This window comes from Apium graveolens, chromosome 10, assembly GCF_009905375.1.
Source record: "Apium graveolens cultivar Ventura chromosome 10, ASM990537v1, whole genome shotgun sequence".
Taxonomy (NCBI): Eukaryota; Viridiplantae; Streptophyta; class Magnoliopsida; order Apiales; family Apiaceae; genus Apium; species Apium graveolens.
In genome coordinates this window covers 106,431,376-106,501,200 of record NC_133656.1, presented here as the reverse complement: position 1 = coordinate 106,501,200, position 69,825 = coordinate 106,431,376, and the positions used below count along the sequence as shown (strand labels likewise).

The following is a 69,825-nucleotide window of genomic DNA, read 5'->3' as shown; positions in this document are numbered from 1 at the left end:
AGATGTATGTTCTGATGTTTCTTGAGATGTGGTAAGATCTTGAGTATGCTCCCCCTGCACAGGTGCATCTTCCTTTGGCATAGTCACCACAGTTTCAATAACATCAGAGTTTAATCCATCAGAATTTACAGTATCAGGACTTAGACTGTCAGGATTTTCAGCATCAGAATTTGAGTCTTCATTTTCAAATCTCAGCTGATCATGGTCAATAAAATCTTCAAGACCAGTAATCTTCTTGTCATCAAAGGAGACATTGATAGATTCCATGACCACTTTTGTTCTCAAATTATAGACTCTGAAGGCTTTTGTGGAAAGTGGATATCCAACAAAGATTCCTTCATCAGCTTTTAGATCAAACTTGGATAGCTGTTCAGGACGAGTCTTGAGAACAAAACATTTGCATCCAAATACATGAAAGTACTTCAGATTTGGCTTCTTTTTCTTCACCATCTCTTATGGTGTTTTTCCTTGCTTGTTAATGAGTGTTGCATTTTCAGTAAAACAAGCAGTCTACACAGCTTCAGCCCAGAAATAGGTTGGAAGCTTTGCTTCTTCAAGCATTGTACGTGCAGCTTCAATGAGAGTTCTATTCTTCCTTTCAACAACTCCATTTTGCTGTGGAGTTCCAGGAGCTGAAAATTCCTGCTTTATTCCATGGTTTTTGCAGAACTCTTCCATTATCAAATTCTTGAACTCAGTGCCATTATCACTCCTTAAGGTTTTCACAGAATCTTTGACCAATTTATCCAGATGTTTGACATGATCAATCAAGATAGATGCAGTTTCACTTTTTGTGTGCAAGAAATACACCCATGTGTATCTAGTGAACTCATCCACTATGACCAATGCATATTTCTTCTTTGCAATAGACATGACATTTACTGGATCAAAGAGATCAACATGTAGTAGATGATAAGGCTCAAGAATTGATGATTCAGTCTTGCTCTTGAATGAAGATTTTCTTTGTTTGGCCTTCTGACAAGAATCACAAAGGCCATCAGGAGCAAATACTGACTTTGGCAGTCCTCTCACAAGAGCTTTCTTGACCAGTTCATTTATATTTTCTTGTGCCAATTCCAGCTTTCTTCAATTGATGCTCTACTGATCAGACAGATTGCAGAACCATCAGTACTTGTTGAAAGCTTAGCTTCATAAATGTTACCACGCCTGTATCCTTTCAGAACAACTTTGCCTTTAGATTTACTCACAACTTCACAGTGTTCTTCAAAGAAATCAACATGATAACCTCTGTCACAGATTTGACTTATACTCAGCAGATTGTGTTTAAGCCCTGAGACCAGAGCTACTGCTTTAATGATGACATTCCCAAGATTGATATTGCCATATCCCAATATTTTTCCAATGTTGCCATCTCCATAAGAAACACTTGGGCCAGCTTTCTCCACAAAGTCTGATAGCAGGGCCTTATTTCCAGTCATATGTCCTGAACATCCACTGTCCAGAACTAGAATATTTTTTTTGTTGCCCTGCAATCACAAAGACCAATAATGATTAGTTTTAAGGACCCAGAATTTCTTGGATCCTTTGGCCTTATCAAGTTTGTTAACATTTGCAGCGGATTTAGCATCAGAGTTTATGTTAACATTTTTCTTATCAGAATTTACACTAGAAGGAACTATGGAAACTTTCTTCAAAGAAGGTTTTATTTGATAATAATCATAGTACAAACTATGATATTCCTTACAAGTATAAATGGAATGCCATAAACTACCACAATAAAAACAAGGATTTTGTGGTTTATATCTAACACACTGACTCTTAACTCCTGATTTTGAAGGTAAGGAGTTAATGTTCTTATTCTTCCTGCAAAAAGAAGCCAGATGGTTAGAACTTCCACAGTTATGACATGTTTTCCTAGGAGCATCAGGAACAGGTTTATAATAATTGCTTTTATTCACACCTTCCTTTCCATTCCTATTTTTCCTAGGTGATTTTACCTTGTTTGCATTCTTAACATCTTTCAGCTTATGCTTAAGTTGCTTCTTTGTCATTAAGCCTATGTGTTAGGAATATATGTGCATTAGTTTGATGATATGTTTAACAAAATACTTAAGTAGAAATTTAGTGTCAGTAGCCTCAACGGATAAGACCACTTTGGCTATCCGTTGATGGTGTAGCTTTACTTAGAAATAAGTCTAGTATTGTAGCATATTTCAGTCTCTGTATTTAAAATGTAATTCTTAGAAGTTGAGAGAAACTATAAGTCATGTTGACTACTAGATGATATGCAGATAGGAAGGCCAATTGTAAATATTTCATGCCTTGTAATTTTGTATAAATGAAGTGGTATCAACGGATGACTTAAAGACCTTCAACGGATGAGAAGCTAAGCTTCAACGGATGTCTCTAAAGCTTCAACGGATAACATCCTTCAACGGATGAGAGCATCAACGGATAAATGCATCAACGGATGAAAGCTTCAACGGATAACATCCTTCAACGGATGAAGTCATTAACGGATGAAAGCTTCAACGGATGTTCTGCTAATTAGCCGTTGATAAGTGGTAGTTGTACCTACAGACAGAGGCACATGGGTTGACAGAGAAAACTGAGATGTGGTAGCCGAATTTCAGGATCAACAGAAAAAGCAGCCGTTCTTCTTTAGTACAAAGATGCAATAGTCAACAAAGTACTGGAGTGAACAGGAAAAGAAGCAAGTGAAGAACTTATTTTACTATTGTAATTTTATATTGTTTTTCACTTGTACACTTGGTAATATATAAACCAAGAAGAAGCTAGTAATTAGAGAGAGATTTTCCAGAGCTGTTAAGAAATATCTTGAGAGAAAATTCATCTAGTTTGTACTAGGATGCAGCTGTGATCAACATTGTTGAACACAGATTTTCTAATATACCATCTCTGGTGGAACAACAAATCCACCAGAAAAGTTTTTAAAGTTTGTTGTGTTCTTTACATTTTGTGTTTGAATATATATCTGTCTGCATTAGCTCAAAGCAATTCATACACTTGTTCATCTAGAACACACTGCTTTAATAAACTTCTCAAAACCTGAAAAAGTTTTGAGATTTACATTCAACCCCCCTTCTGTAAATCTCATTGTTAGTCCTCTAGGAATAACAATTGGTATCAGAGCAAGCTCTTGACACACAAAGAGTTTAAAGATCTTGGAATCTAACAAAGATGAGTAAGAAGGATATTGGAGTAAAGATCCCAGTTCTTGACAAAGACAGTTATCACCACTGGAAGGTGAAAATGCACCTTCATCTACTCTCCCAAGATGAAGGTTATGTAAACTGCATTGAGAATGGTCCTCACATTCCCCACAAAGTAGCCACAGTTGCTACGGCCACAATTGCTGTTGGTCAATCCATTCCAAAACCTAGAGCAGAATGGACAATGGAAGACACAGAAGAAGTCCACAAGGATAAGAAGGCTATGAACATTTTGTTTAATGGTCTTGACAAGGATATGTTTGATAATGTGATAAATTGTTCAACTGCCAAAGAGGTTTGGGACACAGTTCAGTTGCTGTGTGAAGGTACAGAACAAGTAAAAGAGAACAAAATGCAGCTTCTCATTCAACAGTATGAGTACTTTCATTTTGAAGAGAATGAATCTTTAAATGACACATTTAATAGATTCCAAAAGCTGTTGAATGGACTGAAGCTGTATGGTAGAGTGTACCAGGTGAAGGATTCAAATCTTAAATTTTTGAGATCCTTACCAAAGGAATGGAAACCCATGACTGTTTCCTTAAGAAACTCTCAGGATTATAAGGACTTTACTCTTGAAAGATTATATGGAATCTTGAAGACTTATGAACTAGAGTTGGAACAGGATGAGGTATTGGAGAGGGGGAGAAAGAAAGGAGGTTCAGTTGCATTGGTAGCTGAAAATGAGAAAGAATGCAGAAAAGAAACTGTGAGATCTACATCAAGCTCCAAAGATGGTGTAAGAAATCCAGAATCAGACAAGGGTAAAGAGCAAGTTGCTGAAAATGAAGACAACTCCAGTCAAGATGACTCTGATGGTATTGATGAGCATCTTGCATTTCTGTCCAGGAGATTTGCAAAGATGAAGTTCAGGAAAAACACTAGAGCCACTAAACCCTATAAGAACATGGTGGACAAATCCAAGTTCAAGTGTTTTAATTGTGGTATAAGTGGACACTTTGCAAGTGAGTGCAGAAAGCCAACCTCTGAAAAGAAGAAATTTGAACAAGTAGATTACAAAAAGAAATATTTTGATCTACTCAAACAGAAGGAAAGGGCTTTCATCACTCAAGAAAAGGACTGGGCAGCTGATGGAGATGAAGAGGATGAAGATGTGAATTATGTCAACCTTGCTCTCATGGCTGATTCTGAAGAAAACGAAGTTAGTTCATCAAGCAATCAGGTAATCACTACTGATTTAACACAGCTTACTAAAGAAGAGTGCAATGATGCTTTCAATGACATGTCTACTGAATTGTATCATTTGCGTGTGTCTCTTAAATCTCTTGCTAAAGAAAATAGTAGGATCAAAGAGAACAATCTGTTTTTAAGTAATAGAAATACTGTGTTAGAAAATAAGTTGATTGACCTAGAGAAAACCAAATTGCATTGTATATCTGTTGAAAATGAACTAGCTGAATCTGTTAAGAAAGTAGAAATACTTTCCAATCAATTAGAGAAAGAGCAAGAGGTGATTAAAGCCTGGAAAACATCTAGGGATGTAAGTGCTCAAATTGCCAAAGTCCAAGGAATTGAATCATTCTGTGAAACTGCCTGGGATAAAAATAAAAAGAAACTGGAATTAATTGATGGACTGTCAACGGATGTGGAATCAACGGATGATGAAAGTTATCCGTTGAAGGAAGAAAAGGAACATCCGTTGAAGGTTCCTCAATTAAAACAGGCAGATGTTTCTAAAAGAGAAAATCTAAAGAAACTCAACAAAAAGTTTGGTTCAACTTCAAAGAACTTTGTCAAAGAAGGAGCAAGCACATCCAAAGATGTCAGAAAGGTGAATGTAGGGCACATGACCTTAGAACAGTTAAACAATAGGCTCAAGATGGTTAAGGATAAAAAGGAATCCAAAAGGAAATCCAACAGAAATGGGAAGGTAGGAGTTAACAAACATAACAATTACACACCTGACAAGTATGCTCCTAGAAAAAGCTGTGTGCATTGTAGTAGTGTTAATCATCTATCTGCTAACTGTAAATCTATTAAGAAATCTCCCATAACTGTACCCTCTTCCATGCCTAACATGTCTGTATCACCTCTACATGCTATGCCTGTTATGTCTCAACAAAATCCTTATGCACATTTTGCAAACATGCCATATTTTAACAATCCTTATCTTGCTGCATTCAGTATGCCTCAAATGCCATACAATATGCCAATGTGGAATAACATGTATGCACAATCCATGCCTAATAATTCTATAAATGTGATGGATAATGTTGTGACTAACCCTACACCTCAACCAACCACATCTAAGACCAAGGTTGACTCAAACTCACCTAAGTCTAAAGATGCAGGAGGAATGAAGTCTAGGAGAAAGGCTAACAAGAATGGACCCAAGGAAACTTGGGTACCAAAATCAAATTGATTGATTTTGTGGTGTGCAGGAAAATAGAAGAAATCTATGGTACTTGGACAGTGGCTGTTCAAGACACATGACTGGAGATTTCTCCCTGCTCACAGAGTTTAAAGAGAGAGCTGGCCCCAGCATAACCTTTGGAGATGACAGCAAAGGGTTTACTATGGGATATGGCTTGATTTCAACAAGGAATGTCATCATTGAAGAAGTTGCATTAGTTGATGGTCTCAAGCACAACTTACTGAGTATCAGTCAACTATGTGATTGAGGGAATACAGTTTCCTTCAATTCTGAAGCCTGTGTTGTCACTAGTAAGGAAGACAACAAAGTGGTTCTAACTGGAGTTAGAAAAGGAAATGTGTACTTAGCTGACTTCAACTCTACAGATGCAGAATCTATTACTTGTCTCTTCAGCAAAGCAAGTTCAGTTGAGAGTTGGCTATGGCACAAGAAGCTATCCCATTTGAATTTCAAAACAATGAATGATCTAGTCAAAAAGGACTTAGTAAGAGGAATTCCTCTTGTTGAATTCTCAAGGGATGGTCTGTGTGATGCTTGTCAGAAAGGCAAACAAAGGAAAGCATCATTTCAGAAGAAGCTTGAAACAACAATTGATGAACCATTACAGCTGCTACATATGGATTTGTTTGGACCAGTCAATGTATTGTCAATAGCAAGAAAAAGATATTGCTTAGTGATTGTAGATGATTTCTCTAAGTTCTCATGGGTCTGTTTTCTTGGATCAAAGGATGAAGCAAGTGAAATCATTATCAATCACATCACGCAAGTCAACAATCATCCTGACTTGAAGGTTAGAAATATCAGGAGTGACAATGGAACTGAGTTCAAGAATTTGACATTAAGGCTGTTCTGTGAAGAAAATGGAATCATGCATGAGTTCTCAGCTCCAAGAACACCTCAGCAAAATGGGGTTGTTGAAAGAAAGAACTGATCTTTAATTGAAGCTGCCAGAACAATGCTTGAAGAATCAAAGTTACCAACATATTTCTGGGCTGAAGCTGTTAATTGTGCCTGCTTCACTCAGAATATTTCTTTGATCAATCAAGCTAAAGGCATGACTCCTTATCAGTTGTTCAAGAGAAGAAAACCAACTCTAAACTTTCTTCATGTCTTTGGATGTAAATGCTTTATACTGAGGAATCAATCTGACCATAAAGGGAAGTTTGATGCAAAGGCTGATGAAGGAATATTTGTTGGTTATTCAGCTGGAAAATCTTATAGGGTCTACAATCTAAGAACCAACATTGTTATGGAATCTGTGCATGTTGTGTTTGATGATAAAAAGATTGATGGACTAACAGATGAGGGACATAATGAGAGACTCAAATTTGACAATATTGAGATATATTGTGATGATAGTGAAGAGGAGACTGATGGAGATGACACTTCAAAAGGGATTCAAAACATGCCCCTGGATAATGCACAAAATACTGCATCCATTGATAGAAGCAATGCAGTATCCGTTGAAAGACATAGTGCACCATCCGTTGAAGTACAAAATGAAGCATCCGTTGATCATAGTTCATCAACGGATAATCGATTTACATCATCAGTTGATAGAACTCCAAGTTCCCTGCAAAGGACCAACAACTCAGGGGGAGTTTCAACTAGTCAACACTCTGTCTCACATCATGACAATACTGAGGCCACCTCATCTAGAGCACATCTTCCACCACAAAGGAAATGGACCAAGAATCATCCCTTTGAACTGATCATTGGTGATGCATCATCTAAAGTGCAAACAAGAAGAGCTACTCAAGATGAATGTCTGTACAGTAGTTTTCTATCTCAGGAGGAACCTAAGAAAGTGGAAGAAGCTCTATTGGATCCAGATTGGATATTAGCTATGCAGGAAGAGCTAAACCAATTTGAGAGAAACCAAGTTTGGAAGCTGGTACCCAAACCAAAGAACAAGAGTCCTATTGACACAAAGTGGGTATTCAGAAACAAGATGGATGAAAATGGCATTATCATAAAGAATAAAGCCAGACTGGTTGCTAAAGGCTATTCTCAGCAAGAGGGAATAGATTTTGATGAAACATATGCTCCTGTTGCAAGACTTGAAGCCATCAGAATATTTCTAGCCCATGCAGCCCATGCCAATTTCAAAGTCTATCAAATGGATGTCAAGAGTGCATTTCTAAATGGGAAATTAGAGGAAGAAGTCTATGTAAGTCAACCTCCAGGATTTGAAGATCCAAATTTTCCAGACTATGTGTATTATCTGTTGAAAGCACTCTATGGACTGAAGCAAGCACCTAGAGCCTGGTATGAAACCTTATCAAAATTTCTTTTGGAGAATCACTTCACTAGAGGTACTGTTGATAAAACTCTCTTCTTTAGGGATGTTAATGGCTCTAGTATACTTGTTCAAATTTATGTAGATGACATAATATTTGGCTCTATAGATGATAAACTTTGCAAAAAGTTTGCTAAGCTAATGCAAAGTAAATATGAAATGAGCCTAATGGGAGAACTAACCTATTTTCTTGGTTTACAAGTTAAACAAGTTAGAGATGGAATTTTCATTAGTCAAACTAAATATATTTATGATCTTTTAAAGAAGTTTGACTTAATGGAATGCTCATCTGCAAAAACTCCCATGGCCACTGCCACCAAACTTGAATTAAATAAGACTGAAAGGTCTGTGGACATTACAAGTTATAGAGGCATGGTTGGTTCACTTTTATATTTAACTGCTAGCAGACCAGATATAATGTTTGCTACATGTCTGTGTGCTAGATTTCAAGCTGATCCTAGGGAGTCTCACTTAATTGCTATCAAGAGAATTTTCAGATATCTCAAGGGTACACCAAATTTAGGAATTTGGTATCCTAGAGAATCTGGCTTTGATCTAATTGGTTATTCAGATGCAGACTATGCAGGTTGCAAAATAGACAGGAAAAGTACAACAGGCTCCTGCCAATTCCTGGGAAACAAGCTTGTATCATGGTTTAGCAAAAAGCAAAATTCAGTCTCTACTTCTACAGCTGAGGCTGAATACATTGCTGCTGGAAGTTGCTGTTCTCAAATGTTATGGATGAGGAATCAACTCCTTGATTATGGACTTCATGTTGATAGAATACCTATCTTTTGTGACAACACAAGTGCCATAGCCATAACAGAGAATCCTGTACAGCACTCAAGGACCAAGCACATTGATATCAAGTACCACTTCATTAGGGAGCATGTCATGAATGGTACAGTGGAACTACATTTTGTTCCAAGTGAACAACAAATTGCTGACATATTTACCAAGCCACTTGATGAATCAACATTCACAAGATTGGTAAGTGAGCTAGGTATGCTTAATTACTCTTAAAATTCATGTCTTCTTTGCAATTTGATGAGAAGCCTGAAATATATTAGTTGCTAGAACAAATTTGACTTTTAACAAAGTTTATTCCATCAACGGATGTTCCCTATCCGTTGAAAGTCAAAATTGCTCTATCAACGGATATTCATTATCCGTTGAAAGACAAGTATATCTCTGGAACTTTTATCCGTCAACGGATAAAGCTGAAGTACCTTTCAACGGATGACAATTTACATTATCCGTTGAAATGTCACATCAGAAGTTTGAGGTGTTTCACAGCCGTTGATTCTATTTTCTTAACCGTTGATACCATACATACATCTGTATGTATTGGTTTTAAAGGTAGTTATTAGAATACTTACAGTTTATTCTTAAACGGCTGAAATTCACTAACACCTACTTATTGATTAATCCTTTATTTATTTCTTTTTCTTTGAAAGCATATAAGCCCTTCTGATTGTTCATTATTACTTTACGCTTTCTTAGAATTTCAAGCATTTACCATTTTCTCTCTGCAAAACCTTCAAGTTATTCTCTGCAATTTCTACTCACAACAATGGCACCAGTCGTGAAGATTATGTCTCAATCTGGGTTCATCTACGAGAAGAACAATTTCATAGCTCTGGTAGAAAAGAATGAAGCCCACTCAGATTATCACAAAATGATGGACTTCATCAAAAACTGTAAACTTAGCTATGCAATGCTGGAAGCCCCAACGATTTTCTGTGAAGTAGTTGAGGAGATTTGGACAACTGCTGAGTTCAACTCCATGGATATGACTATCTCCTTCACTCTCAAAGGTAAAAATCACTGTATTAACTGTGATGACTTACAAGCATGTTTTAAATTACCTGAGAACAATGCCATGACACCACACACTGATAGTGATGTATCCAGCATGTTAGATTCCATAGGTTACTCTCTTAACTCTGCTAATTTAGGGGGTATTAGACGAAAAGGCCTTAGGAAAGAATGGAGTTTTCTTGGGGATGCCTTCATAAAGGTTTTCTCTGGGAAAATTAGTAATTTTGATGCCATAACTTCATCTCTTGTTAATATGTTCTATATGCTTGTTTCTGATAGGTACTTTAACTTTAGCAACTATGTGATGCTAGAATTAGGTACTAGATTAGGTAACAAAGCTAATAGACCTAATAACATCTATTATGCTAGATTCTTTATGTTATTGGCTAACCATGTTGATGAAGGTTTAGTCATAATCAATGAGAATAATAAACTCAAGTGCTGGGCACAAGAGAAAAGAGTTCTTGCAGACTTGAAGAGAATGGATCTAAACAGCAGTGTGCAATTGGTATATTTACCAATCATGAATGCACCCCAGGTAGGTGAGGTAATTGCTTCTACAACTCCTACTTCTTCCAACCCCTCTATTTCTTTATCTTCTAGTGTGGCCATGAAATCTGTGTCAATGCCCCAACAGATTTCTACCAAGGTCACCAAATCTAAACTTTCAAAATCCAAGACAAAGAAAACCACCTCTGTTGTTTCTCAAAAGACAACAGTTGTAACAACAACCATTAACCCTGAGGGAAGTGAACAGGGTGTGAGTGGTGAGGGGAGGGGTGAACATCAAAGAAACCCCCAGGATAAGGAAGGAGAGTTGAGTGCTTCCCAAGCTAGCCAAGCCCCAGTTTCTCAAAAAGCTGTGGTGGTTGAAAAGGTTTCTAGCACATCCCTAGTAGCATCCTCCCAAAAGGATGTTACTATTGAAAAGAGTTCCCAACCAGGAACACAGAACAAAAGAGGGAGGGACACTAAAGCCAAACACTCACCTACAAAAGCTTTTATTAGAAGGAAGAAGGCTAGAACCCAATCTTCTACACAGGGTGCACACACTGCACAGATACATCCATCTGTCTCTGTGCCTTCTCAAACTCAGTTTGATGTGACTCCAATAAATGTGGAGTCACAGCCCCATTCTCTCACAATAACTACACATCAATCACCAAATACTTCTTCACCATCTCTGGATGTGGATATGTTATTCCCATCAATTCCTGATTCTCCCTCTTTACAACTCAGGGAGGAGCCCCACTCAAATACAGGTGATCATCATCTTTTAGATGATTTGTTGGATCACCCGCAAATTCTTTCAGATATAATTGAAGGATCTGTATCAACACATATCAAATCAATCTATACAGATTCAACAATTATATCACTTTCAATTTCATCTTCTTTTCCTTCTTCAACGGATATCACTCATCCGTTGACAAGTGGTTGCTCTTCAACGGATAAGCTTAACAGCAGTTATCCGTTGATAACAACAGTTTCAACTTCAACGGATATTCCACATCCGTTGATAGTCTCTACACAAATAACTGAAATGATTCCAAGTGTAGAAGACATGAATACTGTGCAATCACTTTTAGGATTGAGGGCAGGGAGTGAAAATTTGAGTGAGAGGCTGGGTTGCTCCCAGGCAAAAGGAGAGATTGAGAGCACAAAAATGCATGCTATTTCTTCCAGCATGGCAAAAGTCAGTGAGTGGAGTACCACCTTAGAAGGTGAAGGTGAGGGAGTGAGATGTGTGAGCCAGGGGGAGCCCCTGATGCAAGAACATAGAGAAAAAGAGAGAAAAGCAGGTACAGTTGATACAAGGGTGGAACCAGCCATTGCTCATGAGTCAATGATTGTGGATGATGCTGAAAAGGAAAGACAATTTCAGCAACATTACAAAGCTGTAATTGATAACATTTCCTTGGATGCTGACACTTTTACTCATCCTGTGACAGCCTATCAACTGTTGGCTGCTCAGGGCAATGAGGAGGCAGAGAGGACACTACATCTAGTGCACTCAACAGAATCTCTTCAAAGGGATAAAGCTGCTATTAACAGGATGCCTTCTACAGCTGGTGAGCCATCTGAGGAATTTGGAGTAAATTCTGATGATGATGACTCTATTTCTTCTGATGGAAGCATGAACATAGGGGGAGATGAAGACCCTAATTCCATTCCTAATCTACCTGAATGGGCCTTGACTAAGGAGCATAGAACAGGTGAATTCAATGTCCACTTGGTCAAACAAATCATCACTATTCAACAGGCCATTCAGAACACTTCAAATGCAAATATCAAGGCTATCCTCCAAGCTCACCTGGACTCACTGCATCTCATGAAGTTGAAGAAAGTAAAGCAAGATATGAGTCTAGATGATCTCAGGAAAGATATTGCTGACTTGAAATCCTTCACTTCAGAAAAATTGGATTCAGTCATGCCCTATGGTACTTTGCAGGACTTGGTTTCGAGATTGAAAAAGGAATCAGTTACTGAACAAAGGCTGGCCAAGTTGGAAGACAGAGTTCAAGGAATTGAAGATTCTGTGGCCACCCTTCTTCTCAACCAACAATCTCAAACCAATCTCCTAATGCAGCTGGCAAAAGCACAAGGCTTGACCCCTCTCCTTGATGATAACAAAAAGGGGGAGAATAAAAGGGAAGGGGAAGGAGAGCCCTCTACAAAGATTCAGATATCTAAATTGCTAGTTCCTGCCATCACTACCTCTCCAATCATTCAAATCAAGGGAAAACCTGATGGAATTGATTTGATTCAGCTAGCAGCAGCTGAAATACAAATGAAAGAACAATGGAGGAGAATTGATGAAAGGTTGCAATTGGTGTTTGGTTCTACACAAAATAAATCAACATCTGTGAAATTTAGCACAAAGATTGAACCAATCAACATGGAGCTCAAGCCAGTAGGGAGAAATAAGGTTGGAGAGACTTCTTTCAAGAATTTAAAACCTATGGTTCTAAAGCCTAACACTAGATCCAGTATGGACTCCACAAAGAATCCCCTAGACTTTGCTCAGATGCAGGAAGTAGACTTTCCTCTTCCAAAACCTGATGGAGACAAAGTTCTAAGTGCAAGCATCATAAAGAAGAAGGAGACCAAGGACAAGGGTGAGAGAATGGACATGGCCTTTATCTATAGAGAGGGAAAGAGTATCTGTGTGATGCAAGGACATCCCAAATTTCTAAAGGCCAAAAGGGAAGAAACCAGAAGGTTGAAGAAAGAAGCTGTAAAACTCAAGGCTGACAAAAGAGCACAAGCAAAGCTTGAAAAACAGCTAAAGTCAAGCCAAGTTGAAGAAATGAAAGGAATTGAAGTCAGGGGTGAAGAAAAGATTGCTAACTTAGATGAGGTTCTTGGGAGCATATTTGGTGAAAATATGGAAGAAAGAGAGGAATGGCAGAAGGGAAACAGAAGAAAGGCCAAGGCACACAGAAGGAGTGAAGATAACCCTGAAGATACCAAATCTATATCTAAACCACTACCTTCCATACCTAAACCTTTTGTTGCTGATCCCTCTATAAATATCCATGGTGAACCAATCATTCCAAAAGAAGAACCTATTGATTGGGACAACATCACATTGCCTACCTTTTTAACCACTCTACCACTACCAAAGAAACAGAAAAGAAAATCTAAATCTACACCTCCCCTAACCTCTAAGAAATTCACTCAAAAACAAAAACCTAACCCTAAGCCACCCATTTCTAAAGATGATTATGTTCACATCTGTGACATAAAAGAAGCTTCAGACATTAATCTCTATCTGGATGAGCTGGAGGAAGTAAGGGGAATAGCTGCCTACAGACAGCTACCAGAGAGATTGGTTTTCAGATATAAGGGAGCTGGGGAAAGAACATGGCCTCTCTACAGGATTCTAAATGAAGGCTACTCTACCTTGATCAGAGTCTTTTCAGCCATCAAAAAGGATTCTGGCTTTACCAGAACAGCCAAGACTGAAATTCTCAACAAGATTGCCAACATAAGGAAGACTTGGAGGGAACCAAATGCTTTGCCCAGAACCTTACTCATACAAGAAAGGGGAACTAAAATTCACAAATCACCTCATTGGTTGATGGAATTTAGAGATGACAAAGGAGTCAGAAGATTTTTCAGACTTGAAGACCAACTCAAGATTGCCAGCAATGAAACTCTCAAAGAAATGCAATCTAAGTTGGATATCAGTGATGAAGATGAAGCTGAATTCTTCAGACAACTCCAACTCCAATTTGAGGAAAATGACAAAGGGCTAGGAAAGAAAACCAGGGAACAAAGAAGAAAATAATGATTTGCTCAGGCTAGAGGAGCACCCTTGGAAATACTGTAAATCTTCAATTACCTCCTAGTACATACACTTTTGCAGCACTTTTATATTTCTACTTAGTTTCAATTCAAATATTTGTTAAGTGTTTTGTTATCATCAAGTTAACCCTGAATTTATGCCTACAATTCTTATAGACATAAATAGGGGGAGATTGTTAGGAATATATGTGCATTAGTTTGATGATATGTTTAACAAAATACTTAAGTAGAAATTTAGTGTCAGTAGCCTCAACGGATAAGACCACTTTGGCTATCCGTTGATGGTGTAGCTTTACTTAGAAATAAGTCTAGTATTGTAGCATATTTCAGTCTCTGTATTTAAAATGTAATTCTTAGAAGTTGAGAGAAACTATAAGTCATGTTGACTACTAGATGATATGCAGATAGGAAGGCCAATTGTAAATATTTCATGCCTTGTAATTTTGTATAAATGAAGTGGTATCAACGGATGACTTAAAGACCTTCAACGGATGAGAAGCTAAGCTTCAACGGATGTCTCTAAAGCTTCAACGGATAACATCCTTCAACGGATGAGAGCATCAACGGATAAATGCATCAACGGATGAAAGCTTCAACGGATAACATCCTTCAACGGATGAAGTCATTAACGGATGAAAGCTTCAACGGATGTTCTGCTAATTAGCCGTTGATAAGTGGTAGTTGTACCTACAGACAGAGGCACATGGGTTGACAGAGAAAACTGAGATGTGGTAGCCGAATTTCAGGATCAACAGAAAAAGCAGCCGTTCTTCTTTAGTACAAAGATGCAATAGTCAACAAAGTACTGGAGTGAACAGGAAAAGAAGCAAGTGAAGAACTTATTTTACTATTGTAATTTTATATTGTTTTTCACTTGTACACTTGGTAATATATAAACCAAGAAGAAGCTAGTAATTAGAGAGAGATTTTCCAGAGCTGTTAAGAAATATCTTGAGAGAAAATTCATCTAGTTTGTACTAGGATGCAGCTGTGATCAACATTGTTGAACACAGATTTTCTAATATACCATCTCTGGTGGAACAACAAATCCACCAGAAAAGTTTTTAAAGTTTGTTGTGTTCTTTACATTTTGTGTTTGAATATATATCTGTCTGCATTAGCTCAAAGCAATTCATACACTTGTTCATCTAGAACACACTGCTTTAATAAACTTCTCAAAACCTGAAAAAGTTTTGAGATTTACATTCAACCCCCCTTCTGTAAATCTCATTGTTAGTCCTCTAGGAATAACACTATGTTTACTTCAGCTGTCTTTTCCTGTTTTAGTTTGTCAGAAGTTAATCCCTCTCTAACTTCTGATTTATCATTATCAGACTTTTCAGTTACAAACTTAACAGGTTTTAACTTTGGATTTTGCTTAACAACAGGCTTAATTTCTACAGTTCCTTTATCATTCTTATCCTCTCCATAACCTAAGCCCTCTTTCCAATTTTCACTACTTAGTAAATTTTGAGTTTTTCTGCCAGAGTTAGTCCAAGTCCTGATTATCTCTCTTCCCTTTTCTAACTCAGTTTTTAGAGATTCATTCATTTTTAGCACTTCATCCCTAACATAAAGAGCATCATCTCTATCCTTCTGAGTTTGATGGAACATAACTAACTTTTTTTCTAAGAAATCATTTCTTTTCTTAAAAGCAAGATTTTCAAAAGTTAATCTTTCACATGTTAAAGTTTGATCTCTATAACTAACAAACATGGTTTTAAGATATCTTCTCAACTCATTAATATCATCAGTATGAAAAGCATAAGTAGTTTGAGGTACCTTTGTTTCAGCAGCTTCAGAACTGCTCTCAACACTTTCTTTATCAGCATTTGCCATCAATGCATAGTTCTCCTCACTTTCAGAGTCTGAGGTGTCTGTCCAGCTTTTCTGCTTTGTGACAAGAGCCTTGCCTTTGTCACCCTTTACCTTCTTGCAATCAGGAGATATGTGGCCTTTCTCAACACAGTTATAGCATTTGACATTGGTATAATCTCCTCTATCAGACTTTCCTCCTCTGGCTTCAGATCTTCTGAAATTCTTCTTATCAGAACTTATGCCTTTCCTGCAAAACTTCTTTCCCTTCCTGAACTTCCTGTATGCAATCTTTGTGATCCCTTTCACCATAAGAGCACACAGCTTCATCATCTCCTCATCAGCATCAGTCTCAGGCAAGCTTTCAGAATCTGAGTCATCATCACTTTCAGAACTTGATGACTCAGTATCAGACTTTGTGAAAAGAGCTTTACCCTTGTCTTTCCTTGAGGTAGCTGCCTTGGGGGATTCTTCTTCAGCCTTAAGAGCAACTGTTCTTGACTTTCCTCCTTTTCTCTTGCTTCTTTGTTCTATCTCAATTTCATGAGTCTTGAGCATTCCATAAATTTCATCAAGAGTTGTTTCATCAAGATTGTAATTGTCTCTTATTGTTGTTGCCTTCAAATCCCAACATTCAGGAAGAGCTAACAGGAATTTAAGGTTTGAATCTTCAAGATCATACTCCTTATTAACCAGTGACAGATTATTCAAGAGTTTGAAAAATCTATCATATAAATCAGTCAATGATTCATTATCCTTTGAATCAAAGTGTTCATACTCTTGAGTGAGTATTGTCTTCCTGTTCTTTTTAATCGTATCAGTTCCCTGACACCTTGTTTCCAGAGCATCCCATATCTCTTTAGCAGTCTTGCAGTTAATTATCCTGTTTGACATTACATTATCAATGGCACTATGCAGTAAGTGTCGTACCTTAGCATCCTTAGCAATTGATGCGATATCTTCAGCAGTATAATCACTCTTTTCCTTTGGTACAGTTTTTGCTGCTTCACCTGCAACTGTAACAGCGAGTTTGGTTGGTTTGTGAGGCCCTTCCTTGATTCTATCAAGATATTCTGGATCTGTAGCTTCCAGAAACATGGTCATCATCACCTTCCATATGGCATATTCAGATGGTCTCAGTATGGGAACTCTGATGGTTTCATACCGACTTTGAATTTGTGTCTTTGGAGGTTCTTCAGTTTTGGTAGGCTTAGTTGGAGTTTCTGTGTCAGACATGATTGTGTTTGGATCTTTAACTACATGTGTATTAACAGATAGGTTCTGATACCACTTGTTAGGTCACACACACTGTAGAGGGGGTGAATATAGTGTATAATACAATCAAATCGAACTTTAATATCTTAAGTAACAGAAAACAAACTTTATTGAAAAAATAAACTCTGTTACAGTATGGAACTGTTATCTCTCAGTGATGAACAAATATCACGAGAGCTGCTAGGGTTACAATGAATAATCTTCTCGAATATTATAACACTTATAGTGTAAACCCTATGTCTGTGTTTATATACTACACAGTTACAAGATAATCGCTAATTGATATAGAATATAATTCTGCTTCCTAAAATATATCAATCAGATATCTTTTCTTCCAAGTATTCCATTCTTCACGGAACTCCTTCTTCATGCATAACTCTTCTTATGTTTATCTTGATCTTCTTTCCTTTAATCAGCTACTTTCCTTATCTAATCGTCCTTCAGCACTTAAGTTCTGATATCCAACTTCTGATGATTATCTCCTAATAATATAAGTACTGATATCCTTAAGTCCTGACTTCCAGTATAAGTACTGATTCCCAGTTAAGTACTGATTTGTCCTGTTAAGTAAGATCTGAAAACTAAACATAAATCATATTAGCCATGACATTATCAAATATATCTAACAAAAGACATAACAATAGCGTGAATAACCGTCGATGAATATGATGAAATATTTTTCACCCCCAAAAGTTGGAACATCGAAAGGTCCACAAATGTCTGTATGTATGATTTCAAGAAGCTGGGTACTTCTTGTGGCTCCTTTCTTTGTGTTTTTTGTTGTTTTTCCTTTTATACAATCAACACATGCTGGAACATTATTAAGATCCAATTGAGGAAGAATTCCATCCTTAATTAATCGTTTGATTCTTTCAACGGATATGTGTCCCAGCCTTTTATGCCACACGAAGTAAGTGTCATCTTTAGATGACTTACGTTTTCTTTCTTTATCATGCAGGGTGAAATTAATTTCGGCATTTGGAGTTTTAAGTTTCAGCTTGTAAAAACCATCAATCAAAATTCCAGAACCAATACAACTAGAATTTTTAAATAAGCTGAAATTTCCATTGCCAAACTCAAATGAATATCCAAACTTATCCAGTGCACTAACAGAAATAAGATTACGGGAAATAGATGGTACATAAAGTGTTTGACACAAGTCCAACACATGGTCACTACTTAAATTAAGACGATAAGTTCCAATAGCTTTCACCGGAGCTTTGTCTTTATTTCCCATAAAAATATAATCCTGATCACTTAGATTTGTAGTTTGGATCGTACTGAATCCCTGCATGGAATTCGAAACATGAACATTAGCACCAGTATCTATCCACCAAGTAGAGGAAGGAACATTAGTTAGCTTTGATTCGAAATAACTTACAAAACCCATCGGGTTACCTTTCTTTTCAAACCAAGCCTTACGTTTATTGCAATCCACGTGAAAATGTCCAGGTTTCTTACAGAATTTACAAACATTATCCTTCCTTTTCTTCTTTATTGGTTGATCAGACTCATCAGACTTAAATGGTGACCTTTTGTTCTTTTTCCCAGCTTGCTTAGTAGTTCCTTGAGTGAAATGAGCGGCCTTAATACCTTGTGATCCCTGTCTAGATTCCTTCTGAACCAATTTATTAGTCAATTCATTCAAACTCCACTTTTCCGTAATAGTGTTGTAATGAATTTTGAATGGTTCATATTGCAGAGGCAAACTAGTCAGGATAAATTGAACGAGGAAAACATCATCCATTTTCAATCCCAAATTCTTAAGTTTGGCAGCAAGGTTAATCATCTCAATGACACGAGCATTCATGGTGCGAGAACCATCGAACTTCATGATTACAAGATCTGTCATCAGCTTTCCCCCAAGGGACTTGTCAGCTGTCTTGAACCTTTCTTCAATGTTCTTTAAGTATTCCTTAGCATTTTCAGCAGCGGGAAGTGATGACTTAATGTTGGTGTCAATCACCATCCGCATAAACATTATGCTCAATCTGTTGGATCTTTCCCAATCATCATGAAACTTTCTTTCTTCGGGAGTGCTTGAGTCAGTAAGTGGACTTGGCTTATCTTTCATGAGAGCCATGTCCAATTCAAGTACTCCCAACGAGAACTCAACTTGCTCTTTCCATTCTGAGTAGTTGGTTCCATTGAGCTTAACAACAGATGTAGCGTAAGAATTAAGAGCAAAAGGTGCATGAACTGCAAATAGAGATACACAAATTTAATCTCAAGTAACACATAAAATGAATCTTTTAGTTAAAAATTTTGAACACTCCTGTGGGTAGTTCTTAAAATTCTCCATAAGTTTAAATACTCCTGTGGGTAGTACTTAAAAATATATTCATCAATTTTAAGATTCCAAGTACTCCTGTGGGTAGTACTCAAAATATCTATAAGGTCCAACAAATCATAATAACTAATGAAAAAGATCAGGTTCTCCTGTGGGTAGAATCTAACTTTGTCATCAGTATAATTGTTGGTCATTTTAACATCATCTTCTTATGTAAAGCATCATCATAAAAAAGAAACTGAAAAACTTCATAAAACCGTATTCAGTATAAGACACGAACCAAGTTTTACAAGACGATGACGAAACATAATCATAAAAATTATGATAGCAGGAAAATCAGAAGCCGATACCATAAACATGATTCTGTAACTAAAGGTGTCAATATGCATAACAACATAATACACGCGTCAAAACATTATCATGTAAGACTATAATCATAATTCAGAGACAAGATGATATAAGTTCTCTAGGCAATAGTCCAATCAATACATATCATACATAACAATCACATAATAATCGATGAAGATCATTATCCCAGAGACAACATAGTACTCATATAAGGATGCTACAAATACTAATAGGAATAATTATATGTCTGGTAGCCATGGCTCTTATAACGACTCGTATATTTTTGAATTATTTAAATATGTAACTATAGAAATTATTAAATAAATAAAATATGTGTATTGGTTTTGACCGCTATGTGTTGTTTGACTAACAGCTATGTGTGAGTTATGGTGTACCGGGTTGTCCGCATGATTAATTATGGAGTTGTATTGATTTATTTCTAATTTTAAAAGTGGATTTAGTGCAAATTTATTTGCATAAATATTTGGAATGTCTCTAAAATTATTTTTATGGTTTTATAATTACATTAATTATTTTTAGGGTTTTATAAAATTGAGAAATCAATATTTTATCAATTATTTATCTTTAAATGATTTTCTGATTATATTTAATTGTAAAATCTGTATTTAATTCCAGTATTCTTCAAAAATTATGAAACTCATATTTATTTAAGTTTGAAATATTTCAAAAAATTTAAAATTATTTTGGAAATTTTCGGGATTAATTTCACCGTCGTGTCGATTCGAATTGCTAAAAGCAGGTATAAACTGCATTTGAGAAATTATTTTAAAATTACGAAATTTATGTTTTTATAAACTTCAGGATATTTGTAATATTTTAAGACTATTTTCGTGATTTTCTGAATTTGTTTTAAGTGCAGCTCGGTTCGTTAATTATGAAATGCGTGTACGAGTTGCGTTTCAAAAATATTTTAAAAATCATGAAAATTTTATTTCCTTAATTTTGAGATTTTTAGAAAATTTTAAAACTAGTTTGGTAGTTTTCTGGATTTTATTTAACCGCGCATTTATTCATTAAATAGCGAATTACGGATCAGAATATTTGCTACATGGAATTCATACTCATCCAGTCTACCACGTGGCAGCCAAGGACATGAGTGTGGACATTGAGTGGCTACGTGTTGATTGCTGGAATTTTACAGAAAAAAAAAGAAAAAAAAATGTATAGATACACAGCATAACATTTCTCTCTTCTTCCCGGCACTCAATTCTCTCGGTCTCACACTTCTCCTCTCTCTCTTCCGCTCAATTACTATTGTCTCTGCCCCTGTTTTCCCATCCTCGTGGCTCCTCTGTACTTTTCTCTGTTTCCCGATTCTTTTCTCCTATTTTTTCCGGCTAAGTCGCCTCTGTTCCGGAAATTTCCCGCCGCACCTTGGTACTTTCCGGTTGCTACAGTATTTTCGTCCCTGTTGTTGTATATATATATATATAATCATGTGTATGTATTCATGCGTGATAGCTGTGCTTCTTTGTGTGCCGCCTGTCCTTCTTACTTCCGGTTGCCGCCGGAGTTTTCCGGCATGGAAACCCTGTTAAGCGAGTCATGTGCGTGGCGCGTGTATTGCTTCTGGCTGTGATGTTTTGGTCCAATTGTTTTGCAGAGAAATTCCATTTTCCTGTTAACTAATTAGCTGATTGATTATGTGAAATTGATGAAATCAATTTGATAATTATTGTATTATTTATTCGAATTATTTTGGGAAATTTGAATGAATGTTATGATGATTATTCAAATTATTAAATTGTACCTATTGGAATATTATCGGTAGAATTTATGCTGGAAACCCGAAATTATTCGGGTACCCGCGAATTTTACCGCCGTCGGCGATGAGCCTCGGTGAGCCGACGGTGGACGGTGATGAATTTATTCTGAGTCCTAATTTTTATAAAATAAATAAAATGAGTCGTATAATTAGTTGCATATGGGAATGGTTGTGGAATTGTGAAAATTGGATTGTAGTTGGTTAGATCTTGTGGTGATTGAATTGACGTCGATGGATGTTTCGACGGGTAGTCCGATAAACAAAGGGAACGCTGTCCAACTTCTGAAAAATCGAACTACGGAAATACGGGAGCGTATCCGAATTATCGGGACGTCGAGCGAGTATAAGTAAATACATATATGTATGTTTTATACAGAACCTGATTGTATGTTGTGTTGTATGTTTTGTCCAAAACACAGTACCCCTAATTTCGTAAAATGACGAGTATGCGTATTTTCTAAAAACGAATACTGGATCAATTTCGAGAATGTGAACCCTAATTGTTGTCTGTGTTATTCTAATATGAATAATTACGAGTCGAGTTTGAATATCGTTGAGTAAGAATTAGTATCGAGGATATGTCAAGCATACCTAGACATCTAACGTAAGGTATTTCGACCCTGTAGGTTATAGTCGGGAACCTGAAAGTGGACGATGGACTAAAGATAACCTAGTGGTCAGTCGACGAGCTCAGTAGAGTTTCAACAGAAAGACCTGAGTGTCAAAGTCGAATCCACTGGGATCTAGTGGTTGGACGTTAGAGCCTGATCAGCAGAGTCGGCTCAGAGTTGATCAATAATAGTTATAAAGCCTTATAAGGCAAGTATTTCTGAACTTTTCTTCAAGATATATTACCAATGTTTTCGAACTGTTTCATAACATGTTGCTATTATTAAACATAACTCCTGTTTTATAATGCAAGTGTTTTAAACTACTTACCCTTGAACCCTGATTCTTTCTTGATCTTGAGTCGTAAGCCTTATTCTTTGTAAACCATCCTTTGTTGATCCTCAAATATCAAATCACACCAATATGATACTACTCCCCAAAAGTATAACTACCGAACACCAAACACTGCAACAGAATTGTTTGAAAACACGGAAACTTTTATACTGCAACTATTCTTTATAACATCAAAGAACTATACCTTGAAAAAAAAATCATTTCTGACCTAATACCGGATGCTGGTACAAATTGAAAACCATTTCTTATACATACCCTGAAATCCCCTTGAGATATCCATAAGTTTCCTTATGCTTGTATTCAAGTGTTTAACCATCGTTGATTATGAACTTGTTTTATTGAATTATATCGTTTATCATATTGAACTGCTTTAGGATTGGATAGTTTGTATATATATGTGGACCAGATTCGTGGTCAGACCATACCAATGGTCAAGTTAGGCCAATGTGTGCCTTGGATCCAGTAATTAGAGCAGTGCTGTGTGCTTGCTCGGGGTTAGTGCGTGACTGATCAGCAGCCTAACCTTGGTTTTAAAAACTTAAAATGAATATCCAATTCTAATGATTAGTTAAAAAGAAACTTGATTCCTTTGAATCATCTCATTTGATCATTGTTTAACTTCAGTTATCGTTATCGTGACTTGCTGAGCTAGTTAGCTCACCCTTGCGATTCTTTTATATATATTACAATTAAAAAGAATATGGATGATAATGAAGTTTCTCAGTCCAAAGTGCGGGCTAAAGTTCCAGTCGAGTTGGATCGAGCTAGCAGAAGTTTCATACGGTAAAGAGATAGTTAGATTGTAAGAATGATTTTATTTCAATTATAAGATAAATTAGTTGGGATTTGGTACGATGTAATAAATTAAGGTTGCGGCTTGTTTTCATACTTTAACCTGTTGCGATCCGTGGTTTTGTGAAACAGGATCATTATAAATAATATTTCTTATACAAGTTGATATATTATGTTTGTGTTGTGGACCCCAAACTTCTGACCTGGGTTTGGAGGGCGCCACAGCTCTGAAACCAAATGTAAATGCATTAACATGGATTCTGAAAAGAACAGTAAACTGTACACTTACAAGAATCCAAAACAGAGGTTCCGAGAGAACAGTAAACAAAACAATCACATAAACTCATGGATCTTGAACTATATGATCATCACATACAAGTAGAAACATACCTGCCGACATGGCGACGATTAGTTGATAGCAACAGGGTCTTGTACGTCGGTGCTTCAATGGAGAAGAATGAATATCTCTCTCTTTTTTATATACGTTTATTTTATGTGTTCTTTTGGTTCTTGATACCACACTTTTGATGGAAAAGGTGGATGTATATATAGACAGAGAGAGGACCATCCATCTCACCTCAATATCTTACCTCTTAATTAATTATCCATCAGAATTAATTAAGTGAGGTATTTTTAACTCTTGAGTTTCCTATAGACCATTTTATGAGGAAAAAATTATGTAAAAATATAATTATAATTTCTTACAAACTTCACTTCAGAAAAACTGCTGGTTTGCTTTATACTAATTTTGTAATGATGAGAACTCTTTGATTTGTTGATTTAAGTGCTGCTTGCAAAAAAACCCAAAAAAGTTCCTGATCCTTAACATTTAAGCATAAACAAAAAAAAGGTATCGATTCTTAGTAGTGTGCAAAGCTTCAAAGCTGTCTTAATTTTCCGGTAACTTATCTTTATTTAGGATATCAGCGATTTTAGCAGTAAGCCTTTATCCTAATTATACTCCACACACAATGCTAGCTCCGGTGAGACTCGATTCTTTTAGCTTGACTTACCAAGAGAATAGGGGTGAGTATCCATAAGGTAAATTAATGCTTAGGATTTAAGAATTCTAACTTAGCAGTCTGGGTCATGCATCCAAGTATATCTCAATACTATCACTGCAGTTAGCAAAGCTGGCTTACCTAAATCACACATTAGGCATTCGATCTCTCTCTGAACAAAATCTCCTTTTCTTTTGGTTTCTTAGGTGACATATAGATGACAGACAAGCACAACTCGATATTTTCAGACATATGATATACGGATTTGGTTCTTCAACTCATTGCAATAAGAAATGCATTGTAATTATTAGCTAATTTGGTAGCAGCTGTAGAAAATGGCGCATTATGAGCTAAACTTGCACTATGTTAATATGATATGGTGATGGTCCTGGTGGGAATCTAGCAAAGATCTCCCTTTGTCTAGGTAAATAATGGTATATAACTAAACTACACCGCTATTTTTCATTGTCTTCCTTGACTAGCACCAGTGTCTAGTAGACTTCATCATTTTTAGTTTAGATTCAATAACTTTACCTAATCCACTCAGTTAGTGATTTAAGCATACTACTTATAATATTCCTAACCATTGTAGTATATATAGTGCTATGTTCTTCATACTGTAACCCAACAAGTTAAGAGAAAACATATAGATCATTAATTATGGAACTGTCTAAGCATATATATCTGATCCTTTTCATTTTTCAAGGTCTTATCTTTCATCACGTTGGTGCAACTAACTCTAATCTTTTCAGAGAATATATTGGAGCTGAGTTTCGAAATGTCAAATTTTCTGATGTTCCCATTCACCCAAACACTAATTTCCATTTCATCCTATCTTTTGCTATCGACTATACTACCGATCAGTCAAATCCATCTACCACTTTTGGTAAATTTAATGTGTTTTGGGACACAAATAATCTAAGCCCATCAGCAGTATCATCTATTAAGCAATCACATTCGAATGTCAGAGTTGCACTGAGCTTAGGAGGAGATTCTGTGGCTGGTACACCTGCTTACTTTGTTAACCCTCCTTCGATTGATTATTGGGTTTCTAATGCTGTTTCTTCGCTCACAAGAATCATCAGACAGTATAATTTAGATGGTATTGATATTGACTATGAGCACTTTCGAAAGGCATCTCCATATACGTTTGCTGAGTGCATTGGGAGGCTCATAACAACCCTCAAGAGGAATAATGTCATATCTTTTGCCTCAATAGCTCCATTTGATGGTTATCAAGCTCAACGCCACTATAAGGAACTTTGGAGTAGATATGGCTACGCCATAGATTATGTAAACTTCCAGTTTTACGCCTATGACTCTGGAACAACTGTGCCTCAGTTTTTGAGTTATTTCAGGGCTCAAACTTCAAATTATCAAGGTGCAAAGATCTTAGTCAGTTTTACAAGTGCTGGTGGTGGAGGCTTATCACCAGAAAATGGTTTCTTTACTGCCTGCAAAAGACTAAAAGATCAGCAACAACTTTACGGAATCTTTATTTGGTCAGCAGAGGACTCCATGTCTCGAGGATTCCAGTACGAGAGGCAATCACAAGCCTTGTTGACATGATCACACTGGCCTGTGCAACACATCACTCAACATATAATAATTACAGGAAATCTTTCAAGCAATGTAAGACCCTGTTAACAAATTTAAGTACTGGTTTCCACCAAGATCACATTAAGATTGTGGTGTTAATGATATACAAGCTGTAAAGAAGCTGAGATCATGTATTTTCACATCATCTGAACATCTGCTGACCTCTGACTCAGTCATATATGCATTTAAAACATTTGACAAAACTGATCCTTCCTAGACTTAACAAAAATCAATTTAGAAAATTAACAAAAATCACGATAGCAACAATGACGAATATTAACTGTACTACAGAAATTCATCACTGAGATGGGGGATCTATAAATTATAAAATTAATATCGAGTAAAAGATGGATTTATAAATTATAACGATGGAAAGTTTGAGCTCGAGTTTAGTTTAGAGTTCTAACGAGAATTAAGTCAAGTTGGCTCGTATAGCTAAATTAGCCGTATAATGTCTTAATACAAGATCTTGATGAGGGATCATTTTCTACTTGTTTCTACATTAACTAAAATTAGGTTTAGTCATCATGTATTGAACATGTGCATCTTTTATTTTTACTTAATAAACAGAATTCCCCGTTCATTACATTCTAATTTTAGATGAGTGATTAACTAAACTAACATTGTAAAGTTGATTTATTATTTGTCCTAGCTAGTTAACTTGTTGGTTTGAGCGATGTTTCCTCCTTTCTCTTCTCGCTTCTTTCACCACCACCATTTTCCATCACACCATGCAACTTGGAACTATCTTTCTTTCTCGGCACAATCCTGAAATCAATACTAAAACTAACAGGAAAACAAATCTGTTGTGGGGTTCATGGATAGATCACAGACACGTAAATCATCAGCCGAATCTGAAAACTTTAATCTTCAGGGCGTAAAGATTGATAAAATGGACAATGATATGGGAACAACGCGTCCACCATTGCCAAAAGCTACAAGCAAAAGTACTTTTAGTAGGCTTGGAAGTAACTTTAGATCGGCCTCTAGGAATGTAGCTAAAGGCCTTAACCAGAGGAAAGGCCCTCCTCAATCTGGCGCGCTTAAAGGCCTTAATAGTGTACGATTTATTGATAAGAAACAAGTAGGGAAAGAAGGTAAGGGTTGGAATGATGTTGAGACTCGTTTTCATCAAATGGCAGTGGATGGGAAGCTCAGTCGAGAAAAATTTGGAATTTGTGTTGGTAAATACTATATGCTTCACCTTTTTTGTTTTCCAGTGCATTTTGGTTAATTTTGTTGGTTGTGATCCATAATTCTATTTTTTTTTGGTTAAAAAGGAATGGGAGATAGCAGAGACTTCGCAGCAGAGCTATTCGATACCTTGGCGAGGCGTAGGGGAGTAAATGCAGAGAATGGAATAGACTTGGACCAGTTAAAGGTGTTTTGGGAAGACATTGCACTACAAGACAGTGATACAAGGCTTCACATATTTTTTGATATGTAAGGGACTTTTCTCTTGAGTGATAATTATAACACACTGTGTCAAAGAGTGATAAAATGTAATGTTATTTCTGCGACGTAACATGAAAATGTAACAATGGTAGTTTTCAGGTGTGACAAGAATGGCGACGGTAGATTAATAGAGGAAGAGGTGAAAGAGGTGAGGAAGCTAAAGCTGATATTACCAATCTTCATTTTGTGTTATTATTGATAATTGCAAGTGAGTTCGTCTAACTATTGTCATGAAAAAGGTACTTATTATGAGTGCTTCAGCTAACAAGCTCGGAAATTTTAAGAAACATGCGGGTCGCTATGCAGCTGTCATCATGGAAGAACTAGACCCTGATCATTTGGGCTATATAGAGGTAAAAGCGCCTAAGAAACTAAATTGTTATATCGTCTAATGCTCTAGTTTACGCTCAAGGACCCTCTTATGATCTTATAATTTTAGAAAATGCAGTTAAGATTTCTAGTTAATTATAATTTTAGAACTAGTACTGAAGCAATCTACATGCTCACACTGATGGCTCCTGAAATGTGTTGTTTAATTGCTAAAGCTCTTGTAATTGTTAATATGGAAACAGATGTGGCAACTTGAAACAATATTACGAGGGGGTTTGGCCTCTAAAGAAGGAGCCAACTCTGGTGGCACTGCTTTGAAGAAATCACAATCAGTAGCAAGAACCATGATACCTACAAAATACAGAGGTGTAATCGGTAAATATGTAGTTTTAGGTGTGGAAAAAATTTACGACAACTGGAAGCAAGTTTGGGTAATGTTCTTGTGGTTGTACATTAATGCGCTGCTCTTTAAGTGGAAGTTTGAAGAATACAAAGTGAAACCAAGTTTTATAGTCTGTGGCTATTGTGTTTGCATTGCCAAGGGTGCAGCCGAGACTCTCAAGTTCAACATGGCTCTCATTCTGATTCCTGTATGCAGGAAAACACTCACTCATCTCCGTGAAACATTTCTTGGAAGCTTTATACCTTTTGATGAGAACATTAACTTTCACAAAATTATTGCCTTGGGAATCACAATTGGGGCTATAGCACATACAACGTTTCATCTTACCTGCAATATTGTGAGAATGTCAACTTGTCCTCAGGCATTATTCATGAGTACCATTGGATCTAGTTTCGATTACAAGCAGCCATCTTATATGGACATTGTAATGACCGTTCCAGGTATAACCGGTATATTAATGATTGTGATTATGGCCTTTTCATTCACTCTAGCTACACATTCATTCAGAAGGAATGTAGTGAAATTGCCATGGATATTCCACCACTTGGCGGGTTTTAATTCCTTCTGGTTCTCACATCATCTTCTGGCGGTAGTCTATATCCTCTTCTACATTCATGGCACCATGTTAATCATTGGCAAGCAAAAGACGGTATGTTCATCTACATATGAAAAGAATTTATAAAGGCTAGTAAATTTACACAGAACTTTCTTATCAACATACTAATACTGTTATAATCAGAAATTTATTATATTATGTTAGCTACATTTCCATGTTTCTTAATTATCAGTAAAGCTAATGCTTCTGTAATATCTCATTTTATGCAGACATGGATGTACATTACAGTTCCAGTACTCGGCTATTTAACTGAAAGATTATTTGTTCTTCGTGATTTAAATCATGAAGTCCATATCATAAAGGTAGGTATTAGCGCATTAGATTCACCTAATGATATTGGTTGCAATTATATTATAAACAGAACTAATTTAATTATGAAATGCAGGCTATCATATACACTGGAAATGTGTTGGCATTATACATGAGCAAACCTCCACAATTCAAGTACAGGAGTGGGATGTACCTTTTTGTCAAGTGTCCAGATCTTTCATCTTTTGAATGGTATTCATACTACAATTACTCAGTAACATATATGATACTCATCTAGAGATGTTTTATTTAACATGCTTTTGAAAATAAACTACATTCATAAACAGGCATCCTTTCTCAATTACTTCTGCACCAGGAGACGACTACTTAAGTATTCACATTCGTACTTTAGGAGACTGGACCACTGAACTCAAAAACAGATTTGAGAAGGTAATATACTTACTAAAATTATCACTCTGAACTTAAGCTTGCGGACATAAATCCATTTTTCCCCGTATGAATTCACTGGGCTTCCCATCAAGTTGGAATTTAGATCAGCAAATGAAGCCCCTAGACTCTTTTCAGACAAATAACCCCGCTACCAAGATTTTGAATAACTATTTTATACTATGATTCTGTGAATTCTGATGTTTGCAAATTACAGGTCTGTGAAGTTGCTGCAGACGTAAAACCAAGACAAGGAAATCTTGTCAGAATTGAAACAAGATCACATGCAAGATCTGCGAGCATAGCTTCACTATCATCTGCGGATATAACTAAGTCAGGCCCAATGTTTATTCAGCCAGACTCGGCAGAACCAAAGTACGCATTAAATGATTTAAACTGCATATAATTTGATTAATGTATATCATCGTTAATTGATACTCTTTAGTGCAGTTTTCCAAGGATTCTCATCAAAGGACCTTATGGCGCCCCAGCTCAGAATTACAAGAAATATGACGTCCTTTTACTTATTGGCCTAGGAATAGGAGCAACTCCCTTTATCAGCATATTGAAAGACCTTTTAAACAACATTGTGCCAGGTTACAAAAAACTGGTAAGTTTAGTTCCCGATAACTTTTAACTGTTGAGTGTAAATACATAGAGGGTGATTTCAAGTACTGCAGGACTTGGATGAAGGCCTTGGTGACAAAATTCCAGAACGAGCATATTTCTATTGGGTAACAAGAGAACAAGGCTCCTTTGAATGGTTCAAAGGCGTAATGGATGATGTTGCAGAACAAGATGTTAATGTATGTTTCTAAAATTACAAACACTACTCAGTTATTTGGATTCCTTGATATAGCCTCACAATTCATTAATGCCAAAATCATCGGGATTCTTGCATTTTCAATCTGAAATTGGGGGCTTCGAGGCTTCACAAAAGGGGCTTTAAGTACAACTGTTGATGCAACTTTTGCCTTCGAAAATGCATGAATTGTTATATATGATCTTATCAGTGACAAAGTATCCCAAAGCCTCGAGGTGTTGGGAAAAGCCATTAATTGGATCTTGAATCTCTTTTAACCCCCCCCCCCCCCCCCACTTGAAAGCCAATCTTGGGTTTCAAGAGTGGATCACTTGGAGCCCTTGAGGCTAACATCAGTATCCAAATACATGTTTTAGAATATTGGGGATACAGGAACTCACAGGGACTTATACCATGTGAATGATCAACTTTTCTAGCTATTCAATTTTACCTGATCCCTCTAGCATTTCCACACATAAGCTTCCCTCACGAGTTTTCTGCTATTGCAGCATATAATTGAAATGCATAACTATCTGACTAGTGTATATGAAGAAGGCGACGCACGATCTGCACTCATAACAATGGTCCAGTCTTTGGAACGTGCTAAAAAGGGTGTTGATGTCGTTTCAGATAGCAAGGTATAAATTTATTACACCTGTTACGATCACTTGCACAATTATGGGGACTTCATCTTTTTTTTTTCTAATAATATAAAAGCAAATCAGATTATTACACACTTTGCAAGACCCAACTGGAGAAAGGTGTTTACTGAGATGGCGCAGACCCATGATCAACATATCATAGGTAATGTACATGTACTATTAAAGTACTAAAGATCTCACTGAGCTACTGCAAATAAAATTTTATTACTATTACACTTTTTTTGCAAGTATTCAACTGTTCTTCGTTTCCCAGACACTTAACTCAGCTAAATTTTCAGGCGTGTTTTACTGTGGGAGTACTACACTTACGAAACCACTCAGGGACCTCTGCGAAGAATTTAGCTTGGAATCCTCAAGTCGCTTTGAATTCCACAAGGAAAACTTTTAAAGTAGCTAGAAGGGCAGTATATAGTATAAAATGTTGTATACCGTACAGCAGATTGAGTCGCTTCTTTCTAACTTCTAAGTGTTAAGTGGTATAAAATCATGATGGGGCCTTCCTCTGACACCTTAAGATTTTAGAGCAATTGGTTACTTAACACTAAGACACATTGTACACACAGCAGAACTTTTGAATCTTTAAGTATTAGTTTAACGTAATCTTGTGAGTTAAATGTGAGATATGAATCCAAATGTTATATGTTACCTATCTTACCATATAAAATAGCGCGAGCAATGAAATAATACTAGCCTCTTCAGTGTGAGCGATGTTTAACCAAACGAGTTAAGCATTTTGATGGTTGAAACAGTCACAAAACTGACAAGTACCAGAACAATAAATTACAGGAAGTGGCCCGTTGCCCTTCCTTTACTGTACAGTGAACCCAAATTATGCAGCTGTAAGTTGTTTGATATCCCAAGGTGGCTATCCTTTACGCCTTCAGGCTTAACTTGAGGTATCATTCCTATCTCCCTGTTCCAGCAATGTCACCAAATATCGTTATCTCGTTTCTTCTCCAACATTGCTTAACCCTGGAGGATTCAAAATTGATAATTTTTTACAAGCCCTATTTTTCTTACTTGTATAGATGTAGGCATACACAACCTATGTAAACATGAAGGTTTTACAGAAGTAATTTCCCTGATGACATGTATTGAAATTATGTAAAATAAAAAACATAATATTGCAATCAGCACATTCAACATGCGTCCTCTGCAGTTCATTGTACACTAACAAAGTTGCAGATTATGGTTACGCGCCTCTAGAAACCATTTCCAGACCGCTATAAACCTTTTCTAGGCAACTAAAAACTCAAATACCCAAAAACTGTTCTTGTAATCCTGTAAACTTTATCGGATAACTTTCTAACCAGCGTCAGTTTCACAAGTAATTGAAGAGGCAGGGAAACAAAATCATGACTGAGGGCAAAACCAAGTACTAGGAATGAGTATCACATTAAAAAAAGCTCAGCTGTCAACATTATAATTCATACTTTCTCAAGTTTGGAATAGGACATAGGAAGTGTTCTAAATCCAACACTGACCTTTTATTTTTTGTAAGCTGGCCCTTTGTTCACCCAAGTTCATTTATTTTGTCAAATCTGTATAGATTCTATTTAGATCTACGCCTGTCTTACTTACTCAGTGTTTCCAACAAATATATGAAGACTTGAAGCAAAATGCAAAGAGTAAAGATCAATAAATGGAAATTACACAGCATGGTAAATTGAAGAATTGTTCTTCTAAATTAGAGCAATGAAGACTTTGTTTTCTGTTTTATTAGTGTTGCATACACTTGATTTTGGAGCTAGAGTTATATATGATATGTTGTCGTTTAATTTTTTTCTTGCTTTCTCCAACATTTCGCCAAATTAATATTTTTTCATTGAAATCAATCTAAATCGATCTTGGTATTTTTTTTACCGTGCACAAACCCACAAAATATAAGAAAAAACTGTTCAAGCATGCTTCTTCCCAAACTCTTTCCTTTTGTACTTGACTCCAAAAGGTGTAATTTCAGTCTCACACATATCAGAGCCATGCCAAACATGCCTTGGCAAATATCGTCGCACGTAGAAATTTTCAGAGCTGAGATGGGATCCTTCAAACACATTGACCTGCACAAATCCCGGTCTCCAATCGTCATTTCCATTCAATTTTAAGTATAGGTAACAAATTCTTGATTCAACACATTGTCCTGTAACACGAAACTGATCCACCATGCAAGCTTGAAATGGTTTTCTAGGAATGTCATCAAGAACTTGTGGTTGCAACGGATCAAGTCTTCTTAGGTGTTTTGAGTTAAGGTGGTGCACAAGTATGTCATTTGATTTTGTGTCTCCAAATCTCAAGCTCACATGGTTGGATGTTTCAGCACCTCTGGTACAAGTTGTTTCTATTGTAACGGCATAGGTACAATTTCCCTGATACACACCACAGCCAAACGTAATATATGAATTAGTACATAAAAACATTTAGTGTTGCTAAGATATCGATGATAGGAAGTGTAAAACCTCAAAGTTACCTTGTTAGCTGTTGAGAGCTTGGAACTTGCAGATTCTGCGAAAGTATCTGGAATCAATCCAGTACAGAGTGTAATAAATAAGAGAATCCATAAACCTCCGGAATGTCTCATTTTCATATGCATCAAGCTTAAAGAAGAACATATAAATCCAATTATGTAAGTAAAGATCAATGCAATTACTTATAGCAGTATTTCATGCCATTATTTCCTTTACATATCCTTTTCTTGAATGTTTTCTTAACTAAGATTCTTTGGTTTCTCTCCATTTCTGTAAAGTATATTATCCATTTTAAATGTGTCTATATATAAAATTTGTTGCAAAACCTTAAATTCTTCTTTTAAAGTGTGTGCTCTGCTTTTACCTATACCACTTTCGACAAACCATCATCTACTAGGTAAAGTAAAGAATATTACATGATCAAATGGATCAGACGGTGAGAATTAATTGAATAAGTAAATACTTGTGAAATGAGTTAGACATAAAGTTATGAGAATCATATGATGGAACCATTAACGCTATCTTCATGTTATTTTTTAAAATTTAACAAATTAAATTGACGAAACTTGTAATTAAGACTCCGTTTCAAGCTGAAAAACACGATATCAAGAAACACATTATGCGGACAATTTCTCAAATTTAAAGTTTTTTAAAAACATACCGACCTGTATTGACATCTCTTTAAGAGAGGCTCGTACTAGAATGACGAATCAGAGTAGAACATGCTGAGAAACTGTGGAGTAGCGTGATCCATGCATGGAGTATCAACCTGTGGAGTTAAACCCCTTAATTTTTTAGTTTGAAACTCGAAGGTTTACTGAAGGCTTTTCTAGAGAGGTTGTCTGCATCTGAGCCTACTTCCCAGATGGAAGTACACATGTTTCTAGTTCAGAATGCTTTTGAAGATGCTAGATTACTACAAACAGCGCTTTCTTATAATGAAAGCTAAGAATTATTTCTGTAGCGATTCTCAGTATGTAACAATAACTTGCAACTTATGTACATGAATTAGCATCAAGCTATCAACCATTTTGGGAAGAAACTATATTAATTGCTTTTTTGTTGCAGCCACTTCTTTCCCTGACATCTCATGTTACAGGGAATGTTTTTCCTCAATTATAGACCATATACGTCCGTTTGTATTGACAAGAACGTAAAATATTAATATCAAAATAAAACACACGAAAACAAAGAACACTTCTTCCTACAATGGACAAGCTCAATGTGACAACATGAATGCAGTAACACAATATTAACGATATATCTGTAAGAGGAATCGGAGCATAAACTTGAGACGGCATATGCTGCACTTAAAACAGGTGCAAGCAGGACTGATTTAGAATATATTTGTTTGTAAATCTTGTAGCCCAGGATTGGCCTCTTCATCTTTTGTTTCTGCTTCTATCAGCTCGAAAAGAGGAGAATCAAACTTAGGAGGGCTCTGAATAGCAAATAAAGCATATGTTAGGCACTGTGGTTTTTTTTACAGTAAAGCCATCAAATCTTGTTAAGTGTGCTGTGAATTGTGCAAAAATGCATGTGCCACGAATTTCTCCCATTTCAATGACCCGTATGTATATTCAAGACTTTCAGCTTATTAATCAGAATATTTTGTTCTAACAAACAATGTAAATATTGATTAAAATACCTGACAACGAACCAAAGCCCAATTTATTCCATGGAAGAACGGATGTTGCTTAATTTCATTTGCACCTTCACGAGCTCCCAATCGGCTTTTAGGATCTTTATGTAATAATCGATAAATCAACTGCTTTGCCTGGAGACTCACCTATACGAATAGAGAATGCCATACTATCACATATGATACTTCTTCTAATTTATTATGTGCTTTCAGTTCATCCCTTTCTCTTTAGAGTATGTTTCACAAAAAAAACTCTTGTTACCTACTGTTGGTGAAAAGTACTGTTATAACAATCTTACCACTTTACTTCCCGGAAATTTAATATCTTTCTGCAGAACATTAGCAAAAGTTCTTTGCCTTGTCTTTCCTCTAAATGGTGTATATCCATACAGCATTTCATATAATAGAACCCCTACAGTTATAAATCAATCTATCAGCCAAAAATAAAATAGGTTTTAAAAGTATGCATATCATTTTGTTCTGCACTTATTACATAGTGCAAAGGTAATCTACATTTAAGAGCACGTATTGCTGATGAGTATGAAAAATCTGTATTTAAACTTGAGTCAAAAGGTAGTTACCAAGAGCCCACCAGTCGACTGCACTAGTATGACCTGCTCCTGATATAATTTCCTGTAGATCAGAAAGCTCTAATGTGATATAGAGATGAGTTTTTTTTGTTTCTTTACAATTTTGTCTCATGGTTCAAATCCTTAATTTAGAAATCCACGAATATCCTTGAATCTTCAATGCTAATGGAAAAATGCATAAAACGACAATGTTCTAGAAATGGACATACCGGAGCTATGTATTCCTCGGTTCCTACAAAAGAATTGGATGCTCGCATGGGTTCTGCCATAAAGATGGGATCCGGTTGACCTTTATGATGTGTGTTGCGGAGAATAGGATGTTGTTCTTTCGAATCCTTAGTCTTCTTCTTCTTTTTCTTATCAGTGATCTCAGGAATTAAAAGCTACAAGCAAGATATTAAACTTCACTTCTAAGAACTTCCCAGGCAAGAAATTAACAGCATTACGAGGATGCGTTGAACTTAGCCTAAAGTAAGTGATAGCAGACACACCTGTGGCTTGCAGGACGTCAAACAGGACAAATCAAAATCTGTTAAAACCACGTGTCCATTTCTCTGGATCAGAATATTTTCAGGCTTCAAATCTCTATATATAATACCTGGGTAGTTTTTTAACAGCACATAAAGGAAACTTGTCAGACATATTACAAATGATATTCTCTAATTGCTTGAATATAAAATAAAAATAGGCATTTGAATGACATTGATGCATAAGGAGAATGTTTCTATAACCTAAACATAACTGATACTTCCAAATGTGCTTGATGCAAGAAAGCACGTGCCGTGCAGTGAGATTCTAAATTGGAAAATCATAGTTTGTTTACTTAATAATTTTTTAAAAGAATAGCAAATTTATTTACTTTATTTATTGATCTAAAACCATTAAGATAATTTATAAATTAAACGAAGATGGACCATACCTTGACAATGAAGGTATTCTAATGCCACAACCACTTCGGCAGCAAAGAACCTGCATGCAACAAGATATCAAATTAAATCAGATTTATATTACTTGCCTAAAAATTCAAATCTTTGACAAAGTTTCTTAGAGAACATAATGTTTGTTTACATTCTTGGTTGTCAAGTGACGTTAAATTGAACAGCCTGCAATGCACTAATCTGCTATTGCAATTTTTTTTAATATTACCTGACAGCATCTTCCTTTAGCACCTTTGTTGGTTGTTTGTCTAAAAGCACAAACAGCTCTCCTCCGGGGCAATAATCAGTTATAAGACAAATGTGTGTTTTGGTCTGCAAAACACATAGATCAGAATTTATTACCTGTTTTAACCTGGACAATGCATAATTCTGAATTCATGTCTACACAATTTTACATGGAACAGAAAGATAGCCTAGCCTTTTAGGTTTACATTGTTCTTACAAAAAATTCAAATTTAATTGAGTATAATCACTTAATTAAATTATTGTTTATACATTAAATTCTGCAGCTCTAGTCCACCTTCGTAGCAATAACCCATAAACATTTACAGTAAAATTTCCACCTCTCACCTGAAATGAAGCATATAAGGCAGGAAGAAAAGGGTGATCCAACATGTCTAGAATTTCTCTTTCTGCACAAGCTCTGTGGACCTGCAGGACAAAAAACAAGAAATGTAAAGAAATGTTGTACATCGAATTAATAGACGAATCAGATTGAAATTGAATTGAAAAACTAAAGATGATCTCAGTGAATACACTTAAGTCTGTTCTTTGCTAAAGATTTGGAATATTCTCAGTGAAAGAGAATTGCCTCGTACAGCTATAAAAGGAAAGAAGAAACAGTCTCGTCCTTACAATTGTATATCACAATGAAGCAACATTATGCTGAGTCTAGATTTGGGACAGAAAAGATGAAAGTAAACTTCAAGGTTCAATTCTTTACCTTGTTGCGGTTAAGCATTACACCTTTATCCATAGCTTTCATTGCAAAATACTCACCAGTACCACACAATTCCACCAAATGCACACTGTCATTCAAAAAGATCTGCTGTTTGCTCAAGACAATAATGAAGGAGGATAAGATAACTTGTAAGCAGATAACCCCTTATTCCAAAGGATGTGAGATTTGTTCAGAGATTCATGTATTAATGAAGGGCATTACAGTCACTGAGACTAATTATATTGTCATGGTAAATCACAAAAGTTCAATGCTTTGTAAAAGTAGCATATTTTAGGTAGGAAAATCGACAAACCTTCCAGTGTCACCAGATCCTAGAGGTCTTATCGGCTTAAAGTGCTTCAAACTAAGTTGCTCTCCACTATCAAGAATCTGAAAATGGACCAAGTGAGAGTCACTAAAATATTACTAGCCACAGCTAGAAAAACAATATACATTAACTTTTAAATTTCTCAGATTTATGGCACAGATCGAACAGTCAAAACATAATATATATCGTAATAGGAAAAAAAAATCAAGATTCGCGTAATTGTGAGTTTTCACTATCTGTTTTCATAATCTTCCACTACTGTTAGACAATCTTGTGTTATTTGAACTCTTTCCTCACAGTAGTAAAATATATGAAGACTGGTACACATACCTTCTCAATAGCCTTCCAAGCCGTGCTATCCTTTCTATGAGGCTTAGGATGAACCTTCTTTGAGTGGTTTCTCCATAAATCTTCTGGTTTCTGCATATAAAACAGTTAATATCTTTAAAATTTTGATCTAGAAAATGGTACAATTGTAATTAATGTTTTAACACTAGAATATTACCGAATTAGCATCAGGAAGTTCTCTCACTGCTTCATCAACGTTCCCTGCAGTTTCTTTCACCTAAAATTTGAACGCAAATGAATCACACGTTGCTTAAAGTCACTTGTTAGCTACTAAGAACAACAAAAGAATTTCATATTGTTATGACCTGTACTGCGCTTTCTTTAGCAGTAGTCTCAGGTATACAGTTGTGAAGTGGCTCAACATGCTGACTACCATCTAATTGTACCCCTATAAAATACTGCACATCTCCCTGTGCACATAACCAAATTGATGATACATATAATCATAAATGTAAAAATTGATTATGCTAAACTGATACAAATAACTCCTCTATCTACCTTATGATCACGCATAGGCTGCAGATGAAACAGATTCCAGAATTTTTTGCCTAGATAACAAATTGAGATAATCAGAGTTATTGAAAATCATGAACACATGTATGTGAATTATTAATGCAAGCAGGATAAAACATAATAAGATACGTTTAAAATTGTCAACACTTGCAAAACCTTAAGACGGTTTACTCACCCTTACTCGAAAGTCTATATCCAGGGAGAGTAATTAACTAATAGCTATGGTGTATTGACTATATATATGAAAATGAGATTGTAAAGAAATAATAATTACCAGTTTTAGTGTAGTTAATAAGCTGAACAGTAACTTCCTTCTGGCTATCAATGGCTTCTCTTATTTTTTTCACAGTGGCTGGATCAGTTTCAGGCCCTTGAAGAAACCTATTACATAAGTACATAATATATTATTCAACCACAAGTGCAATGAAGAAAGTTAGAATATACGAGAAAAGATTAACATGGATTAGTTTGCATGGAACAAATGTTCATCAATCTGCTTCGGCTAGATTTTAGAATATTATAAACAATGTAACTAGTTCAGTTTAGACCTTGAACATTCACTGAATAAGATTAAACATACTGGAAAGAAATCAGACACTAAAACTGGACCTGCAATTTCTTCCCAAGATTTCTTCACGACTGTATTCTGTCAACTCCAAGAAGCTGTCTGATGCAAATATCTGAAAAATAAAGAGCCATTCATTGTAAAATAAATTTGAATGTCTAGTTTAATTATTTTATTAGTAAATTCTCATTGATGAATAGCACATTGCATTACTTAGAGATAATTAAGCATAAAATCAAGTAAGCATAAGGAATGTAGTAAATTGCACGCATGATCTTACTATAGGATTATCAGGTAGCCTTGGATCTGTAATGACAAAGTTCTTCTCAATACGTTCAAGAGTAGTAGCAAGATCAATTCCTTTTCTTTTCTCTTTTTGCTTTACTTTGTCATCCAAACTACCAGGTCGGTCATCATCACCATTTGCCACACTGATGTCGTCTTCATCATCATCTCCAGTGTCGTTATCTTCACCAAGTGCTAAATTTTCGAACTGATGATCATCGCTTTCACTACTAGCTCGACGTTTCTTGATAATTCTACATGTTAAGCATATAAATTTTCAACGAGTGGCTACGAATATGTGATCAGTTAGAAGTCTATGAGTATATTAGCATATGCCACGTACCCCATGAAGGAATGGCGTCGTGAAGTCTTTTTTGCTTTTTTATCTGGCACCTCATTGATCCTCTGCATTGATGTCCGGATACCAGCATGAGAATTTCTCCTTGGGGGAGGAGCTGTAGTAACAGCTGTGTAATGCTTACCAAGACCATCTAACTGATCCTTCGCGTTACCATGATCAGATGATCTTCGTATTAAAGGTCGAACATTCATGGATTCAGGCCTTTCCACCGCTTCCAGTAGCTCTGTTACTGAACTTGATGCCATCTCTTTTTGTCGAGCTACATTTTGTATTTCTCTGTTTATTACTTTGAAGATTTATTGAAATATTTCTTGTAATATTTATAGTCACGTTAAGGATTATTTACCGTCGTATCGAATTAATGATTCAGGTAATCCGTTGGGACGGATCATGTTTTCTTTAGAACCTTCTGTATGCTTGCTTACCTCCACTTGCATCCTGTACATACATCCAGCCAATTTTGAAAGAAGTTCATATTTTTCAATATACCACAAGTTCTAACAGATGCATGAAAGTTCTAATTTACAAAAAGAATCAGGTTTTATAGTTCTTAAGCCAACACCCATAGACTGATTTAGAGAGTGTTTATCACAGAAGATATCCAGTAATACTCACTTTTAAGGCTTCTGAGATCCTTAATGTAACACACTCATTTGGTGGTTGAGTTTAACAACTGATTGTAACAACTGCAATGTACACACATTCCAGTAACACATAGAAGTATCATGCATACTAAGAAGCCTGACTATATACGTATTAACACTAATTAAAAAACAGAGGTTTATCGATGAACAGAACTGATCGTTTCTACATAGAACAAACACCTAATATTATTTAGACTGGGAGATATTTCCTGTAAAAATGAAATAAATTCTGTAAGGGTCACTGAAGAGTGATCAAAACCAAGGGAACAAACTAGGTCCACACCAGACCCAATCAGTATCAAGATTGAGAATTTAGCAATATGATCACATTAAATTTATGTGGCCCAAATTGGACAAATTGTAATGCTAGTGTCCAAGAATCTGCTGCTGATTCTATTATTAGTTTGTCATGTTTATTGATTAGAACCAATCCAACGGCGAAGAAATAGGAAGAAGCAGAGACCCACTTTGTTGCTATCCATATCTTGGTTGGATTTGGTGGAATCTAGCAAATACATGAATTATTTGCAGCTGGGAATGAGAATAGTATTGCTACTGCCAGTCTGCCACTTGACACTCTGGGACACTCAGCTTCTTATAGTTTCACAAGGTTGGGCCAGTAAGCCAAGTCTATTACTTTACGAATCTCTCTCTTCTCTTTGCGAGAGGTCGATGGTTCAAGTCTTGTTGAGACAACATGCTTTTTGTGTTCAACTATAGTGGCAAAATAGTATGTTCAGTGTAGAATGGCTTTTTTCTAATGTTAATATATAGTTTCTAAAATATTATTAATAAATAATGTTGAGGATCGAAAATTTTAAGTTTGAGCTCCACATTTTGGTGGATCATATGCAAAGTGAGCAAGTATTGTAAGTTTTCTCATAGAGAGTGTCCACTAGGAATATCACTATGACATGATAATGTCGGCACATATTTTACTTTATCAATAATACTGACATTAGTAATGGGAGTAGGATACTGACCCGATGAATTTGAGAGTTTTGCCAGTTTCATCCTTGATGGGAGAAACGGTGAGAAGGTTCCAGAAAGGAGATCCATCTTTCTTGTAATTCAACAGCCTCCCACAATATGTCTTCCCTTCCTGCAGCGCTTCTCTGATCTTTGCCACATCTTCTGGATTTGTATCTGCACCCTGCATGAACCGGCTGCCAAAACACTAATTTACGATTTTCTTCAATGCATCAATATGGTTTATGCCAATATAAGGTTATTCTAGCAGATACCCCTCTAGTTCTAGTATTGGTAACAGAAAGTTAGATGGCTCGAATCCTATTGGAGTAGGGTACATGCAACTAAATATTTGTAATGGACCTTTACTACATGATAATGTCAGGCACTCAAGATATTTAAAAGTAAGACATCTACCAGTTTCTGCCAATAACTTCTTTAGGGCTGTAGCCAGTCATTTTAAAGAAACCAGCACTTGCATAGAGTATTGGATAATCTGGCTTTGTTGCATCTGATACTACAAATGTTTGCTGAAACGCTGATAACGCATCCTTCAAGTCTTCAGACACTCTCGGTATCCCTTTATCTGCATTACATTTGTTTTTTAAATTAAGAGTTTTCACATAAACCAAAATTTGGAACTAAATAAAACTACTTCTAATTATCAATTCATATATTACCACCGTTGTTATAGATTTTAAACCTGTCAGATGATACCTTAATTAATAATGAGACAATGTAATTATTGACAACATGGTACAATATCACAATTTTTTTTATAAATCATGTGTTAGATAATCCAAGGCAAGGACTCTGTCTGCGGATATATAAACTATTTGTTATTTTCCGTACTACAATTTGCTTACCTCCATCATCCGATAAATCACCAGAGCTTCTAACGGAGGTACTTGAGTTCTTTCTGGATGACGGAGTACCAGCTTTATTATTACTAGGATCATCTCCACCAGAGTTTCTCACCTTGACACCCTTTAACTTTCCAGTCTCATCATCCGTCTTCAATACTAATCCCCACTCTGCAGCCCTCTGAGCCACTGAACCACCTCCAGAGGGAGATTTCAGGCCCTCGTTAATCACCAACGATGGCAGAGGTGCTGACTCTTTAAGTGCCATCCATGAGGTGACCTTATCAGAAGCATCATTATGTCTCCCAGAGATATTCTCGGGTGATTCAGTGTTCTTGTCAGCCCAATTTTTCCAGGAAGATTGTGGCCTGAACACTTGGTAATTACTCGGGCGATTGTAAGTTGATGGATTGAAGACTTCGAGTGAGCCTCTTGAGTTTCTCGTGGAGGATGATGATGCTGGTGGAGACTCTGTTTTTTTCTCTGCATGCTCCATTACTCTGCTTGCTCACAAGTCAAAAAGGAATTTATGTTTACAGTTAGAGATGTAATAGTAGAGTGAATGGTTCAGCCAAAACAAATAAAATTCTGTAAGATTAAATATTAACATTTTATTTATAATTCGTATTTTTGGAATTTGTTCATAGATCACATGTATTTATATCCTAAATTTGATGATTATGTAACACACTTGTGTGGACAACAATATTTTACAAGCCATTGTCATGGCAACTAGATAGCATAAATATCAAATTAAAACCAGACTTTTCCACCAAACATGGAGAAGGTAGAGGTTATTTTTGCCATCCTGATAGATAGCATAGAATGCCAACTCATATTAAACAGAAAATCAGATTAAATACAAATTGCTCATTGGTGGCTTCTTATATTCTGTTTGACAAATAGGTCCTTACTTATCCGAAAACAGTGCAGGTCCTTCCCTTATAAGAAAAAAAAACAGCATGTAGAATTTTGCCAAGTTTCAACTTGCTTGTAGAAGAAGAATTTAACTTTAAAAGAGGGAAACTCAGTAAAAAAAATGCAAAATGTGGAAAATTTTGAGTTTGTTGCATGTCACAAGAAAACATATAATGATGGGAAAGTTCTGCGATAAGCATGACATTGGTACCTCAACTAATGCTCAGCTTGCAGCTAAATCTGTTCTAGTCTTCTGTGCATCTAGTGTGTGTGTGTGTGTGTGGAGGGAGGGAGGGAGAGAGCGAGAGAGAGAGAGAGAGATGCCTAAGCTAGCTGTATGTAAAAGAGTTCTCGATGATCATGAATATTAATGCGAACATACATATCATAAGTACAGGAATCTTAGTTGTACTATAAATGATATATATGGTGCAGACACAAGTTCCCTTGCAAATGAGTTTTCTCAAACACAATGATTTATTAGAAAGAACTGAGGCTCTAGTAGATAAGGAAAAATGGGCCAAAAAACAAGATATAGAAGAAGAAACATAGAGCATGCAACACAAAAGAAGCTAGTAGTAGGGAGATTTGGTGCTTACCCCAAAAGCCAAGTCACATATTTTCCTCCACACAATCTAAATTAATTCTCCCTCTGAATGTCTTTCTTCAACAAATGTGGCTACCATTTTATTACATGTCTGCATCATCTTTAATTAACCAATTGGGTTAAGTTAAATGGCGCCTGATATCCAGTTAGTTACACAAGATCTTTTCTGTTATTCCGACCATTTGGAGGATTAAAGATGCAAGTTTGGTTTTGATCCTTCTCAATGTTCGGAAAATTCGGAAGTGTGGTTAAAAAAGAGGCAGATACTGTAATATTTCTTGGTAATTTTTACCTTTTTTTTGAAATATTAACAAAAATACCAAATTTTGAAGTAGATGTATATTTTCACCAGACGGGATATCCATTTGTTAGTTGGATCCGGTATTTAATTTTATATGATATACGTACTTTTACCTTTGGCCGATCCGATTATAAGTATAAAAAAGTCCTATTATAATTTAATGATTCTAATATATTTTCTTACTTATTTATGTATTTACATTTATTATAAATATAAATAATACTTTAAATACATATTTATTTACATATTCATGACCAATAATATTATTTATATACTTTATTATATGATTCAAGAAAGAAGATATATTAAGTACATTATATATAATTTGCATAATATTTATAAAACGTATCTTTTTTTTATAAAAGTTGAGTCTACCACATTATATAGTTAGCCAATCAGAGATTTTCTCATAATTTTCAGCCAATCCGAAGCCATCATTTAAATATTGACCAATCAGAATTCACAATTTTTTTTCGTAGACTTAACCATGACGTTAACCAACTTGGGTTAGCGATTAATCACTCTAATTAATATATATACATTTATCTTTAATTCAAATTCAAAAATATTTTCCTTTTTGATTTTTAAACATTACTTACAAATTTAACAAAATTATTTCTTTTTCGAACTTTTTACAATTATTAACAAATCTCTAATGTACAAATCTACGATTTCAGATTTTATCATTACTAACAAATGTATAATTTATAAATCAACAATTTCGGATTTTTAATAACTATCATTTCTGATAACTATACGATTAACATAAATCACGCGCATGATTTACCTAATCTTTATATTTAACTGCATCTTTTCGTATTATTAATGTGTTAAACTTTGATTTTGGCATAATGTGCATTAGTTTAAATCTTACATGTAATTAATGACAATTATATTTTTTGATTTCCAAACAATCACAAACAAAAATTCAAATTTAACCAATCATAAATCACGCGCATGATTTATTTTATCTTCAAATTTGACTGTATCTTTTTGTTTAATTAATGTGTTAGCTATCATTTCTGACAACTATACAATTAACATATGAAAGGATATCTTCGATATATTATTTATTTTGGTATTTGTACGATTAAACATAAAATTAAAGAACACGTAGATCCTCTCCATTAGGACATGAATTTAATTGATCCAAATCAAAGTCAAACTAGCAAAATCATGTCTTTTAAATAGATAAAAGAGATATTCCATTCTTGCAAAATATCAAAACTATATCTTTATGGAATATATCTCTAAGGCAATATGATCGAAGAAGAAACATCAAGATATGATATTTCTTAGATCTGTGTTGCAACAGGAATATGGCAACAAGCTCGAATAAAGAATATATCAGAGATATTCTTTAGAAGTCTCGTGCTATATCAAAAACATTTAACTCTTCGCTCCAAAATATATCTCTACATATAATCAAAAGAGTTTTTATTCAAAGATTATTAATATTCATGATTGGAATATTAATATCCAGTTCTGCAACTCATTTCTGTATACTCACAGTAATTTTCTCCCGTTTCGTAAAATCATCATTTCTCGGAGAAAATTATTCAAAAAAAATACTCAAACACATTTCCTTTCATCCAAATATATTTTATATATTAGGAAATATATTTTAAGTATTTATACAAGTCAAAACTTTGGTCAAAAGATCCATCTCCTTCATTTCAAGACCAGCGATATTTTTATTCGGAAGAAAGGCTGACAGAACAGTTCCAATTTTAGATAAAATACTTTCACATTCTAGAATAACTTGAAATTTGGTATGGATCATTTAAATGGTATTTTCTAAGTATGGTAAAAATTTCGTAGCTTTCAGAAAATTTTTGTCCGGGCTCAAAAATCGAGGCCGTTAATCCCACAGTTGACCAAGTTTGACCTAGCTACCATTGGCTAAACTTGACCAAAACTTGCAGGACATCATTTTATATTATTTAGGTAATTATCATATTTTTTATGATATTTATTTAAGTATTTTGGGGGTGGTCATAATTAATAGTGCTTAATCCTTAATTAAAGTAATTAAGGAATGATTAAAAGAAAAGGAAAATATATATTTAATATATATATATATATATATATATATATATCAGCTGAGATTTGAATGAGTAGTAGCTTGTGCTTCCTTCCCACTTACAAAGAAACACAACCTACTTGACATGTCATCAATCCATGTGATACACTCCATCCACCATCCATTCCTTCTCAAATCTTCACCATTCATTCCACCGAACTTCTCCTATAAATAAACCCCCAACCCAACCCATTTTCTTCAAGCTAAAGAGCCACAAAGTTTCTGGGATTTTTTCAAGAAGTGCTTCTCTTCATCTCTTTCAAATTCTATACACACACTTCTTCTCAAAAACCTTCTCTCTCTTCTATATACTTACATATATACAAGGTTTTTGAAACCCAATCTTAGCTTCACCCAACCAAGCTTTATCCCACCAAGTGAGCTCATCCAGTACCACTTCCCGGCCTCCCGAAGGGCTGCCCAAGTTCGACCAAAGTGCCAACATCCGGCCGAACCTCTGGCGAATTTTTCCGACCGTTTTTCAAAAGTGGTTAGTTTTAGCTTCTTATTTGAGTTCTTTGTATTTAAGCTTTGTACTTAACTTCTCTACTTCATCTTAAGCGCTAATACAAGCTCTCTTATAAAGGAAGTTCTCGGGAAGAACTTAGATTCGAACTCGGAATTCGAATAAGTACTTGATCTTCGTAAAAAATCATTCCAACGAGAAGATCAAAAAAGAAAAGTACTTTATCTCCAAGGGGAGATTATATTTGACACAAGTACGAGTTAGCCAATTATTTCTTGAACTTCTATTGGATCTTGGATAACATTCATTCGTGCTCATAAAATAATTACGAAGTTTAAGTGTAATCTTTTCTAGCATCTTTAGTGCTCTCCGGGGGATTATTACTTGTCTCATATAAACACTTTATAATTTGTCAAATCTTAAAACGGATTGTACGAGTTAGACAATTACTTAACGCTCTTTAATTGGATCTTGTCTAACTAATAACGTACATATAAAATATTACGAAGTAAAAGTGTAATCCCTTCTAATATCCTTAGTGTTCCAGGGGATTATACCTTGTTCCATATAAACTACTTCGTAATCATCCGTTAAAATTAAGGACGAATCAAATCCATGAGTTAGCAAATTAATTTATGCTATTTAATTGGATCTTGGCTAACACATATCGTGTATATAAACAATTACGAGTCATATCGTATAAGCCCCTTCTAACATCTTTCAGTGTTCCGTGGGGTTATACTACAATATCTATAAAATACTCATAATTATTCATCCAAACTTCGAAAGCACAATCTTAAGCCAATTACTTGCACTTATTTAATTGGATCTTGGCTAAGACTCATAAATCTTATAAACGTGCTTGAAGTTAAAAGAGTATACCTTGACCTTATAATCGTCAATATACAAGTATACCTTAAAACCTTAAGTTGATATACTTAAAGGTAAAATTACAACTCCGAGGTTGTAATTAAAGTATTCTTCGATCCATAAATACTTAATCAAAAGAAGAAGAATACTAAAGAAGTCATAAGCCATAAGTGCTTAATATAAAAAGGGACTTCTCATATTACTCCACAACTTTAATAAATCTATAAAGGAGTAATTATAAATATACTTGACCATCTTGTATTATTCTATGTCAAGTATAACTAATTAGTTTTAATATTCTTATTTGGATATTATACTACTTGTGGGCTAGTATAGTAACATACTAGTTCAAAACAAATCTTTTTCTACTTGTTTTGTTTCGTGGATTGTCTTGTTAGTTTTGTAGTGAGGTGATTCTCGTTCTAAGACCCAAGTCCTAGACGTACTAACGGGGAGTTAGTAGTATTCGCACCGTGAAGAAGAGGAAAGACCCAAAAAATCACCGTGTGGTATTTTCTTTCCTTGCACTTTATTTTTCGCACATATAAACTGCATAACCACTCGGTAAAATTTTAAAAAGGGATAAAATAGTTTTAAAATGCCACAACAATTTTTAAATTGGTAATTAAGCTATTCAACCCCCCTTCTAGCTTATAATAGCCCTCATACGGGACCTTACAATCGGTATCAGAGCAGTGCTTTTTAACGTGTTTGTTAATTGATTTGCAGATTTACAGGCACAACAAAAAGTAATTCGGAATGGTGTATATTAATCCCGTTGGATGTGGTGAAGGTCTATCTAGCTCACGACCTCCTCTATTTGACGGCACCAATTTTGCAACATGGAAAACGAGGTTTCGCATTTATGCTAGATCTCAAGGAGTCAAAGTTTGGATGGCTATCGAAGACGGTGTTCGCATTCCTATCAAAACTATCGATGACACCATCGTCGAAAAGAAGGTTAGTGAATACAACTTAGAGGAAGAAGCCACAATGAATATAGCCGTAAAGGCGGAAATGGTTCTCACAAGTGCACTTGCAGAAAAAGAATATAAAAGAGTAAATAATTGCAAGTCGGCACAAGAAATGTGGAACAAATTAGTGGTAACCTATGAAGGAACCACTGATATAAAAGATTCTCGGATGGATACATTGATCCAAGAATATGAGAACTTTAAACTCCAAGAAGGAGAAAATATCATCGATATGGAAACAAGATTTACTCGTATAATCGATGAGTTATCTCAACTTGGAAAGAATTATACTCAAAATGAAAAGAATAGAAGAGTGCTCAAATCTCTACCTCTTAGTTGAAGGTTAAAGTCACTACTATAAAGGAGATGCACAACTTAAATGAGAATAAGATTGATAACTTATTTCGAAATCTTCGTGCTTACGAAGAAGATAATGTTCCGGAAAAGGTTACTCCAAAGATGGAGGATAAAAAGAAAAATATGGCTCTAAAGGCCATACTAATTGATGAAGATGAAAATGACGAGGAGTTAAACGAGGAACTCCAAAATCTCGATGAGAGTGAAATTGCTCTACTCACGAGACAAATTCGTCGTGTGCTTCAAAGCAAAGCTCAAAGATACGGAAAAGGCTTCCTTAAATCAAATAATCAACAAAGAATTTTTAACTCTAACGGAAGGCCAAATTATTCTCAAAATTATTCTTCCAATTATAAGAGTAATTATCCGTCAACGAGCTACAATAAAGGCAAAGGCAATCAAAATATAAATACCTATAGTAATGCCAATGCCTCTACAAACCATCCGGTTTACACTCCTCCAAAACCTAAAGAATCATCTCCGGAGGAAACACAAGATGTGTGTTTCGAGTATAAACAACCCGGTCATTATAAAAGAGAATGTCCTAAACTTTCAAAGGGATGAAGTCTCGTGGCCGAAAATGGTTGAGATCTAAGTGAAGATGAAGAAGCTCCGGAAGCTAGTGAAGAAGTGGTCAATCTATGCTTAATGGCTCTCGGAGATGAAACCACCTCAATGGAAATCTCCACTTCAAATCAAGAGGTAACATCTAACTATGTCTCAATTAAATCTTTATTAGATGAATCTAGTTTATCTCTCGTAGATATGAATAAACATGATTTAATTAAACTTGTAGTAAGTTATAAAAATAAATATAAAGATGTTGAACAAAGGTTTCATTTGTTATGGTCCGAGAAGATGAAAATTGAGGAAATTCATCATACTCAAAATAAAGAATATACTCGGATGTTGGACTCAAAAGTCCAAGATGAGAATGAGATTACATCTCTAAAAGATCAAAACCATCTCATCAAGATTGAGGTAAATAAACTTCAAGAAAACATACTCAATCTTGAAACGGAGAATATATCATTAATTCTCAAAGACTAAGAGATGGAACGTGAAAAGATACAATCGAATGACAATATTTGTAAACTTCACGTTGATCTATTGAACTTAAAGATTCTAAATGAATCAAATATTCAAGATATAGAAACATCTTATAAAAACAATCTTGATAAAGAAAAAGAGCTAATAGAAACCAATGAGCTTAAAAGTGAAGCTCTAAGGTTAAAAGAAGAAAATTATAAACTCATAGCTCAAGTTAAGGATCAAGAAAGAATCCTTAATAACATGATTGATACCTTAAAGAAAGAAAATGAAAATCTTGAAAAAGTCATTCAAAGATTTACAAAAGGCAATAAGATGTAGGATCAAATGGTGCATACAAAAACCTCATATAATCATGAAGGTTTGGGATATAATAAGAATTCTCCTCCTAAAGGAAATACTTGGAGATTTGTATCACCAATAAAGACTTCACCCGAATCACCATCTTATAAATATTCTTATTGCAATAAAATGGGACATACCATTCAATATTGCAAATTCAAGAATGGTGAAATTAAGGGGAAACATGTATGGATTCGCAAGGAATCATACAAGAAAGATGATAAACGCGTGCCTCACAAAAATATGGAATATAAGAATCCAAGGCAACAATGGTCTCATCAACCAACTATATTTCAAAATAGAAACACACAATATCATGCAAATGGTAATGCATTTAGAAGGCAACAACCTCTTAGTAGAAATGCTTATGCTAGTTACCATGCTAATAATAGATATAATGATTATCATGCTCCATCAAGATTTAATGATAACTCTAGGTATTATCTACCTCAAACTAGGCCTTATGCATCTAGAAATATTTACATGCCTAATGATAATTATACCATGCCTAGCTTCTTTCATAAATCAAATGTTATATATGATGTACTAACCCCAGGACCCTCAAGACAAAGGGGTACCTATAAATTAACTAATCATGTATGTAGGTGTGTCTTGCCGCAAAACAAGACATATGGTATCTTGATAGTGGATGTTCAAGACATATGACCGGTAATAAGTCACTCTTGAACAACATTAAAAAGGTTACCGCGGGGAGCGTAACATTTGGTGATAGTAGTAAAGGAAATATTTTCGGCATCGGAGATATCGGAAATGGGAAAGTTAAAATTTCCGATATTCAATTGGTCAACGGGTTAATGTACAATCTTCTCTCCATAAGTCAACTATGCGACAATGGCTACAAGATAATTTTCTACACTACTCATTTTTCTATATTAGATAAACTTGGAAAGTTGGTTCTCACTTGCCCTAGAAATAAAAATGTTTATACATGTGACATGAGCAAGCAAGTAAACGTATGCCTAATCACTATAAATGATGATCCATGGCTATGGCATCGAAGATTAGGACATGCCAACATGAAGTTGATTAAGAATATATCAACTAAAGACCATGTCCGAGGTATACCAAAACTAAACTATCATAAAGATCATACTTATGAAGCTTGCGAAGTTGGTAAACAAATTCGAGCTTCTCACAAAGCAAAGTTTATGGTATCTACCTCGAGACCTCTCGAGTTACTACATATGGATCTTATTGGTCCGGTTCCTATACAAAGTCTCGGAGGTTGCTCATATACGTTGGTAGTTGTGGATGATTATTCACGATTCACATGGACTGAATTTCTCAAAGCCAAAAGTGATGCTTTTGAGTCCTTCTCATCTTTATGTAAAAGGATTCAAAATCAACAAAATAAAACCATAGTCTATATAAGGACTGATCATGGTAAAGAATTTGAGAATTCAAGTTTCACCAACTTTTGTGATGAACATGGCATCACACATAATTTTTCCACTCCGTACACTCCTCAATCCAACAGAGTAGTTGAATGGAAAAATAGAACACTCCAAGAAATGGCTAGCACAATGCTAAATGAATATCGTCGATCTAAATATTTTTGGGCCGAGGCTATGTCAACCGCTTGCTATATTCTTAATCAGGTTTTGCTATGACCTATAAAACAAAAGACTCCTTACGAGTTATATTTTGGCAAAACTCCGAAACTAAGCTACTTTCGAGTATTCGGAAGCAAGTGCTTCATATTAAATTCAAAAGAGTACCTTACGAAGTTTGATCCTAAATCAAACGAAGGTATATTTCTTGGATACTCGAACAATTGTAAAGCTTATCGAGTGTTTAACCTCAAATCGCTTGTGATGGAAGAATCTATGAATGTCGCTTTTGATGAAAGTAAACCACCGGCGAAATATAAAGATCTTGTTGACCAAGAAAATGTTGAACAAGATGATATTGAAAACGTTATTCGATAATTCAAAAATATGGATCTCAGGACTCTCGTACATAAAAATCCATTAGAATTGGACGAAAAGAAAGATGAACTTCCTCAAGCAATTCCCACTATAAAAAGTCATCCATTAGATAACGTACTTGGAGACTTAAGAAAGGGATTTCAAACGCGGTCACAAGTTCAAAATGTTGTGAATCATCTTAGTTTTCTATCTCAAATAGAACCTAAGACCGCAAAAGGGGCTTTATTAGACGAGGATTGGATTTCTGCTATGCAAGATGAATTGCTCCAATTTACTCGTAGTAAAGTATGGGAACTTGTCCCTAAGCCTCATGATACTTCCATTATTGGCACAAAATGGGTATTTCGAAATAAATTAGACGAAAATGGAATGGTAGTTCGAAATAAAGCAAGGTTAGTTGCACAAGGATATACCCAAATGGAAGGTATAAACTTTGATGAGACATATGCACCTGTAGCAAGAATTGAATCAATTCAAATGCTCTTGGCTTATGCTTGTCATAAAAATTTCAAAGTCTATCAAATGGATGTGAAATCTGCATTCTTAAACGGGATTTTGGAAGAGGAAGTATATGTGAAACAACCTCCCGGATTTGAAGATGCAACACATCTCGATTATGTCTATAAACTATATAAAGCTGTATATGGCTTAAAACAAGCCCCAAGAGCATGGTACGAAAGGTTGAGCAAGTTCCTACTAGACAATAAATTTAAGATGGGAACGGCCGATAAAACCTTATTTACGAGGCAAGAAAAAGATGATATACTGCTCGTACAAATATACGTAGATGACATCATTTTTGGGTCAACAAATGACACACTATGTAAAGAATTCTCTGAAAACATGAGAAAAGAATTCGAGATGAGTATGATGGGAGAATTAAACTTCTTTTTGGGATTGCAAATATGGCAATCTGATGAAGGCATCCATATCTCTCAATCCAAGTATTGTAAAGAGATGTTGAAAAAGTTCGAAATGGATAATGCCAAACCCATCTCTACTCCTATGTCTACATCCGATAAATTAACGGAAGATCTAAAAGGAATTCCCTTAGACACAAAGAAATATCGAGGAATGATCGGTAGCTTGCTCTATATTACTGCAAGTCGTCCCGATATTCAATATGGTGTTTATAAGTGTGCTAGGTTTCAAGTAGCACCTAAAGAATCTCATTTATCCGCGGTAAAAAGGATATTGAGATATCTTAAAGGAACCACCGATTTTGGTCTTTGGTATCCAAAAGGAATACCATTTGACTTAGTATGTTTTTCTGATTCGGACTATGCCGGGCATTTAGTCGCCAGGAAAAGTACTAGTGGTACTTGTCAGTTTCTCGGTGGATGTTTAGTTTCGTGGTTTTCGAAGAAACAAAATTCCGTATCCATCTCAACAACCGAGGCTGAGTATATAGCAGCTGCAAAGTGTTGTGCTCAAGTACTGTGGATGAAGCAAACACTAGCTGACTATAATATAAAATTTGATGTGATCTCAATCTTATGCGATAATACGAGTGTTATTGATCTTAGCAAGAATCCCGTATTACATTCTAGATCTAAATATATAGATGTGAGACATCATTTTTTATGTGATCATGTCAATAAAGGCGATATAAAAATGACTCATATTGATACTGAGATCAATCTCGCTGACATATTCACAAAACCATTAAATTTCGAACGATTCACTAAACTCCGCTTGGATTTAGGAATGTTGGATATTATGAAATAATGGTTTATATAAAGAACAGTTGAGAATCATAAAGAAATCTCAACGATAAGGATATTCTCCCGATCAAGTGATTAAGTTTATCTGAAACTCAGATTTGTCAATAAAGAAATTTATTGATCGGGTTAAGATAACTTAAATAGCCTAGATTAACCGGGAAAATAAAATTATTCAAGTGAATATTTATTATTCCATGAGATTTATAAATATTTAGAAATTCTTCTTATATAAACTGATAATTATGTTTCAATTAATTATATATATATAAATATAAATATATATATATGTTTTGGTCTTAAATATATATTCTAATTGTTTCTAAATACATGTTATTTAAAGTATATATATATATATCTCTCTTTAATATTTATATATTTAAATATATCGAAATTTTTAAGGATAAATATAATCCAGATATATTTATAATTATTTTTTAGTTTTTCTTATTATCTAGCCCAAATCAAAAAAATTATTATCCGGCCAAAAAACCTTCTATATCCAAGCCCATATATTTTAAATATAGAAACTATGCCCAATTTTATTAAGCCCAATGGCTGATTACATCTTTTAATCCCAGCCATCCATACCTTACCCTAATAAATTCGGGTCGTTCATTTCCTAAAATATAAAAACGTACACTGTTGGTACAGTGCACGCTCTAGTCTATCGATAACCCTAATCTCTCTCGCCTCTTCTCTCCGTCTCTCTTCTAAAGAACCCTAATTTGTCTTCTTCATTTCTATCTTCAATTCTTGATGAAATTCATCAGATAATATGCTTGTATTGCAATAATCATAGTTAAGAATATACGATTAATAAATTGTGGTTGGGTTGGTGAAATCAAATCGATTTTCGATGATAAAAATCGATGATTTATACTTAAATCGAACGAGAATCATCAAATCGGACAGTTTATATATATATACACTCAATTATCTTTGATTTGAATCATTGATTTAGCAAAACTGACTCGATTTCAAGTTGTATGATAGGAGAAGACGGGAAAATGCTAATTTCTCTGGGAAAAGGAAGACTCTATGGTTGCATGCGACGAAGAAGACTAAATCGGAGGTTGACTCAGTCCGCGACTGAGTCAACCGGGTAAGACCTACGAGTCATGCCAGACTCTAGGCTCAGGTGTGAAATATTTTTCTATTTCAGTCGTATTGGTTTTGGTAAAGATGTGATTTAATTTCAGTTTGTGTGTGATCAAATTGAAAAGAGTAGAGTTCAGATTATTGATGAACTTGTTGTCATTTGAGAAATTATCTGATTGGATTTGTATTATCTGGTGGAATTGGTGCTATCTGTTGATTTTGTAATTATTGGTTGAAATTCAGATTATCTGTTGGATTTACATTATTTGGTGGAATTAGTATTATCTGTTATTTTTGTGATTTTTTGTTGGAATTCAGATTATCTGTTGGATTTACATTATTTGGTGGAATTAGTGTTATCTGTTGATTTTGTGATTTTCAATTGGATTTCGGATTATCTTTTCAAACCATGTTTATCTGATGAATTGGTAATCATTTGTTTGAAATAAAGTTGAGTCAAGAAAATAGGGTGATTAATCTGGAATGTATGATTGTTTAAAATGATCACTGTTAAGGGCAATTTGGTTAAGCTTACCCGGACTATAAAATATAAGTGTAAATTATTAGCTGGATAGTTGAAAGTATACTTAACATGCTTGGTTATATTGCTGGTTTGAATTAAAATCTCAGAGAAATTGTTTAAAAAGCAGGTCTCAAAATTTGCTTGGTTAATGATGGATTCTTGGTATAAGTTTGACTGATTGTTGATATACTTGAACTAAGTAAGTCAGTGTTCTGATTGTATTGAGTTGCTAGTTCCTTGATGATTCTGTGTAATATTTGAATCCCTATTTTTAAAATAAACCTACCAACGTGTACTAAAGAATGTTGGTAATTTGGTTTTCAATGACAATTACATATATTTATGTCCTGAGTGCCTGTTAATCTCTGTAGAACTATTGAAATGTTTAAATGCTAGTGATCTATGTACTATTAACCAGATGTTATTTGTCTCCTTTTCACAACTTATACACATTAGTTTTCAAAGATTTTTTTTTAAAAAAAGGAATCTGTCTTGGATTAATAAGTATTAGTTGTGTGTTAAAGCCTTCTGCTAACACCTGATTATCTTGGTTTCTTGGAATACTTACCTGCTAAACTTTGTGTAATCTTACTTATTAGTATTATTCCATTTATGAGTGATTTAAGACTGTTGAAATGTTTAAATGTGTGATCAACTAAATGTGCAAGCTGTCCTGATTGAAGTCTTATACAATGAATCTAGATAAGAAATGTCTTCAACCCCTAGTTGCCTATCTGATAGAATGTACTTAGTCTATGCATGATAATCTGTGGACTATTAGTGCAACACTGTTTACTAGTCTGTGTTTATTTATACTTAAGCATTTACAAAAAATCAGATAAGGTATTGTGTACATTGAGTTGTGTAATATAAACTAATACACTCACACACCAGCCCTCACAGTAAGACCTGGCAGGGGAGCCTTGAGCATCCCCTTATCTGGATCACTGCTGTGATTAATGGCCACTTAGAAAATTAAGGTGACACTGTATTTTAACTTACTGCATTTAAAATGTTTTATCTGATATAAATGATCTGAATATTGTATTGCCTTGAATGCTATTTGAATTAAATGACCACTGATTGTGTATGCTCTGTTATATGTTTAATATGCATGACATTCCTTTGGTTGCATCTCATTAATAACATAATTTCTTGATAAATAAATGTAACAGATCTTATTTGCATTAAAAAATCCAGTTCTTCAATCAAATTCACTTCACACACAACTCATCCTTAAATGCTTCTGTACTTAAAGTACAGTTCCTGTGTAGTAGAGTAAGCTAGGATGTCAACTTTATGTCTCACAATTTCCAAAATCTGTACTTATGTACTGTGTTGTTTTCTAAAGTAGACACAAAGACAATGATTTAATACATTCTTTATTTGCTTGCTGGAATAATTTATGAATCTGTGTTAATATGCTGCATTACATCATTCTCTCATATGCATCATCCTAGTATCTACTTGAATTTTTGTATAACACAGCCATGCATGCATTAAATGTGTTTCACTGTTCATGAACAGTAAATTTTTTTAAAAAAAAAAATCTTAAATTTTAAAATCTTTTCTCTTTGCATCTGTGTTAAATGGTTATATATACATGCATATCCTATGTGTTGCATTCACACATACACTAGTTGCATAAATTCCACTTCACTTGCAACATGAACCCAAATGCTAACCCTTTTTACCCTAAACCAAGACCACTGATTGAAAAACCCATATCTTCTTGAAGATATGGAGAAAAATCAGTTTCATCACCATAGACCTCTGCCTTCAAACCTGTTCCAACCTCACTACCCAAACACCATCACAAAAGACACCTCCCTTCAAGACAATACAGAAATAGATATAAAAACCATACCATCCCTTTCTATCAAAGCAGAAAATATCAAAACCCTAAATCCCCTAACCTTAGACCTCCTAAATCCTTGCAAGCCAAAGTATACACCAGAAAAGCTAACCTAAGACTAAACACAAACACCTCTATGAAAACACCAAAGCCTCCTCCACCAAAACTGTCAAACCCTTCAAACACCAAAAAGTTTCTTAAACTTATCAAAAATGTCCAACCTGGTACTTGTGTTGATGTGAAGGGTGAAGTGGAATTTTTAATGAGAAGGGCTATGTGGGATGGTCTCATGTATAACTTAGGTAAGCACTATTGCACACACCTCATGGGAGAATTCTATTATAACATGAATGTCATAAAAGGGGTAGATGGTATATTGCATTTCACTACATCAGTCAACAAAAAGATCATTTGTGTTGATAATAAAAGCATTAATAGGGCACTGCATTTACCTTTGCATCTGTGTGAGTTGCCTTGTGAGGACATCTTCTCTCTGTTTATTTTTAACAAATCTGAATTTGAACTAATGCTTGGCACTTTTTGTAAATCTGACATTTCTGATGGTTTATGTGATATTAACTGTGGTATTCATTTCAAACACTTTACTGGCACTTTTCAGCATATTGCTCTAATTATTAGGGCAAATGTTATGCCAAAAACAAATCAAAGTAAGTACTTTGATTTCTTTGATATGAAACTCATGTACCTTTTATGCACAAACAAAATCCACTTCAGCATATCTTATGTTATTCTTCTAAACATGATCAATGCACATCTTGTAGATTATATGCCTTATGGTATGCTAATCTCATCTTTCTTTGCACTTTGCAACATTAACATGCCTGAAGCATTTTCTAATCTTGCTGATTCTCAAATCACTAATGAACACATAAGGCCACAAGTGCCCCTGATGCACTGTGAGCCTCAAGAGGCAACTCCCACAGTTATTCCTCAATTCATTAGAGAGGAAGATGTGTTTCTGTCTAAGTTTGAATTTGTTAAAACCATGTTTCATGAACTAAAACTTGAACTTAAGAGGGTTAATGAAGAGAATAATGAGATTAAAGAGAAAGTAGGAGCACTAGAGAGTCTCACTGCCTCTTGCAAATATAGAATTGCATATTTAGAGCATTTGGCTGCATCTACTGTAGAAACTCCTTGCATGAATGATCATGATATTGTCTCTTCTTTTCAAGTCCCTATGCATGAAAACACTGCTATGATTCATGAGTTGGAAGAAGTTAATGTGGGTGCTAAGGGTCAACTGATTGATAATTTGCCTGATTTGGTTCATATCTGTGATGCTGATGGAAATGTGATTGGTTAAGTTTGCTTGAGCCTGCTGTTTGGTGAAGTCTGCTATGTGATGTTGTACTGGTACTTGCTGTTATGTACCTATTTTGCTACTTTATGATGTAGTTGTAATTTGTAAGGATTCTGTGTTGGGGTATGTAATATTTAAACCTTGTGATCTTTGAAATTGAGAAGTGTATGCACTTTTTTGGTTTGTAATGACTTAAAACAGGTTCAGGATTTTGTTCTAAATAATCAGTGAACCACACCGATTATTGAGAACACTTTTGATAATATATCATGGCTTGTTTGTTGCAAATCTGTCTTTATCTATCTTATGTAGGAAATTGTAAGCATTGTCCTGTGTCTATTCTAAATTTGGACTATATTGTTAGAATAAGGGTCAATAATGCTTATCAGATTCAGTCTAGTTATCCTCTGCCTAGTCCAGTCTCTTGTGACAATTAGTAACTTCTGAGTTATATTTAAAAAAAATTATATTTATAATATCAGAAATCAAATTATATGGTTTTAACCATTCTGCAGGATGTTCATCGTTAATAAACTTAAACTGATTTGATGCATGTACTATGAACAGACACTTTATACAATGTATAGGTACTCTGTCTTGGACATCCTACTGTGCACTGTTATGACTAACAGATTACCTCAGGGTAGTCGTTGTTTTGTATCTAATTGACATGCAGAAATAGTCACATGTCCCAGAATGGACTCAAGAAGAAAAGAATGGCTACATTGAGCTTTGTGCATCCAACAAAAGTCTCACCAAGGTTGCAAGGCACCACTTGAATTTCCCAACAAACAGTCAGAATCCATAAGGTAAAAACAGGTATATACTTTCCACAGCTCCTCATTTTACTTCACATACACACACTAGGGTGTTGTATTATGTTCCAGTCTCAAACCAATCCAACTGCATCCTTTGTGGTAATTGGTTGTGTAAAATTGTTAGTAATATGGATTTATATGTATTGTTTTTCGGTCATTTTAGAAATGTGGTTCTTCCCTAGAATGTATTAGATCTCCAAACTATGTAATCTGTTACTCAGACCTAGATTAGACAGTTTGTATTAGTGTTAGAATTTATAAACTTACAATTTAGCCAGAATTGTCTAAAGGACAAAATAGTGTGTATTAGTGTTAGACTTTGTACCAAGAACACGGTTTGTATTAGTACAGTTATAATACCTTGTGGTTGCTGAATTATGTTCTTCAGAATGTAAAACATTTAGACTGTTGTTTGTACTAATCAAGATATACTCTAGATTGTAAAAGAATAAAAATGGCTTAGTACAAGTTGTCTAAAAATGATGAACTTGCTACAATTTTAACTGACCTTTAAATATAAGTGGCTAAATTCACACCTTCTATAAAAACTGTTCTAAACTACATCTTTGGTAATCAATTTGGAAAGGGGTATTAACATTTACTTCATATCTTTTAAATTCAAATCATGCATGCTTAAAAAGAGTTCTTCTATTTTTGATTTACAAAAACTATATTAACCGGTTTCCTCAATACATGCAAAGATTACAAATACCATGCATACAATGTAGAATTCATCCTTATATGCTCAAACTGCATGCACTTGACTAGATCTGTGATCACATTGCCATGATTACCTAGTCAATTCTATTAAATAAAAATCTTCCTCATAAATATATATACAATCTTTTTGGCATATACCAAACAAAAGGGGAAGAGAATTTGTGATCCATTTCAACAAATATACTTGCTATCTTTTTGATATATAATGATCTATCTGTGTTCTATTATTACATGATACATCTAACAAAGTATTTTGTAGGATCTCAAGAAAGAGATTTAATATCTAAGTAAATAAATGCTTTATGTGCAAAATATTTTTTAAAAATTCAAGCATACACCAAGGGGAAGCACACACACTGATAATTTTATGTTTGTTTGGCAAATACCAAAAATGGGAAGTTTGAAAAGATATTTTTGATATATTATTTATTTTGGTATTTGTACGATTAAACATAAAATTAAAGAACATGTAGATCCTCTCCATTAAGACATGAATTTAATTGATTCAAATCAAAGTCAAACTAGCAAAATCATGTCTTTTAAACATATAAAAGAGATATTCCATTCTTGCAAAATATCAAAACTATATCTTTATGGAATATATCTCTAAGGCAATATGATCGAAGAAGAAACATCAAGATATGATATTTCTTAGATCTGTGTTGTAACAGGAATATGGCAACAAGCTCAAATAAAGAATATATCAGAGATATTCTTTAGAAGTCTCGTGCTATATCAAAAACATTTAACTCTTCGCTCCAAAATATATCTCTACATATAATCAAAAGAGTTTTTATTCAAAGATTATTAATATTCATGATTGGAATATTAATATCCAGTTCTGCAACTCATTTCTGTATACTCACAGTAATTTTCTCCCGTTTCGTAAAATCAGCATTTCTCGGAGAAAATTATTCAAAAACAAATACTCAAACACATTTCCTTTCATCCAAATATATTTTATATATTAGGAAATATATTTTAAGTATTTATACAAGTCAAAACTTTGGTCAAAAGATCCATCTCCTTCATTTCAAGACCAACGATATTTTTATTCGGAAGAAAGGCTGCAGAACAGTTCCAATTTTAGATAAAATACTTCCACGTGCTATAATGACTTGAAATTTGGTATAGATAATTTAAATGGTATTTTCTAAGTATGGTAAAAATTTCGTAGCTTTCAGAGAATTTTTGTCCGGGCACAAAAATCGAGGCAGTTGGTCCCACAATTGACCAAGTTTGACCTAGCTACCATTGACTAAAGTTGACCAAAACTTTCAGGACATCATTTTATATTATTTAGGTAATTATCATATTTTTTATGATATTTATTTAAGTGTTTTTGGGGTGGTCATAATTAATGGTGCTTAATCCTTAATTAAAGTAATTAAGAAATGATTAAAAGAAAAGGAAAATATATATTTAATATATATATATATATATATATATATATATATATATATCAGCTGAGATTTGAATGAGTACTAGCTTGTGCTTCCTTCCCACTTGCAAAGAAACACAACCTACTTGCCATGTCATCAATCCATGTGATACACTCCATCCACCATCCATTCCTTCTCAAATCTTCACTATTCATTCCACCCAACTTCTCCTAGAAATAAACCCCCAACCCAACCCATTTTCTTCAAGCTAAAGAGCCACAAAGTTGCTGGGATTTTTTTAAGAAGTGCTTCTCTTTATCTCTTTCAAATTCTATACACACACTTCTTCTCAAAAACCTTCTCTCTTCAATATACTTACATATATACAAGGTTTTTGAAACCCAAGCTTAGTTTCACCCAACCAAGCTTCATGCCACCAAGTGAGCTCATCCAGTACCACTTCCCGGCCTCCCGAAGGGCTGCCCAAGTTCGACCAAAGTGCCAAAATCCGGCCGAACCTCTGGCGAATATTTCCGGCAAATTTTTCCGACCGTTTTTCAAAAGTGGTTAGTTTTAGCTTCTTATTTGAGTTTTTTGTATTTAAGCTTTGTACTTAACTTCTCTACTTCATCTTAAGCGCTAATACAAGCTCTCTTATAAAGGAAGTTCTCGGGGAGAACTTAGATTCGAACTCGGAATTCGAATAAGTACTTGATCTTCGTAAAAAATCATTCCAACGAGAAGATCAAAAAAGAAAAGTACTTTATCTCCAAGGGGAGATTATATTTGACACAAGTACGAGTTAGCCAATTATTTCTTGAACTTTTATTGGATCTTGGATAACATTCATTCGTGCTCATAAAATAATTACGAAGTTTAAGTGTAATCCTTTCTAGCATCTTTAGTGCTCTCCAGGGGATTATTACTTGTCTCATATAAACACTTCATAATTTGTCAAATCTTAAAACGGATCGTACGAGTTAGAAAATTACTTAATGCTCTTTAATTAGATCTTGTCTAACTAATAACGTACATATAAAATATTACGAAGTAAAAGTGTAATCCCTTCTAACATCTTTAGTGTTCCAGGGGATTATAGCTTGTTCCGTATAAACTACTTCGTAATCATCCGTTAAAATTAAGGACGAATCAAATCCACGAGTTGACCAATTAATTTATGCTATTTAATTGGATCTTGACTAACACATATCGTGTATATAAACAATTACGAGTCATATCGTATAAGCCCCTTCTAACATCTTTCAGTGTTCCGTAGGGTTATACTACGATATCTATAAAATACTCGTAATTATTCATCCAAACTTCGAAAGCACAATCTTAAGCCAATTAATTGCACTTATTTAATTGGATCTTGGCTAAGACTCATAAATCTTATAAACGTGCTTGAAGTTTAAAGAGTATACCTTGACCTTATAATCGTCAATATACAAGTATACCTTAAAACCTTAGTTGATATACTTAAAGGTAAAATTACAACTCCGAGGTTGTAATTAAAGTATTCTTCGATCCATAAATACTTAATCAAAAGAAGAAGAATACTAAAGAAGTCATAAGCCATAAGTGCTTAATATAAAAAAGGACTTCTCATATTACTCCACAACTTTATTAAATCTATAAAGGAGTAATTATAAATATACTTGACCATCTTGTATTATTCTATGTCAAGTATAACTAATTAGTTTTAATATTCTTATTTGGATATTATACTACTTGTGGGCTAGTACAGTAACATACTAGTTCAAAACAAATCTTTTTCTACTTGTTTTGTTTCGTGGATTGTCTTGTTAGTTTTGTAGTGAGGCGAAGTGACGTGAGGTGATTCTCATTCTAAGACCCAAGTCCTAGACGTACTAATGGGGAGTTATTAGTCTTCGCACCGTGAAGAAGAGGAAATACCCAAGAACGGATCACTAAGATCAAAGACCGGCAAAAGCTAAGGAAGCCAAGTCCACACAAAGGCTCTACAACAACTTTGAAGAAATAGCGGAGAGTTATTGTCTAAGATAAGTTGTGTAGGTAATACATTTATTTTGAGGTGGTGACCCTTGTGTTACGCACCAAGACAAATACTTGTAAAGGGTGTAAAGGCTTCTCCACCTACTAAAGGAGCGAGTTTATTATAAGGGAAAATCCCGAGTCCGGGAGAGGAGCTCGGGGACTGGAGTAGGGGTGAGCCAATCTATTAGAGGTTGCACCATCGCGAACCAGGATAAAATCACTGTGTGGTATTTTCTTTCCTTGCACTTTATTTTCCGCACATATAAACTGTATAACCACTCGGTAAAGTTTTAAAAAGGGATAAAATAGTTTTAAAACGCCATAACAATTTTTAAATTGGTAAATAAGCCATTCAACCCCCCTTCTAGCTTAAAATAGCCCTCATACGGGACCTTACAACATTAATTATGTGCATGATTTACTTAATCTTCATATATAACAGTATCTTTTCATATAATTAATGTGTTCTCTTTGATTATGGCATAATGCGCATTAACAAATATTGCATGTAATTAATCATGACAATTATGTTTTGATTTCCAACCAATCATATTAACCAATCATAAATCACGCGCTTGGTTTATTTAATCATTTTATTTGACTATATATTTTCATTTAATTAATGTGTTAGCTCTCATTTCTGACAACTATACAATTAACATAAATCTTGCGTGTAATTATATTGACAACTATTATTTGTAAGAAAGATAAATAATTCTACACCACAATAAACTCACATTAATTTGATATTTGAGTGACTTTTGAGTTCTGACAACTCATAATCGATTTATATAACCTTATGATATTTGACATAAAATAAATTTAACCAATCAGAAATAAAGAGCATCTTCAAAAATGTAATTATTGCATCATCTAGTCTACGTAAATTATGCTGACAACTATATTTATCTTATATAAAGAACTCTACACATATTTTTAACTCATATTCAAAAAATTCTCCCAACAACAATTACTTTCGCTCATCATTTGCATAATATAAGGTTCTCGCTTCATTCGTATTTTTTCCTTGAAAATTGATAAGACTATCACCAAAGTACGCTTGACTAGGATGTGGCATGGATTCTACAGCACAACGGGTAAGTTCAAAGGCCTGAATCTCATCTTCCATAATGATGTACTGATTCAAATACATCATGCACATATTTTATCACAATATATTATATCCATGTGTTATACTATAGTTAAACTAATTGGACAGCCACTCAGTATTCTTTGCCTCTAATGTTGCTGAATGTGGTGAAGCAACAAATACATACTATTATGCTAAAATAGTTGCAGAGGATATGCTTGATCTTAGTTACATGGATGAAAGGATTTTTTTTTTTAATTACTGAAGTTTTGATATTTTTTAAATGTAGGTACGATGCATGTTAATTTGTCTGTGAATATTTAGGGATACAACTCCACAAAATATGAATTAACAGAGAAAGAGAGAACTTCTTCGACTCGTACTGATCCAACAAAGATGACACCAGATTTCGTTAAATCCATAAATAAAAGAGTTAGACTGTTAGATATATTTGATAATGTCATGGTTAATATGATTTATGTTTAGTTTTCAGATCTTACTTAAACAGGATAAATCAGTACTTACTGGAAGTCAGGACTTAAGGATATCAGTACTTATATTATCAGAAGATAATCATCAGAAGATGGATATCAGAACTTAAGTGCTGAAGGATGTTTAGATAAGGACAGTAGCTGATTGAAGGAAAGAAGATCGAGATAAACATAAGAAGAGATATGCATGAAGAAGGAATTCTATGAAGAATAGAATACTTGGAAGAAAAGATATCTGATTGATATATTTTAGGAAGCAGAATTATATTCCATATCAATTAGCGATTATCTTGTAACTGTGTAGTATATAAACACAGACATAGGGTTTACACTATAAGTGTTATCATATTCGAGAAGATTATTCATTGTAACCCTAGCAGCTCTCGTGATATTTGTTCATCACTGAGAGGTAACAGTTCCATACTGTAACAGAGTTTATTATTTCAATAAAGTTTGTTTTCTGTTACTTGAGATATTAAAGTTCGATTTGATTGTACTTTACACTGTATTCACCCCCTCTACAGTGTGTGTGACCTAAAAAGTGGTATCAGAGCCTATCTGTTAATGCACATACAGTTAAAGATCCAAACACAATCATGTCTGACACAGAAACTCCAACTAAGCCTACCAAAACTGAAGAACCTCCAAAGACACAAATTCAAAGTCGGTATGAAACCATCAGAGTTCCCATACTGAGATCATCTGAATATGCCATATGGAAGGTGAGGATGACCATGTTTCTGGAAGCTACAGATCCAGAATATCTTGATAGAATCAAGGAAGGACCTCACAAACCAACCAAGCTCGCTGTTGCATTGCAGGTGAAGCAGCAAAGACCGTACCAAAGGAGAAGAGTGATTATACTGCTGAAGATATCGCATCAATTGCTAAGGATGCTAAGGTACGACACTTACTGCATAGTGCCATTGATAATGTAATGTCGAACAGGGTAATTAACTGCAATACTACTAAGGAGATATGGGATGCTGTGGAAATAAGGTGTCAGGGAACTGATACAATTAAGAAGAACAGGAAGACAATACTCACTCAAGAGTATGAACACTTTGACTCAAAGGCTAATGAGTCATTGACTAATTTATATGATAGATTTGTCAAACTCTTGAATGATCTGTCACTGGTTAATAAGGAGTATGATCTTGAAGATTCAAACCTTAAATTCCTGTTAGCTCTTCCTGAATGTTGGGATTTGAAGGCAACAATAATAAGAGACAACTACAGTCTTGATGAAACAACTCTTGATGAAATTTATGGAATGCTCAAGACTCATGAACTTGAGATGGAACAAAGAAGCAAGAGGAAAGGAGGAAAGTCAAGGACAGTTGCTCTTAAGGCTGAAGAAGAATCCCCCAAGGCAGCTACCTCAAGGAAAGACAAGGGTAAAGCTTTTTTCACAAAGTCTGATACTGAGTCATCAAGTTCTGAAAGTGATGATGACTCAGATTCTGAAAGCTTGCCAGAGACTGATGCTGATGAGGAGATGATGAAGCTGTGTGCTCTTATGGTGAAATGGATCACAAAGATTGCATACAGGAAGTTCAGGAAGGGAAAGAAGTTTTCCAGGAAAGGCACAAGTTCTGATAAGAAGAATTTCAGAAGATCTGAGGGCAGAGGAGGAAAGTCTGATAGAGGAGATTATACCAATGTCAAATGCTATAACTGTGGTGAGAAAGGCCATATATCTCCCGATTGTAAGAAAGTGAAGGGTGACAAAGGCAAGGCTCTTGTCACAAAGAAGAAAAGCTGGACATACACCTCAGACTCTGAAAGTGAGGAGAACTATGCTTTGATGGCAAATGCTGATAAAGAAAGTGTTGAGAGCAGTTCTGAAGCTGCTGAAACAAAGGTACCTCAGACTACTTATGCTTTTCATACTGATGATATTAATGAGTTGAGAAGATATCTTAAAACCATGTTTGTTAGTTATAGAGATCAAACTTTAACATGTGAAAGATTAACTTCTGAAAATCTTGCTTTTAAGAAAAGAAATGATTTCTTAGAAAAAGAGTTAGTTATGTTCCATCAAACTCAGAAGGATAGAGATGATGCTTTTTATGTTAGGGATGAAGTGCTAAAAATGAATGAATCTCTAAAAACTGAGTTAGAAAAGGAAAGAGAGATAATCAGGACTTGGACTAACTCTGGCAGAACAACTCAAAATTTGCTAAGTAGTGAAAATTGGAAAGAGGGCTTAGGTTATGGAGAAGATAAGAATGATAAAAGAACTATAGAAATTAAGCCTGTTGTTAAGCAAAAGCCAAAATTAAAACCTATTAAGTTTGTAACTGTAAAGTCTGATAATGAGAAATCAGAAGTTAAAGAGGGATTAACTTCTGACAAACTAAAACAGGAAAAGACAGCTGAAGTAAACATAGGCTTAATGACTAAGAAGCAGCTTAAGCTTAAGCTGAAAGGTGTTAAGAATGCAAACAAGGTAAAATCACCTAGGAAAAATAGGAATGGAAAGGAAGGTGTGAATAAAAGCAATGATTATAAGCCTGTTTCTGAAGCTCCTAGGAAAACGTGTCATAACTGTGGAAGTTCTAACCATCTGGCTTCTTTTTGCAGGAAGAATAAGAACATAAACTCCTTACTTTCAAAGTCAGGAGTTAAGAGTCAGTATGTTAGATATAAGCCACAAAATCCTTATTTTCATTGTGGTAGTTTATGGCATTCCATTTATACTTGTAAGGAATATCATAGTTTGTACTATGATTATTATCAAATAAAACCTTCTTTAAAGAAAGTTTCCATTGTTCCTTCTAGTGTAAATTCTGATTCAAAGTCTGATAGTGTAAATTCTGATAATAAAAATGTTAACATAAACTCTGATGCTAAATCCGCTGCAAATGTTAACAAACTTGATAAAGCCAAAGGATCCAAGCAAGTCTGGGTCCTTAAAACTAATTATTAGTGGTCTTTGTGATTGCAGGGCAACAGGAAAAATATCCTAGTCCTGGACAGTGGATGTTCAGGACATATGACTGGAAATAAAGCCCTGCTATCAGACTTTGTGGAGAAAGCTGGCCCAAGTGTTTTTTATGGAGATGGCAACATTGGAAAAACATTGGGATATGGCAATATCAATCTTGGGAATGTCATCATTAATGAAGTAGCTCTGGTCTCAGGACTTGAACACAATCTGCTGAGTATAAGTCAAATCTGTGACAGAGGTTATCATGTTAATTTCTTTGAAGAACACTGTGAAGTTGTGAGTAAATCTAAAGGAAAAGTTGTTCTGAAAGGATACAGGCGTGGTAACATTTATGAAGCTAAGCTTTCAACAAGTACTGATGGTTCTGTAATCTGTCTGATGAGTAGAGCATCAATTGAAGAAAGCTGGAATTGGCACAAGAAACTCTCTCATTTAAATTTCAACAATATAAATGAGCTGGTCAAGAAAGATCTTGTGAGAGGACTGCCAAAGTCAGTATTTGCTCCTGATGGCCTTTGTGATTCTTGTCAGAAGGCTAAACAAAGAAAATCTTCATTCAAGAGCAAGACTGAATCATCAATTCTTGAGCCTTATCATCTACTACATGTTGATCTATTTGGTCCAGTGAATGTCATGTCTATTGCAAAGAAGAAATATGCGTTGGTCACAGTGGATGAGTTCACCAGATACACATGGGTGTATTTCTTGCACACAAAAAGTGAAACTACATCTATCTGGATTGATCATATCAAACATTTGGATAAATTGGTCAAGGATTCTGTGAAAACTATAAGGAGTGATAATGGCACTGAGTTCAAGAATTTGATAATGGAAGAGTTCTGCAAAAACCTTGGAATTAAGCAGGAATTTTCTGCTCCTGGAACTCCATAGCAAAATGGAGTTGTTGAAAGGAAGAATAGAACTCTCATTGAAGCTGCACGTACAATGCTTGAAGAAGCAAAGCTTCCAACCTATTTCTGGGCTGAAGCTGTGCAGACTGCTTGTTTTACTCAAAATGCAACACTCATTAACAAGCAAGGAAAGACACCATATGAGATGGTGAAGAAAAAGAAGCCAAATTTGAAGTATTTTCATGTATTTGAATGCAAGTGTTTTATTCTCAAGACTCATCCTGAACAGCTATCCAAATTTGATCTAAAAGCTGATGAAGGAATCTTTGTTGGATATCCACTTTCCACAAAAGCCTTCAGAGTCTATAATCTGAGAACAAGAGTGGTCATGGAATCTATCAATATCTCTTTTGATGACAAGAAGATTACTGGACTTGAAGATTTTATTGATCATGAACAGCTGAGATTTGCAAATGAAGACTCAAATTCTGATACTGAAAATCCTGACAATCTAAGTCCTGATACTGTAAACTCTGATGGATTAAACTCTGATGTTATTGAAACTGTGGTGACTACGCCAAAGGAAGATGCATCTTTGCAGGGGAAGCATACTCAAGATCTTACCACATCTCAAGAAGCATCAGAACATACATCTGGCTCTTCAAGTTTTGATTCGTCAAATTCTGATAAGCCAAGTTCTGATAGTTCTGAAAATCTAAATTATGAAGAATCCAACTCAGAGAGCATAGTTTCAGGGGG

General features: G+C 35.0%; 3 protein-coding genes across 4 annotated transcripts; 2 read left to right on the top strand and 1 right to left on the bottom strand.

Moving 5' to 3' along the window:
• The first annotated feature begins 24,932 nt into the window (after window positions 1–24,932).
• Window positions 24,933–26,096, top strand: LOC141689032 (chitinase 2-like). Its single transcript, XM_074493191.1, has one exon. It carries the CDS (start codon window positions 24,951–24,953, stop codon window positions 25,857–25,859), a length of 909 nt encoding a protein of 302 aa, XP_074349292.1. The 5' UTR covers window positions 24,933–24,950; the 3' UTR covers window positions 25,860–26,096.
• Window positions 26,097–26,341: 245 nt separating this feature from the next.
• On the top strand, window positions 26,342–31,435 carry LOC141689031 (putative respiratory burst oxidase homolog protein H). The gene is made up of 14 exons (XM_074493190.1): window positions 26,342–27,073; window positions 27,170–27,332; window positions 27,444–27,492; window positions 27,584–27,697; window positions 27,917–28,726; window positions 28,903–28,995; window positions 29,079–29,194; window positions 29,290–29,392; window positions 29,607–29,764; window positions 29,840–29,999; window positions 30,070–30,195; window positions 30,701–30,829; window positions 30,917–30,995; window positions 31,132–31,435. The coding sequence occupies exons 1-14, from the start codon at window positions 26,707–26,709 to the stop codon at window positions 31,239–31,241; spliced, it is 2,577 nt and encodes an 858-aa protein (XP_074349291.1). The 5' UTR covers window positions 26,342–26,706; the 3' UTR covers window positions 31,242–31,435.
• A 2,909-nt stretch (window positions 31,436–34,344) lies between these two features.
• LOC141693991 (phototropin-1-like) lies at window positions 34,345–43,858 on the bottom strand. Of its 2 annotated transcripts, none has more exons than XM_074499192.1 (24): window positions 43,819–43,858; window positions 42,305–42,801; window positions 41,856–42,024; window positions 41,453–41,635; window positions 40,172–40,263; window positions 39,808–40,084; window positions 39,460–39,718; window positions 39,224–39,294; window positions 38,889–38,995; window positions 38,600–38,649; window positions 38,407–38,511; window positions 38,259–38,318; window positions 38,084–38,173; window positions 37,739–37,815; window positions 37,429–37,513; window positions 37,056–37,136; window positions 36,694–36,797; window positions 36,467–36,516; window positions 36,039–36,145; window positions 35,757–35,930; window positions 35,539–35,590; window positions 35,257–35,369; window positions 34,964–35,104; window positions 34,345–34,756 (listed from the first exon to the last, which is right to left on the bottom strand). In XM_074499192.1, the coding sequence occupies exons 2-24, from the start codon at window positions 42,795–42,797 to the stop codon at window positions 34,652–34,654; spliced, it is 3,045 nt and encodes a 1,014-aa protein (XP_074355293.1). In that variant the 5' UTR covers window positions 42,798–42,801; window positions 43,819–43,858; the 3' UTR covers window positions 34,345–34,651. The 2 variants fall into 2 exon arrangements, with proteins under 2 accessions (XP_074355293.1, XP_074355292.1); XM_074499191.1 differs by lacking the exon at window positions 43,819–43,858 and adding an exon at window positions 43,431–43,753.
• Between the last annotated feature and the right edge of the window lie 25,967 nt (window positions 43,859–69,825).

Excerpts from the sequence above, each read along its gene's own strand:
- LOC141689032 (XM_074493191.1), top strand. The coding sequence starts at position 24,951 with ATGGAACTGTCTAAGCATATATATCTGATCCTTTTCATTTTTCAAGGT.
- LOC141689031 (XM_074493190.1), top strand. The coding sequence starts at position 26,707 with ATGGATAGATCACAGACACGTAAATCATCAGCCGAATCTGAAAACTTT. Across the intron at positions 29,195-29,289 it reads GATCTTTCATCTTTTGAATG|GCATCCTTTCTCAATTACTT; the intron begins GTATTCATACTA and ends ATTCATAAACAG. Across the intron at positions 30,830-30,916 it reads ATGTCGTTTCAGATAGCAAG|ATTATTACACACTTTGCAAG; the intron begins GTATAAATTTAT and ends AAAGCAAATCAG.
- LOC141693991 (XM_074499192.1), bottom strand. The coding sequence starts at position 42,797 with ATGGAGCATGCAGAGAAAAAAACAGAGTCTCCACCAGCATCATCATCC. Across the intron at positions 37,137-37,428 it reads TAATGCTTAACCGCAACAAG|GTCCACAGAGCTTGTGCAGA; the intron begins GTAAAGAATTGA and ends TTTGTCCTGCAG. Across the intron at positions 36,146-36,466 it reads AGAATACCTTCATTGTCAAG|GTATTATATATAGAGATTTG; the intron begins GTATGGTCCATC and ends AAAACTACCCAG.